This window comes from Akebia trifoliata, chromosome 10 (assembly GCF_017979445.1).
Source record: "Akebia trifoliata isolate Shusen 1 chromosome 10, ASM1797944v1, whole genome shotgun sequence".
NCBI lineage: Eukaryota > Viridiplantae > Streptophyta > Magnoliopsida > Ranunculales > Lardizabalaceae > Akebia > Akebia trifoliata.
The window spans coordinates 16,401,323-16,473,411 of record NC_141384.1 but is presented as its reverse complement, the minus strand read 5'-3'; the positions used below and the strand labels follow the sequence as shown (position 1 = coordinate 16,473,411).

General features: G+C 35.3%; 2 protein-coding genes across 2 annotated transcripts; one reads left to right on the top strand and one right to left on the bottom strand.

The window, feature by feature from the left end:
• Positions 1 to 104: 104 nt before the first annotated feature.
• LOC147393196 (uncharacterized) lies at positions 105 to 733 on the top strand. Its single transcript, XM_086455079.1, has 2 exons — positions 105 to 567; positions 663 to 733. Exons 1-2 carry the CDS (start codon positions 105 to 107, stop codon positions 731 to 733), a joined length of 534 nt encoding a protein of 177 aa, XP_086311205.1.
• Positions 734 to 29,768: 29,035 nt separating this feature from the next.
• LOC147393195 (uncharacterized) lies at positions 29,769 to 35,349 on the bottom strand. Its single transcript, XM_086455077.1, has 3 exons — positions 31,998 to 35,349; positions 30,591 to 31,281; positions 29,769 to 30,513 (listed from the first exon to the last, which is right to left on the bottom strand). Exons 1-3 carry the CDS (start codon positions 35,347 to 35,349, stop codon positions 29,769 to 29,771), a joined length of 4,788 nt encoding a protein of 1,595 aa, XP_086311203.1.
• Positions 35,350 to 72,089: the final 36,740 nt, after the last annotated feature.

Here is a 72,089-nt window from a genome sequence, read left to right as displayed (position 1 = left end):
ATCAGACAACTGGAGAATGGAAGACTCGAGAACAAATATTAGTCCCTTACCATGAGTACTTGGAAGAACTGAGCTCAAACTTCACCAGGATCTCATTCACTTACATGTCGCGAGCCAAAAATCAATTTGCAGATGTACTGGCCACGCTTACTTCCATGATCAGTATTTCAAAAGACCTAGTCATCGGTCCTATCGAAATTGGCGTCCAAGACGAACCAGTCTATTGTTTACCAGTGGATATAGTAGAGTCCGAGGAGAAATCGTGGTATTCAAACATCAAGGCATATTTAGAAGATCGAACCATCCCGTCAGATATAACGGTAAATGAACGAAGGACCATCCAAAGATTGGCAGGTCAATTCTTCCTAAGTAACGGGACTCTGTTCAAAAAATCACATCACGAGGTTCTTCTCCGTTGTGTCACAGAAACAGAGGCTAAACGATTAATCGAGACTGTACATGGTGGAGTTTGCGGACCTTGCATAAATGGTCACATGCTTATTAAGAAGATCATGAGAATGGGATATTATTGGACAACAATGGAAAGCGATTATTATCAGTACGTTCGTAAATGCCATCTCTGCCAGATCTATGCCAATAAGATCAACGCTCCACCTTCAGAATTGCATAGCATGACTACTCCTTAGCCCTTCTCACTCTAGGGCATGGACGTTCATGGGCAGATTTCCCCAAAAGTTTCAAATGGACATCGCTTCATCCTGGTCGCTATTGATTACTTCACAAAATGGGTAGAAACTGCATCATATGCCAATGTCACCAAAAGCAATGTATTGAAGTGAGTCAAGAACAACATCATCTGTCGATATAGGCTTCCCAGCGGATTAGTAACGGACAATGCTAAAAACTTCAAGAACAAAGATATGATCAAGATGTGCGAAGACTTCCAGATCACTCATCACAACTCAGTACCCTATAGACCCAAGATGAACGAAATCGTCGAGGCAGTCAAAAAAAATATTAAAAGAATCATCGAGAAAATGGTTGTTACATACAAAGATTGGCACGACATGTTGCCTTTCGCCCTTCACGCCTATCGGACTTCATTTCGAACCTCGACTGGAGCAACTCCGTACTCGTTGGTATACGGAACGGAAGCAATCTTACCCGTCGAGGTTGAGATTCCCTCCCTCCAGATCTTAAAAGAAGCAGAGTTAGACGAAACAGAATGGGTTCAAGTTCGATTCGATCAATTGAACTTAATAGAAGAGAAATGGCTTGTAGTTATCTGTCATGGACAAATTTACCAACGGTGAATAGCTCATGCTTACAACAAAAAGGTCAAACCTAGAAATTTCTCATCAGGAGACCTTGTTTTGAAGAAAATTTTGCCAATCCAAGAAGATGTCAGGGGAAAATTTTGACCAAACTACGAGGGACCATTTATTGTGAAAAAGGTAATGACGGGAGGAGCTCTGATTCTCACAGAAATAGACGGACAAGTCTTCTTGCAACAGATCAATGCTGACACTATCAAGAAATACTACGCCTGAAGACTGATCCTGAGATGACGAAAGGCCATCTTTGTTATCCTGAAAACAACTATCTAACCTTAGTCAACGTTTTTGAGCCATCATGTTCATTTCTTAACTTAAGAATAGGGCAAGTCAACAGTACAAAAAAAAAAAAAAATCAAAGCACCAAAGTACTCCTGGCCCGCATGAGGATAAACTATGAACGGCTAAAAATACAAAAAATCAAAAAAGTAAAAAACTTGGACACGTGATCTAAGCTCGACCCAAATATTCAGCCTAAACAAGTTCGAGAGACGTTGGGAGGAGACATAGATCACCTTTTCGAAAGAAAAATAATCGAGCCCCATGTCTAAACCATTCTAGAGAAACCTACCGTAACATTTTTTGTATCCTTCCACTACCATTAGCCTAAGCCAACGTTTCGTCCAACTAAAAGTCCTTTTTGATAAGGAAATGTTCCAGGGCAACATGATGATAGTGGCAGCACCAATGATTTCGTGACTTGGTCCGGACCTCAAAGTCTTGTTAGTCGTGGGAAGACTCGAGAAGGAAATCTAAGTCGGATATTCAAAAAAAAAGAGTAATCGAAGTGTAGAGTAGTCGATCTCGCGGCTCAACTCGAGTTGCCAAATCATGAATAGTCGTCGGAAAACTCGAGAGGGGAATTTAAATCTATTACTCAAGAAAGAGTGTCACTACAAGAGTAGAGTCGTCGATCTCGCAGCTCAACTTGAGTCACCAAGCCACAAAGACATAAAGACTCCGAGCATAATTGTAATAAAAAATTAAAAAATACAAGCATGGTCTGAAAGGGCATAGTGAAAATCCGAAAGGGCGCTATGAGTAAAAAAATCATACTATCACAAGATCAAAGCCACCGGTACTATGAAAACCCAAAAGGGCGTCGATGCGCAAAAATGTGGAAACCGGGTTTGGTGAAAACGTAACTGGAGCTAGGGGCAATAAGGGCAAAAAAAAAATTAAAAAAAAAAAAAAAAAACTCCTGGCCCGCATGTGTATAAACTGTGAACGACAAAAATTTTCCTGAAATCCCAAGTCTCATGCTCAATTGATATTCACCCAGTATTGGGGCATTGTGGATGACTCTAAAAGGAGCCTAAGAACTACTGACATCTATATCCTCAGTAGTTGGCGAAAGCACAGATATTATCAAAGTAACAAAGGTTTTTCAAAAGTCTTCATATTCTATATCTACAATATCTATTCGACAAGGACAAATCTCAAAAATTCAAACATTTTCAAAACTAATATTTTGGTCGATGATGAAAAATCTAGGACTTACTCAAACTTCATATTTTCAAAGCAAAAGATACACATGAGGCCAAGTAAGTAAAAAACCTATTTTCTTTTCATTTAAAAAAAGTTTCATATTACATGTCGTTTAAATAAATTAAAAAATAAAAATAAAACAAAACAAAAAACATAAAAATACCTGGTGCCAATCATACGTCTCGACAAGAAATGAAGAAATAATCAAGTCTTTCTTCCAAGGCATAAATTCGGGCAGCTTGCCCCATCACCACCACTTCAGCATCCGAAGCATCATGACTCACCAGGTAAGACGAGAAGGCATTGAAGCAGGAATCCTAAGCAAGCCTCTCCCGTAGATTACCAATCTTAGCCTTCAAAATGGAAGATTCCTTACTCCTCAAAAGACTCAAGCCGATCTCCTGATCTTGGCAACTGTGTATCTCTACTGCGAGTAAATACTCCAAATATCCAAACCAGAGGAACATGTTGATATTACAAGAGAGCAACACCAATGCAATAGGCTCATTCGTAGTTTATACTCCTGTTGATATTGTTGCAATGAATGTGGTTCTAAAATATGGGTGACTCAGACTATGTAGCCCTCCTACCTTCAGATCTTAGTTGATTCAACTCCAAAAACAAAACTCTCTTTTGGATCAGTAACAACTGTTAACAACCTTATTGCTTGCACCGTTGAAAGGATCAAAGGCGCCGTTACAAGGGATAGGGCATGAATAAGGAATATTAACTTGTGGTAAAAATAAAGTAAGACAAATAAGAGTGGATTTTAGGTTGAAAAAAAAATAAATAAATAAAACAAAACAAAACAAAAAAAACAAAAAAACAAACCGACAAAATAGCATTTTCACAAAAGCGAAATTTAAATTTGTTCAAGACTCATTAGAAAAGTCTCGTTTCAAAGTTTTTCTCTAAACTATCACAAATCTAAGACTTCACACGAGCTCCGTGCCACGAGGTCGAGGAAATCAAGAGGCTAACCCTGTCAGACCTCGTGCTTGGACAGCCACTTCTTGTCATCAAATTCGTTAAATCAAATTGGTATTTTCAAACTTATCCAAGAAGAATCCTCGGACCCGCACAAATCAGGATTTCATCTATTCTTTGCAGTTCTTTGCACGCAACTCTTGCAAAGAGGGGCAGCTGTTGACACCCAAATTTGACCGGGCCCTGGACGCAAAATGCCCAAAAAGATAATAAAGGCCTCAAAGTCCATACCTCCAAAAGCCATCTATTTCTTTTAATAAATGGCCTAAGGCTTCCCACGTGGCCTATAGACCCCAATTCCTCACCACCCTTCTACATTCTTCAACTCAATCCAATATAAGTCTAAACCCATTTTTATTCTACCCATTACCTAAGCCCATTCAACTCAACCCAAACCCATTATTATTCAACGCCTCACCTAAGCCCATTCAACTCAACCCAAACCCATTATTATTCAACCCCTCACCTAAGCCCACTCAACTTAACCCCTAAACCCATTCTTATTCAACCCCTCACCTAAGCCCACCCAACTCAACCCTTCTACTCATTACTCAAGCCCATTCAACTCAAATCCATTCATATTCCACCCACAACCTAAGCCCAATCCAACACTATACCTACCCAACACTCTACCCAAGGCCAACTCATTACCCAAACCCAATTCTCAACCCAACCCAACATCACAACCAATCACCACAATCATCAAGATGGAACACATGTCACCACCGCAACTCACCTCCTTCATCCCCAACCTATCCCATCACTTTTTCTCTAAACATCATCTACCTACACTCCTAACCTATACCTCCCCCTAATCTACCCACATCAACCCATCATATTTTCTCTAAAAAAATTTAATCTACCTACACCCGTAACCTATACCTCCCCCTAATCTACCCTCATCATTCCCTACAAAACTCACATCTACAACCTAAACCCACACCCCTACTCTCAAATCAAAGACTCATACTCTCCCATCAATTCATCTCAACCCTTCATTTCCACCCAAAAACACATGGCATCATCTCCCACTCCCTCCCAAAATATCATTAACCACCCTCTGACCCCCCCATTCTCAAATCCAAATACTACTCCCCAAACACTCAACCCATCCATCACTCTCTTACACCCCATCCTCAACGTTTATTATCCTTCACCTGACACTCAACCTAAATGGGTTGAAAGATCCAACACATTTGGGTTATAAAATAACCCATTTAACCTTCTTACACAAATACCCTCCAAACACTTCTAATTTACCCCTACATTTCTCTTAAACCCCACACCATTCTACCATTCCTCCTCATTTCACCCAATTTTACCCTTAAAAATAAATCTCAAACTCTATAAAACCCTCCCTCATTCTCAACTCACTACTTAATGAAAATTTGAGAAAAATACTATCTAAAAAAAAACTCTCTACTCACCTCACTACTCTCAACTCTCAAACTCTCAACTCTCAACTCACCTCCATTACCCTCAACTCTCAACTTCTTCTCTAGAAAATCCAAGAAGGCCAAAGGGATTCATCAAGAAAAGGTAAAGAAAGTCAACAAAGGAGCAAGGTGGGTTTGGACAAAAGAACACCCCCTCCAACTCCCTTCTTCTACTTATCCCTTTCTACACACCACCATGGTTTGAACCATCAAAGGGTCCCTTTTTCAATAAGGGTGCCCTCAATGGATTGAACCAACATCAAAGCCCATCATACTTGAGGGCACATATTGGATTTTTCGATTCTTTTTCTTATTTTATTTTTATTTTCAAGATGGACCGAGTTCGAGGTTACCACCAATGGTGGATGGAGTAGGGTGCTTAACACCTTCCCTACTCCATAAAACCTTGAATCAACAGTTAGACCAAATGAGCCATATCTATACAAGAGTCATCAAATGCCAAAAACATGATTTTTCAAAATAAAATGTAATTTGGCTGACCATTCACACCCATTTCAAATATGAATAGTGGCGACTCCAAAATCCCCCAAAGTGGATGATATCTTCAAAATTGAATAAATCACATGTCCACAGAACTAGTACGTGGTTGGACCCCTCGTGGGATGCCAAACCTTTTATGAAAGCTACAACTCTTGACTCGTACACATAAGCATATCAAAGATGATCCAAGTAAATCAATTGCACTTCTTGGTCAAAACCAGTACCTAAGCGAGATCCTGCTCCGATGTACTATGGTACTAAGAGGATAAACTACGTCTATTCTAGAAAAGAGGTAATCTAAGAGTGCCTTTACTCAAGCATCATGCGCCACCTTTGATTTGGGGATTAAACTGGTTGCTTTTAACTTCAGAGAAGTGGGTTGAAGTTTTAGATTATCACCTATACGGTATATCAAACCAAGTCACCACGTACCGTCTGATTGAGTACGCTCGAGAGATATATAGGTGTACTTGGGCAAGAGTGGCCAAATAAAAATGCATTGCACGTAGTAAGCTTAGAATTTAGAAACCTCTCCAGTAGGTCACGACTCGAACTTATCGTGGGTGTTCCCGGGTTGCTTATTGGAATGGACCTTACAAATGATGAGATCAGGAATGTATGATTTTGTTCTCAAGGATCAAATTTTTTGTTTAAATTACTGTATTACTGGGTGCACCAACCCAATAAATAAGCCATTTTAAAAACTCGACAATGGTTCATAATGACCCAGTCCATCTCGATCCAACAATCATGATGGGTCAGACCATTTAAATCAAAATGGTATTCAAACTTTTTGTTAAATTTGGGCTTCAATCCATTTTCTTTAAATGTTCTCCAAAAGAAAAATATTTTTCAGTATTTTCCAGAAGAAAATATTTTTCCAAAGAAAAGAAGGAAGGAAAAATGATTTACAAAAGATTTATTTTTTTCGCATGGACCTTGGAAAATTTCTAAAATATGTTTACAAAAAATATATTTTTTGCATGGACTTTGAAAAACTACCAAAATGTATTTTTTTTAAAAGAAAATGACTTGCAAAAAAATAATCAGATTTGTGAAAGTTTTTATTCAATGAAAACATTATTTCTCAATAATCTTCCAGATTGCAATAAAATTATTTTCTTTCTAAATAATCATTACATGAATGAATTGGTGCATAGAATTAAATAAAATCTCAGGGTTCATTTAAAATGTTATCAGGGGGGTAATACTGGAATTGATTAAATTCACCTTAAATGAGGTTTAAGGGTTATCATTTTACCTAAGTTCAATCGTCCATCGTTTAGCTAGGGTTGTAAGTCCGGTTAGTTAGAACAAATGTCAGTACCAAGTCAACAGTTAGAAATGACAGCGAAATCTCTCAAAATTACACAGTTGTTCCCTGAAGATCACATTGCCTCAATCCTGCTGGTTGTAAGCAATATCCAGAGTCCTCAGCCTATAGACAAGTCCGTTGTGTGTGGGTAATTGTCTTTCATGAGTTTTGAATCAAGTTTTTTTTCTTTAGATCGAGTCTACTCTTTTTCTGTTGAGTCGAGTTAGTTTGTCGAGTTGTAGAGGTATCTGTCGCCTCTTCTGAATTTGATTGGATAAATAAAATTTTTGAATACCTCGAGCGCATTAACGAATTAACTAATAATCTGGCTTCAAGGATATATTTTTCTTCTGAACAAGAAGATAAGGGTTGGGCTCAATAACTTTCAATCAGAAAGCAAAGGTCATTGAACCTTAGAATAAAAAATAATTTTCAAGAAATTCAGATAAAAACTATCATATCCTTAGAGGAACACAAGGGGATAATGATTTACTCAGAAATTTCAAAAGACTTGTTCGTGTGATCATATGAGGGTATGTTAGGTACAAGCTTGGGTGTTGTTCAACACGGAATATATACTCGTCTATATCGATGAAATAAAAGAAGATGTTAGAAAATATATTAGCGCTATGCCCACTACATCTTGAGTTGAAAAGTTCATTTAAGCACTTGTTATCAGTCGATATGGGGGTACCTTTGAGTTGATCTCTGATAATGGGTCGTACTTCAAAGCGTAAGTCATTACTCTGTGTTCAAAGTTTAGGATTCGACATCACAAATCATCTCCCCACGTTCTCAGACTAATGGAAAGGTTGAAACAGTCAATAAAAAAAATCTCAAGATAATTATCAGAAAAATGTGTCAATTGCACCAAGATTGGTCAGAAAAGCTACCATTCACACTATGGGGGTGTCGTACTTCAAATACAGTCTTCCACTGGAACTATTCCATACTCTCTAATATATGATATGGAAACAGTCTTACCAGTTGAAATGAAAATCCCGTATCTCAAGGTCTTAATGGAAAGTCAATTGCTAAAAACAAACTAAGCTCATCATTGGGTACGAAAAGCTAAACCAGATTGAAACAAAAATAACCTAGAAGTTCTGTACCACGTGTAAACTTATCAGAGAAGAGTCACTTACAAGAAAATCAAAGTTCACTACTTACAAGTCAAGGATTTAACCATCAGACTTCAAAGAAAATTGATCACCCCTCCTTGACTATAGGAGGAATTCTGAACCCAATTGGAGGGATTCATTCATTAAGAAATCTTCTTGGAAAAATCGTCAGACTTCAAGATTATGATAGAATTGAACTACCAGAATCAACCAACCTTGACCAGATCAAGCAGTATTACATTTAAGGAGGCTATCTTTGGCCAAATCAATTTTCCTGTTACCCAATTTAATATCTCATTTCTCAATCATTTGCAGCCTTTTTTTGAAAAAAAAATCATTTTTTTTCTCAGCCCAATCACCCAACCTAGGGGAGGGAAAAATTTGAACTACGTTTTGGTTTAATCCCAAAATTTTGGGGTACGTTGGCAACCTGAGAAGTTACTTTAGGCCCGATCACATCAAAATAAAAAAAAATATAAATAGATTCCCCGACAAAGAAAAAAATTCAAAAGAAAAAGAAATATCATCCAAAATGGGGAAGAAAATTCAAAGAAAAAAGAAAACAATTGAAACGGAAATGCCACACAAGGGGCATTCTGGTTTTTAAGTCTTAGAATTTATTTCTTTTTATATCCAGTCCTAAGCTTACCCATGAAAGTCCTCCAAAGTACCGTTCGAAAAAGTTAAGGAAGGTAGTAAAGCATGATCAGACAGTAACTCCAGAAGTTCAGAAGGGAAGAAAAACAAAAAGAAAAAAAGCCTGCTAAGTTGAAAACCTAAAAAGGGCGACTTGGGCAAAAATTAAGGCAAGCTCGCAAAGTTGAAATTCCGAAAGGACGATCTTGGCAATAATCAGAGCAAAGAAAAAAAAAGCTCCTTAGATCAAAAACCTGAAAAGACAATCTAGGCAAAAGTTAGAGCAAGTTTGCAAGATCGAAAATCTGAAAAGGCGATCTAGGCAAAAGTTAGAGCAATAAAGAAAAATAGAAGAAAATCTCAGGAGGTTCGAACCGAGACATTTGAAGTCTGAATAATGAAGTTCAACACTTAGCTTAAACTAAACAAAGACTCAGAAAGCCACAAGTATCTTGTCTACGATTGATTTAAAAATTTTTGCTTCCCCAAGTGAATCAAGGGAGAGAAGGGTGAATTCTATGATGAGTCTCTAAAGGAAATATTTTGTTCTCTTGAGCCTGACTCAAAATCTTCAATATAAAAAGTTAAAATTAAAAAGTTGAATCTTTATTGCACTTGTGGTAATCAAATATTTCAAACCTTCATACAAGGGGTAATTTCTTTCTTCTTTGATATGTAGTCTCCCCTTATACTAGGGGCATTTTTTATTTTTTACAAGATGTGTTCAATACAATGTTTCCTGTCAAACTAGGCGCATTTTTTATCTCAAGCCTGATCAATATTAATCTTAAAGGATAATGGGAACCCCGGATTTAAGGTTACCCTCTTGATAGCAATTTTTTTTGAAAATCCCTGAGGTACAAAGAAATTAAAAAAATTCATAAAATTTTTGAAAAACTTTGAGATTCAAACATAAGCATTTCTGATCTCATATTTGGTTTTGTCCAGAGATTAACTCATTACCCTTTTACCTAGAATAGGAGATAGGCATTCTTTCTTTCCTAGATTCAAAATTCTTTCTCATATCTTTTCATTACCAAATTCAATCATTCTTTCCCAGATCTATTCCTTCACAGATTCAATTATTCTTTCCCAGATTTATTCATTCCCAGATTCAATCATTCTTTTTCAGATTCATTCATTTCTTCCCAATTTTACTCAGTCATATGCCACCGAGGGTTTTCTGGAATTATGCTCAGATGCCACCGAGGCTTTCTCGGAATTATGCTCAGATACCATCGAGGATTTCTCAGAATTATACTCAGATACCGTCGAGGGTTTTCTCAGAATTATGCTCAGATGCCACCGAGGGTTTTCTCAAAATTATGCTCAGATACCGCCGACGATTTCTCGGAATTATACTCAGATACCGCCAACGGTTTCTCAAAATTATACTCAGCGAATTCTCAGAATTATGCTTAGATACCACCGAGGGTTTTCTCGGAATTATGCTCAGATACCGCCGAGGGTTTTCTCAAAATTATGCTTAGATACCACCGAGGGTTTCTAGATTTATGCTTAGATATCGCCAAGGGTTTTCTCGGAATTATGCTCAAATGTCGTCGAGGGTTTTTCAGAATTATGCTCAGATGCCACCGAGGGTTTTCTCAGAATTATGCTCAGATACCGTCGAGGGTTTTCTCGAAATTATGCTTAGACCGTCGAGGGTTTTCTCATAATTATTTTCAGATGCTACCGAAGGTTTTCTCAGAATTATGCTCAGTTTATGTCTAGTTTTGCAATCACCTGATTAATCAACTCGTCAACCCGATTACAACGGTTCCCAATGATGGATGATTATTTCAATCATTTATTTGTTACTAGATATGTTTCAAAAATTCAGATGAGGTATCTCAAACTAACAAAACTATAGAAACTACGCTACGCTCGGAAAATATAACCCCAAAAGCCTAGTATTCATCATTTTTCAGACAAAAGGAAGCTTCACGATAATAAAAAAATGACCAAATTACCAAAATACCCCTAATCTCAAAACATCCCTAGAGCCTACATTACGCTTAAGAAAACCCTTTCAAACACATAAAATAATAAATCGAAACTAAATAAATCATTTCGCCAATTTTCACAAAATTTGATAAAATTACGAAAATGCCCCTCATAAAGTTCACTACCATTTCGCATAAAAAATTTCATAAATGACACAAACCAATATTCCCATTGAATTTCTTATGAAAAATTAATTCTAAAACATCTAGAACATTGAAAAATGACTTAAAACGCAAAAAGTCTTCTTCAAAGGCAAAACATTAATTTTACAATTTTAATAATTAAAAATATCAAAATTAATAATTAAAATATTAATTAATGTAAAGTGAAATCCTAATTAAAATTCAAAGTCAATCAAATAAGACTTAAGTCAAAATCCTAAAGTCAAGTCAATCAAGTAAGACTTAAGTCAAAATCCTAAAGTCAAGTCAATCAAGTAAGACTTAAGTCAAAATCCTAAATTCTAGTCAATCAAGTGAGACTTAAGTCAAAACCCTAATCAATCTAATAAGACCAAAGTCAAACCCTAACCCTTATAGAATAGAAATTAAACTATAAAAACTATCTAATTTAATTATAATTAAACTATAAAACTATCTAATGTAATTCTAATTAAACACTAACTATATCTAAAATAATTCTAATTAAACTCTAAAACTATCTAATGTAATTCTAATTAAACACTAACTCTATCTAATAGAATTCTAATTAAACTCTAAAACTATCTAATATAATTCTAATTAAACACTAACTCTATCTAAAATAATTCTAATTACACACTAACTCTATCTAAAAAACTCTTAAAAAATCTATAAATAGGGGTCTCTACAACCTATTTTCGAATCCAAGAGAAACCCCTAGAAAAAATAGGTCAAGAAGCCTTCCCAACCCTCCCACTACCCTAATTTTGAAGTCCTAAGTTCTTATCTAACATCCATACCCCACCTTTAGCTCAAAAAACACCCAAAAATCCTTTCAAAACACCTCGAAATCAATAAAAATTAGAAAACTCATAGATCTAAGAAGAAAACACCTCAACTTGGATATCAGAAATTAGATCCGGTGACGGGCGAATAGCAAGGAAGTACATACGAGGATACTCTCTGCAAGTGTTGAGGGAATTGTTGATATCCGCAAGGTAATTTTCTTTTTATTTTTTATTATTTATTTTTTTTTTGTCTATTTTGCAATGTAATTGTTTTTGAAAATTAGTAGAGACCGACGTTTGCCGGGCGGGGTTGGTGCCTAACACCTTCCAACCACGTAACGTGATCCCTAGACCCGTATTTTCTTTCATAAATTAGTATTATTTGTCTTTTACAGTCAATGTTTGATTCCTATACCGTAATAACTAGGTGGCGAGTCCCAAATCTCAAAAATCAAAAGTGGATCCGCGCACCCCGCGGATAGAAGGCGTTTTCAGGATCGAAAAACTAAAAATTCGTGAATTTGTTTAGTGCTGTTGGCAGGAGCCGACGAAGCCTCCACCACCTACTGCAGGCCATTTTGGTGGTTCCACTGCCAGAACCAAGCTTTTGTCATCAATAGCTACTGTTAAATTTTTTTAATCAAAACTAACTTCTAACTTTTGTGTTGTTTTCCTTATGATTTATATATGTTTTTCCACCCTTTATTTTATTAAAAACATTTAAGTAAATGTCCATTTACTTTAACTTTTTTAATTAAATTAAAGTTCTACCCCCCATTTCAAAATAATGGGAATGGTTTCAAGGTCCAAATCTCAAAGGATTAAAATTTGAATTTTTGTTTCAAGAACAAAATGTAAATTTCGACGTTTACGACAAATTTTTCAAAAGTTAATAGCTTTCGCGTTACTTTGAATTGGACTATAAAAATTATATAGTGTCAAATCTAATGTTCAAGGATTTCATTTCCAAAAACTCATTTTCAATTTTGAGGACTTTGAAAAATTGAGTTTCCAGCACTTAGCCAAATTTTCACCAACTTTTTCAATTTTAATTGTTTGACTTTGAACACTTATTGAGACCCTATTTTATTAAAAATTTGATAGTTTTTTGATTGAATTTTCAAAGTAATTTGAAAGCTTGAAAAAGAAAAGTTTGGCTTAAAAATTATGAAAATTGAAAATGTTGAAAGAATGGGTAAGAGATGAAACGGTAAAATGTTATAATCAAACCCAAGGGGTGATGTCTGCATTTTACATTGTATGTTGTGTGTAAGTTGGTGAAGAGATATCTAGGGATAATGATTTGTTGCATGCTTATTCAAATTCTATTAGTGCAGAGGCGTTGAGTTCTATTATTTATTTTAGGCCGGGTGGCCACAATTGCATGGTAGGAAACTGGATATCAATTCTCAACCTTGTATTGTTAATTTCTCTTTTATTTTCAAATAAAAATTATATATATATATATATATGCGTAGCTATTTTATGAGCTGTTAAAAAGCCTGAAGGGATAGTACGTCATATCATCCTAAGTGTTATACTATCCTGGGATGTACGGTAGGGACCACCAAGCTCATACGTGGTATGGGAACCATATGAGAGTGGAGTCACAACTAGAATCCGATTTTATTCCTTTCTATCTTTATCGGTGAACTTGTATTGTAAAGGTGGTCGTATATGAATGGAGTTGTACATTTTAGAAATCACATGCACACCTAATAGGCATAGACAAAAATGATTAGTCAGTGATCTCTAACAATCTAAAAGTAGTCAAATGTTCTGACACATTGAGAAAAGACTCATTGCATATAGTTATGTCAAACAGCCCACCTGAGCCGGATAAATGGTCATCCAATGTGGTAAGTATAGCGATCGACCATAAAATCGGGATCTAAAAGCCAATGAAATATTGTAACATGATGTCCTGACTGGGAGCAATCTAGTCGTAATTCCCAACTCTCTAACTCTACTACTCCACTATTATGTAATATGTACCTATTGTTCTATTTTTAATTATAAACTAAAAAGCATATCTACTATTTCAATGTTGTCAATTATATTTGTATAAGAAGGAAAATATATAATGAGTACAGATGACTGATATTATGTGGAATTTTAAACTCTCTAATTGCTCATCCCTAGCTATATGTACCAGTTAATCATAATTTAATTTGTAAAGCTAGCATGTTTTGAAATGATTCAATATGATTACTCGATCACGCTAGGTGAGGTTATTAATGGGAATTGTTTGTGGACCTATTGGGTAACCATTGTTACTCACCCTTTACTTCATATTTTTTTTAACTTTAAAACCTGCTGCTGGAAAAGCAGTCGTAGAGCCATCGAGTAAGGATTGATAGGTCAAGAAAATGGTTTTGAAAAGTTTCTTCTCCTCTGCAGGACAGATATGTCAAGAGATTGGTTTCTTTGATGGTTCAAATATGACCATCACTTCTGGTTGATTGTTGTTAGATCCGGGTACAGACACCTAAAGGGTAGGGAGAATTACAACAGATCCTTAATTGATCTTGAAGGAGAATAGTGATTCTTCTTCTTTGCATATTACGACTTTCGCCTTGGCGGGCGCTTTTTCTTTTCTACTCACTTCAGAATCCCCTTTAAACAATATATCCATGCCATCCATGAAGAGATGCGAGGACTCAACAAATGAGTTTTCTTGTATTTGAATAGGCTCAAAATTTACAACTCTTGGCTTTCTCATGTTGTTTGTTGACGATGGTCCTGACAGATCATATGGTCTTTTCAATGATCGTTGGAAATTAATGCTAATGTGTGGTATTTTGCCTAAGTTCCACGGGCTCTCAATTTTTTCTTCTTGCGAGTCGAACCTCTCTCTCTTTTTATCATTCATGTCAAAGCTGTCCTTTTTTGTAGACCTGAATCCCAGATCGAAGTAGGGGGTATGTTTTTGAGTATTGATCATAGTGGCCTTACCTCTTCCTCCGAGTCTTAACCCTTGCTTTGGACAATACCCTGCTTTCTTCATTACTCGCCCGATCATCAAATTTGTTTTTGACAATTCTAACTTTGTATTTTCTTTTTTTTCTTGGGATATGATTGACTAATGTGAATTGAAAGGAATGATACCCCTCTTTGTCTTCAGTCATTTCCACATCGATATAAGGTACATCTGGCGATCGATAAATTTGTATGAGATTCTCGACAAGGACGAAGATCACCCTCTGTCCTTTGATGAATTTGACTCATTGGTACAAAGAAGAAGGGACTGCCTTGCAATATGGATTCAACGTCTTCCTAGAAGGAGATTGAATGCCTATGTCCGAGATCTCAAATGTCACTTCAAATGTGCATGATCTGATGGTGACGAGAATATCCAATTCTCCTAGCGACTCAATTTTTCTGCTATCAAAAGCTCTAACGGTCTTTCTAGTTGGCCTGATGTAAGACATATATGCATTTAGCATGTGTAAAATTTGTAGAGGATAGACATTTAAAGTTGAGCCATTATCGATCAATACCCTTGCTACCATCATGTCTTTGCAGATTATTACGATGTGGAATGACTCAATGTTACCACGTCTTCCACGGATAAATTCATCTTCTGCGAAGGTAAGCGGATTGGGGGTCATGATCTTCCCCACCGTCTTCTCTAATTTTTTCGATGAGGTAGTCTTAGGCACATGTGCATTACTAAGAACTTTAAGTAGTGTTTTCTGATGTTGTTATGAATTTAGTAGCAAGTCGAAGATACTAATCTAAGCTGGCATCTTGTTCAACTGCTCCATTATGTTATACTAATTTTTTCAAATGAGTTTGAGGAGATCAATCCCTACCTTCTCAGTTACTCTACTCTTCTTCTTCTCTAGCTATCTTTGTAGTACTTGTTCCTCTTCCACAAACTTTTCTTTTCCTCTTTCTTTTATTTTTTTCTCCTTTGTTTGTCTCATTCTTCTTTTGTTTTTTTTCTGGTATCTAGTAACATCTCCCTAACCTGGTCATATGCCTAATATATGTAACCATAGCCTCTCTTGGCTTTTCAATCCTTCCTAATATGACAATCACGGTCTCATAAATCCATGGGATGGCTTGGTTTGACTGGCATGGAAAAATCTTAGGGGATATGATAGTCATGGATTGAGGTTTTGGTTTTAGATGGGTGTATCGAGGTCAGGGATTTGTAGGTAATACATAATAGGATGAGATATGGTTAGGAGGAAAATCTTGAAGTGTGAAAGATCAGTATAATGTAGGATATGATGAGGGGTGGTTGACAAGAAGAACTTGAAGTTGGTATGGTATAACGTATAATGAAGGGTAGTCGAAAAGAAGAATTGGAAGTTGGTAAGGTGTAAGGTATGATGAGTGGCAGTTGTAAAGGATTTGAGGTTAGGGGCTGGAGTGAATAGTGAGACCGACCATTCTGATTGGGAGTTGGGATGGTGATTGGTTAGTTACATCTTAAGGTAAAGTATTGATGCTTGAAGATGTTGGTTCCTTCCTTAAGTTGACTCTAACTTTTAAGCCAACAGGTGCTATCAAAGTTGAAGGGTCGAAGTTTGATTCATTTCTCTCCATAGCATTGACCATAAGCCCATTGCCTCCCCCATTATGCGTTAGTAATGGGTTCTGGTTGATGTTCTGTTGAGGTGCTTGGACTGCCAGACCATCAAGGATGATTGTTTCTTTGTCAATCAAATTTTAAACTTGGTGCTTAAGTTGCCAACATTGGTCTGTGGCATGCCCCGACACACCCATATGAAATTCGTAGAATTGACTGGGATTGTACCCTGGGCCCTTTATTGCCTTTTGGGTTTGGTTGTCTCTTGGTGAGATATTCCCCCTGAATATTACTGAGTGAGTTTTGATAAAGTCATAGGTAGACGAGTGAATACTCGAGGGACCCTATTGGATTTGTGCTGCTCGATTTGATAATTCTGGGCGAACTGTGAGTTTTGAACAAATACAAAGTTTTGACCAAACTGAAATGCTTGTGGAATAGGTGTGGCTTGAGATGGGTTTACCTTGAAGGAGACCTGAGGTGCTGGCGACCTCTGGTTTGGTGTGTTGAGATGAAGAAAGATCGAACGGGTTGTGAATTATTAACTTATGCTTCATTTTTTTTCTTGTTCAATATTACCAATTTTCATTTGGTAGACCCCCTATTGGTGCCTTTAGATTGGATAAGTCATAAATCAGACTCGATCAGCTACTTGGACCAATTTCGAGAAGCTTGCAGTTGTATAACCTACTAGATACGTGCAGAATGAGTGGCCCAGAGTTGAGATAAATATGGTATTCAGGAAAATTCTCACCACCTTTGGGCATACTTCTTTACGCTTTTCTTTAGCTTTCAAGTCATCTTTGCCATGTCATTCCTATCCAATCCTATGCCAGTATTGAATCTGTACTCCTCGAAGAAAATTATAGCTAGATCTTGCTAGCTCTTAAGTCAAGAATAATCCAATTGAGAGAACTATGAGAGGGCCACCCTCGTTAAATTTCTTTGGAAGAGCTAGACTAACAACCTGTCGTCATTCCCAAACTGGTACATGGATTCACAATAAAGTTTCAAGTGGGACAAAGGGCATCCAATGTCGTTATACTTCTTGTAGTTAGGACACTTGAACTTTGGCTGTAATAACGAACTTGGGTATAGGCCTTTGAACCTCATTCCTTTTGTGGAATCCTTCCCTTTCATTCTTCTGATTTCTTCCTCGACTATCTCAAGCTTATTGGCTAGTTTTTCCTTTGTGGTGTTTCTCACCTCAACTGGTTTAAATTCGCATTCTTCTTCTTGAACGACCTCATGTCGTTGTGGGTTGCAATGAATATGAATTGGTGGTCCTTGGTTGGCATAAGCCATGGGTGGTAAGGTATTCTATGCTAGTAGTGATTGTTGTTGTTGCGATTGTTCCGATATAGCCTGATTTGAGCCGAAAGCTTGATGTTAGACAGCCTAAATGATGCTTGAATTTGCTCTTAACAGATCTAGAATCTTGTCATGTTTTTCTAGTGACTTCACCATCGTATCTAACTTCAAGGTGAGATCTGTTACCACTTCTACCACTGACTATTGAGGTTGCTCCAAAGTACTTATGGTTGGTTGCGAGCGTAGAAAGTACGATGGATTATCAGGTGGCAAGTACTTCTTTTTGGGTCGTTTGGCCACCTGCAGACAAGAGGTTGAGTATTATTATATTATTTACATAATGAAGATACATGATAATTCATTAGGTCAAATTGGGTTAATTGGTAAAATTGAATTAAGAAAGCCCTGGATTGGGTTTGATATTGAACTTGGAGTCAAAATTTTGTCAGCATGGAGTTGGAGGTTCATCGGCATAGGATTGGAAGTTTGTTAACACAAGACTAGAGGTTTATTGGCATGGAGTCAGAGCTTTATCACCCCGAAGTAGGGAGTTTATTGGCACGGAGTCGAGGGTTTGTCAGCACGGAACTGGAGGTTTGTTAGGGCGGATTTAGTGGTTGGTCAGCATAGAGCTAGAGGTTCATTGGCATGAAGCCGAAGATTTGTCAGCATAGAGCTTGAGATTTGTTAGCACGGAGCTAGGGGTAGGGTTAGCTCACAATTGTATTTTTATTCTAGTTAATTTATTTTTATTTTCCTATTTTAAGAAAAATTGAAAAAAATAAAAAATACTTAACACTTGCAAAATATTTTCTTCAAACTCCTTGTATATAGAGTTTACATATGAATTTCAAATCTTAGGCTCATTTTCGAAAAAAATTTAAGCATGCATTATTTTTGTTCCTAATCAAGAAAATGAAAAAATTACTTTGAAAAATTCATGACACTTCTAATTGATTAAAAATAAGATTTATATAACAAAAATCGACCTTATTCTCTATCTAGAGTATTAGAGGACATCGAATCTAGTGAACTATGACTTCCTTGTCCATTGGGTGGCTGGTTAGAAGAAAAATAAAATTGGAGTTATTATGACTTGGACAGCAAACATAGGATTAGACTGGTTACCTTGAAAAGGGCTACCTGCTTTTTGAAAAAGAACACAAATGAGACCAAAAAGTTTCAGTTGGGTGAAAGACGTCAATGGTAAAAGTATGAGTAACCTGAAATATTATAGATAAAGTCCCTTAGAAGTATTAAAGTGAACATCCACACCTCCACACAATTCAAAATCCTAGATAGGATGCTTAGTTTTTAGTTAAAAATGAGGTAAAATCGACCATTCTTAGCAGTTAGGAGGTGAAATCTTATTCCTAAAAAGATATTTTTTAAAGGAAAAATAAAAAAATTTGCACGAGTACTCAAGTCACCTTTAAAATTTTAGAAAATAAGGAATGAAACTGAGAACTTTGCTTAAACGTAAAAAACTTTTGACTAATTTGTGAAATGTCAATATGAATACCTTACATACTTTGACTTTGACTTTGATATTTTTATGAAGTGCTGGAATTTTGTGGGTATATTCACTGCAAACCCTCAAGAGTCAAACTCATCCACTAGAGGTAACCTAGGGATTTAAGGACTTGCTACATCCACTAAATACAATCATGTAATTTATGAAAGTGACTTTATTTTTTTATTTTACTCAGAAATAGCAAAATCTAAGTTTGGGGTGTGATCAAGGTTTAAAAAAATGTTTCTAGAGCCCTTATTGCAAAAGTTCTACAGACAAATTACATACTAAATATCTTCATTAAGCATAATGAATTGTTAGTCAATATTTCTCATAGATTTTTATTTAATAAAGTGTTTTGGAATTAATTATGTTTAACTTCATGTAAATAGGAAAGACAATAAATTTCGAAAATAATTCAAAAGATTTGAAGCAGTCATTATGACCAAGGAACCAAGATCAGTTAATTAGCCAAGACCCAAGTTACGTGGGCCTAGGCTGACCATGCAACCTAGGTTGACTAGGATCGCGCAATCAAAGCAGAGAGATTTTTCTCGAATTCTGAAAGACATTAGAATTAGACTAAGGTTTTACAATTTTTATGTTCACGAAATATTCCTAAAATCCTAATTTTCATAACAAATCATAATTTGGGCTTTTTATAAATAGGAAACCAGACCAAGAGCTAAAGGCATCTAGAGAATTAGTAGTGTTAGTTTTTATTTTTTGTTTTTCTTAGTTTTACGAAAGTTTATAAGGAAACTCTATCGATTTCAGAATCAAGAAGCAATAAAAAATTCATTTTCTCTCATATCTACACTTTCTTTCATGTTCTTTTTATTTTTTTTACTTCACTGTTCTTACGATGACTATTGGTTAACTTCTCTATTAGATTGGTTGAGGAAGCCGGAGCAAGACTTTGTGAGTATTTTTATTGTTATCATAATTGCTTCATAGTTTATTGTGATAGTTGTTAGGTGTGACGCCCTGTCGAACACTGACACAAATCTCAAGGCCAAATCCCAAGGTACTAGGTGGCACCTCGAAATTTGGGCATGGCTCTCTCTATTTATCTTAGTGTTCCACAGAACTCAAAAACCTGATAATCCAAAATATAATAAATCATGTACACTAGAAAAATGCAAACACGAGATAACAAGACTAAGTATATCTAATACATGAGTATAGCAGAGTGCGGAAGTTTAACAATATATAGGATTTCAAATAGTACTCTTTCACTCTAACATAAGCCTAACACTCAACTCCAAAATCTATATAAATCCTGGACGAAACTGACAATACTAAAGGGTGTAGCCCTAGTACTCACCATGCAACAGACTCTGGTCGACGATCTAATCAACCAGATACTCCTCACTTGCCGACTCCGCGCCTACCTCGATAACTGCAAGTGTTGAAACTAAAAAAAATAGGAAGGAAAGGGGTGAGTAACAATGGTTACCCAGTAAGTCCACAACCAATACCTACTAATAACCTTCTCTAAACATGATTTAGTAAGCATGCTGAGCAGTGTAACATATGCAAAGTTTTACAAGAGAAAATACGATTAACTGGTACATATAGTCAGGGATGAGCAACTAAACAGTTTAAAGATTCACATGGCATCAGTAATCAGTACTCACTATACATTTTCATTTGTTATACAACTATGATTTATCACATTGAAATAACAAACATGCATTGAAGTTTATAATTCAAAATATAACCACAGATACATAATACAAAATGGTGGAGTAGTGGAATTATAGAGAGTTGGGATTCATGATTGGATCACTCCCAGTCGGGACATAATGTTACAACATGAATCTGGCTTTTAGTTCCTGATTTTGTGGCCGGTCGTTGCTCTTACCACACTGGTGAACATTTATCCGGCTCAGACAGGCCGTTTGACGTGACCGTAAACAATAGGTCTCTTTTCGATGTGTCAGAACGTTCGACTACTACTAGATTGTTAGTGATCACTGACCAATCATCTTCGTCTATACCTATCAGGCGTGCATGTGATTCTCAAAATAATACTCCAATCGTATACGATCATCTTTACAATACACGCTCACTGGTAAAGATAAGAAAGGAATGGACCCGGATTCCAGTTGTGACTCCACTCTTATACGCGGCCCATACCACGTATGAGCTTGGTGGTCCCTACCGTACATCCTAGGATTGTACATCCCTCTGGATGATGTGACGCACTATCCCGTTAGGCATTCACATACCCTTTAATAGCTCACAAAATAGTTACATATATATATTATTTTTCATTTAAAATAAAAGAGAAATTAACAAAACAGGGTTGAAAATGGATATCCAGTTCCTACCTTGCAACTGTGGCCACCCGGCCTAAAATAAACAACAGTACTCGGAGCCTCTGGGCCAACATAAATTTAAATAAAAATGCAACCCTTTCATTTATCCCTGGATATCCCTTCACTAACCTACACACAACATACAACGTAAAATGCAGACATCACCCTTCGGTGTGATTATGACATTTTACAGATTCATCCCTTTTCCATTCTACCGTATTTTTATTTCTTAACCTTTCAAATCAAATATTTCTTTTTCACACTTGAAAATACACTTTGATCATTCGATCAAAAAAATATCCAATTTTTCTTAAAATGGGATCCCAATAAGTATGCGAAGGCAAATTACCAAAACTGGAAAAATCGGTGAAAATTTGGCTAAGTGTCGAAAATTCAATTTTTCAGAGTTGTCGAAATTAAAAATGAATTTTTGTAAATGAATTTCCTTGAAAACATGAGAAGGGTCATGTAATTTTGTAAACTAATTCAAAGTAATGCGAAAGATATCACGGAAATACTTTAAACATTCCTGTCGTGATGAAATTTTGTTTATTTTTTTCTCGCTTCGTATGAAAGAGTTACGGGGACCATAAGTAGTCGTTTTGGCATGTTAAAATCATGAGGAATCCAAAAAAAATATCAAAAAAAAAAATTCGGCCATTTTTTTATTTTCACGGTGGCACCGTCAGAACGCTGGAAATTCACGAATTTTTTTCATTTTTTTCTTCGTTTTTCACTCGTTTTCGATTCTAATAACCCACCCATGAATCAAATATTCAAACCACGATAAAACACATCAAACATAACGATTTCTAGCATGAATTTGAAATAATTTAAACAACATTCTATAAATTTAAAACATACTTAAGTTTCGAAAGATCCCTAAATGTAATTTTTTCAAAATCTACGGTTATTAATAAGAATCGAGAGTTCCTTACTTGGTTGTGATTGTCGGACACGCTTAACTAACTCGAAAATCAAGGATTGACAGCAAGGACTCGAGGTTGAATGACTTCGGGGCCCAACGGTCGGGTTACTTGCAAAACCTTCGATGGAGGTGTCCCTCTTCCCTAAACAACGATGGATCATTCTTCTTCAAACTAGGTGGAACTCCAAGTGGGTAAAATCAAAACCCCTATTGCTGATTTTTAGTGGGAGCCTAAGAGAAAGGAAAGGAAATGGAGGTTGGATGGGGTGAGAACGTGGAGCTCGACAACGTCGACGATTTTTCCTTCTTCGTCGAGGTTTAAGTCGGACTTGTTTACGATAGATCTTGATGGGAAGGGTGGAAACCCTAGGTTTGGAGAATGGGCTGATCTTTTGTGAGTTGGAGAGTAGTAAGTGAATAAAAGAAATGAGTTGTTTCTATTTATAACTAAAGTTGGAGGGCATTTTAGTATTTTTTTTCGTTTTCTAATTTCGATGAAATCTTGACCATTCGGACTCGAAAAATGACACATGAGTATTCCATTTCGAATAATTTTTCGTTGCGGACCTCATGGTGTAATCCAATTTTTCTAATTTTCGTTTTAATAAAATTTCACTATTTTGGATCTCACTTAACACGAAATTCGAGGATTTTATAACTTTTTCATCCGAACTCGAATTCGAACATGCTTACAGGCTAAAGTATATATTTCAATCTCTTTAAATCCAATGGTGGAGTCGATTGTCCTTAAAAATGATCGAAACAAAATCCGAGTATTTTACTCTAATTTCCTTCTTCGGTATTTTCCTCAAAATATCACCATTTGACTTCTTCGATATACGAGTTAAAAATCTATGGTATTACATTCTCCCCCCCTTAATAAAAATTTCGTCCTTGAAATTGAAATTGTACCTTATCAAACGTTGTTGTCATTCCACTAGCACGATATGTATAACCAACAACACCTATAAGTGATTAGCAATCATTCTTGGTCTCTAGCCAATTTCATTCATAACTCCTAAACCTCATGTCAGATGCTTTTCATCAACCCGATATATGCGTTGATTAATAGTACAATTCATTCTCATATTCCAACTAATTCATCATTTGTATAACTCTAAGATAACAATTAGCTCACATTATACCAATTCCTTACCAATTTCTATCAATAATTCTTTCACACCTTCACTATCCTTTATCTTTGTTTTTGCCACCAACTACGTCGTCTATTATGCGTATTTGTGCTTATAATGAAAATTTCTCCTTAATACGCAGTTTTACTACAAACACACCATTACTATAATGCAAGTATTTACCAACACTAACTTCGCAATTCGTATCAAAACCTTTATTCCTAATAAACCAATATATCTACATTCGACTCAATATTCCATGTTCTGCTTACCGTGATATCTCTTCAAGGCCTTTGTCATGATCTTCATGATTTAAAACCTTAATGACGAGGGTAAATCCTACATCAAATAAATTATTTCGCAAATTGACCACATGTAAAAGGTTAGGCAAATACTTCTTCAACATGAACACACAGTGAACCTGCTCAAGATCTGCTCCTCTACTTCAAACGGTCTCATGAGCTGCAAGTCACACGCTTTCTTTCTCTACTTCCAAATTCACAGTATCTCCCAGTTACTGTTTAAGCATCATTGTAATATCAAATAAATCCTTATTCATGTATCATCCAATATTGCTATTACAATAATTAGCCTTTGCAAATCTCACAACTATCTCTCATGACTTTCAATTCATAAGCAATATTGCTATCTCACCTTCTTCATCTATTTTCTCACAATTCTATTAAGTTACCATTAATGCAACTTTGTCACAAGGACATTCTTTCTCGCATCTTACATTGACCCACGTCCTAACTTATACTCTGTTAAGTTTCTCTTCTTTTGCATACTACATGCTCTTTCGAAATCGTATGCTACATTTTCCAAAGTTCATCAATTCTTCCACTTAGATCATATATAACATCAATTGCTGCACGTACATAGTCACATTACTAGTTTTACAAATAGTCCTCATCTTCTCACACTCTTCAACCCTCCTAACACCTAAAACATATTCATTAATGAACAAAACACACGTTACGATCCACCCCTTATTATACCCACCTTGTTTTCAAAACTACCTTTTTCTATCTAACTCTTCCTTACTGTAAGTCTAATCTTTTTAACATTACTTTTAACTTATACAATCGTTAAATCCAACATGCTCCATTATTCATAAATTTACTCCTTACCTCTCCTAATGAAATACCACTCTCACACATCAAGTTACCTCCAAATACTCGTTCATTTGTGTCACATACAAAGTTTCAATTTTTGATTGAACACCTCTATTATGTAGTTTCCTACTTAATCTCTCAAAAACCTCATTCTTTCTTCACAAGTTATCATTCTAAACATCACTTACCCACACATACTTTTAGCCTTTACTCACACAATCTCAACCATATTATTTCCATGTTATAATTATATTTGTCCCCATAACACACATTTTCACTTATGATACTCCTTTACGACCCTACTCTACTATGCCTATCTCATCAACGTTCTTTGCCCCAAAGTACTCAACAACTTTTTGACAATCATAATCTTCTAGTGGCGTAGATATTTTTATCACTCGGCCTATCTTGGTAATTTCTAACTCTAGTAAGGGTGTAAAATCTTAACATAAGTATATAATCCAAAAGAATCAGTATTGAATAGAAATCTGATTTCTAACATTATAATTAGTAATTGTACCTTCCAAAATTTCGTCGGAGATAGGTACTTTCTCCTGAATCACAATCCTTGCTTGCGACTGTGATAGATGGCATTCTCTCCTTATATGTCCCACCTAACTACACGCGTAGCATGTCAACACTTTTATCTTCGTAGATTTCTGTGGAGCGGACAGTTGGTAATTTGGAGCCTGTAATCTCTGGACTTGTCTCGTTGGTTCTCTTGGCCCTGCTAGCCTCGCTGGAGTTCCAACCGTTATATGACTTAGTGATAAGGGAACCGCACAACTCAGTGGTAGTGTAGCTCTATACTGTGGGTAAACTAATCCCGGGGCGATTAGTCTCGAATACATCGGCCTCTTAGTCGAGTATGACCTGGAAGGATGAGAGGTCTGGGGTTGACTGGTCTATCCTTGGGACATCTGTAATTCCATCCCCTCTCGTTTTTTACTACTAGTTCGGTCTACTTGTGATAGTATAAGTATGCCATTAACCATTTTAAAATCTGATGACCTTATGGTTTCTTGAATTGGTCCACCTAACATCTTTCTAAACCATGTATCTTTAATTGGTTGACATCGACCCGAACATTGTACCCTTTGTGTCCCAACTTACCACATTCGTAACATGCCACTACTTTTTTATTTCGATTGATTACACACTGTTGTTTCTTACAAAATTCCTTAATTTCTTTAATGGGTATTTCTATAGTTTCGCTTCTTATGTATGGTCATTTTTTCTCGTGACTCTGCTAGTTTTGTAATTGTTTGCCTCTTATTGGGTCCTAACTACCTTTCTTCTACTAGGTTTTGAGGCGGTGACTGTACTATCCCTTTCTCTTCTTGTAGTTCTCCCCGTGTTGGGATATTTACTCTTAGATCCTTTTGGGATTTATCCTTAAGATGGTGGTCAAAATTTTCTTCTATCCTCTTTAGTATTTTTGTTAATTAACCCATCATGATCATTTGAGTCTCAAACATCTCCAATTGTCTCCTTTCCATGCGTATCTGACTCTAAGATAACCCCGAGACTACTTCTATCAACTATTCTATCTAGGTAAGTTGACTCAACCCAGGTAGGCCTTCTCCAGCAATTTGATTTCTTGTTATGGGTCTGGTCGTAACTCTATTTTCTTGCCTCTTTTCCTAGCCTATAAGTTTATAAATTTTCTATTTATCATAACCAAGACACTTCTCCGAACTACGCCAACATCATTCTTAGGGAACCATTAACTACTATTATAATAAGGAATCTAGTAATTAACACCATTTTCATTACTATAGAATGAACCTAGAGTTTTATTTTAGTCATCAATAAACCCTATAGAAGATTGTAGTAAAGTGATTTGTAGGGTATCGTTATTGGCCGGGGATTGCGGGTACTCCTATTCTAAAGAGTCATAACAAATTTTAGTTAGTTTAATTAACAAATTGAAAACAAACGTACTACACAAATTTGTAGGGGTTTCAATTTTGGTGATTCGGATTAAAAAAAAATAATAATAAAAATAAAAAGAAAGAAATAATTATTTACAATTGATCATCTTCTCTCACAATTCAGAAAAAAAAATTCATTAAATGACTAATCAAATTGCTTCAACATAGATAACGAATTTTATGCCTTAATTACATATCCGAATTGAATCAAAGTGCAAGCCTAAAGAGATCATGCATCTTATAAATTCCTTCTTAGATAATCCCTAGGATTTTGGAAAAGTCCATTACCTAGTTATTTTGATTAAGCAATCAAGTTAATACTTAGCGTATCCTTACAACTTCTTAAACAAATCATTAAGATCAAAAGGAATTATGATTCAATAACCTACTCTTCAAACCTATGGAAAAGTCCATGGCTAAAGAACATGCAATTTTCAGATCACAACTATTGTTCATAGTTTTTACCACTTTTAAATCATATTCCAAATCAATTAGGTGATTAGAGATACAATTATGGCTTCAATGACCGTTAATATCAAAGTTTTCAATATGACCAAACTGAAAATTCAGCATACATAATTAAAATTCACTGATTCATGTGTCTACATATCACCAATCCGAAAACATCAATTAATGAATCTGAAAGTCACTAACTCATTGAATTAAAAATTTCCAACTTAAGAATCCAACAAGATGTTCTTTAATCCAAAAGCAACTAGGGTTGCAATAATAAAAATAAATAAAAGTCATAAGGGTTACACTTTTTAACACAACCAAAGAAGTTTGAGATGTGTTGGTGGTGATGTTCCTCACGGTAATAATGTTGCTGAAAAATTTCAGCAACTTCTCCTTCTTCTTGACAGCAACTCGTTGGCCCCTAGTTCCCCCAGTTTCAGCCACCTCTTTCCTAAAGAAAAGATTAAAAAAAAAAAAAAAAAACCCTAATCGAGAGAGAGCAAGAGAGAGAGAGATAGAGATCTTCCTTTTTTTTTTTTCTTTTACCCGTTCTTCTCTTCCTTCTTAGAAGCTAACAAAATCTCCTAAAAAAATCCTAAATCTTATCCTCCAATAACAATATATAAATCTGACTAATTAAAATAAAATAAAGTCCTAATATAATTAGGAAAGTGGTGTTTTAGTTGGAATTTTCGTGCACTAGATTTGGAGACTTTCGAAAATAAACCTCGTCAAATTTTTAATAAATTCGCGTCAACAGTTTACGTGCAGCAACTTCAAACCCAATTTTGACCTTGATACAGTTATTATCTCTTAAAACTCAAAACACGAAAGTTGTAGATATTTTTCTCAGCGTTCCATATCATTTGGAATCATCTCAATTGGAGTTCGGATGAGAGAGTTATGCCCAGATTACGAAGCGATGTCAAAACTGTCCAAAATCGCCCAATTAATTTCGTTTTGCACTTAACACCTCCATTTGCATCCTAAATCAAAATAAAAGAATAATGAGTACATTTAGGCACTAAATATGTATAAAGGACTAAATATTAAAGGAGAAAAATATGACATTTTGCATTCTTATCAAATTCCCCCACACTTAACTTTTGCTCGTCCTCGGGCAAAACAGAACAAAATGTAACCTAATAGAAACTCAAGGAAAACAACAAAGACTAACTAAAAACACCACAATGACTTAACACAAATTAAATGACTCTAATCCTTCCAACTTACATCTCAGAGATCCTTTAGATGGTATGGCATAATAAAGTAGGAAGAGCACAAGTTTACTTCAAAAATAAGCCACAGAGTTATTAAGACTATATAGCATGCATACTTGGAGTGTGTGTGTGTAGCCAAATATAAGTGTAATATGCATCCTCAAGTTAATGCACAAATTGTATCAAACTTTACTTCTCACGATGTATCACTCTGATTTTCTCTCAATTTGATATGGTGCTAGCTACACTAATCACTCAAACACTTGTGAAAACAGTTTAAACCATAGGCTTGCTTGTCCACCCACTCTCCACATTTAAAACAAACATCAAAGGATCAAGAGGTCTTTGAAAAGGTTGTAATGGGGCTAAAGGGTCAAGGGTTCATAAGAAGGAAAAGAAAGGATATCACAAAATTTCCTCAGAACTAGAAAGCAATTAGAAATGTCAATAAATAGGTCTTCATCATTAAGTACCACATTTCGATCGCTCTAAGGTAGATTTCATCAATTTTTTTTTTTTTTCACTTTGCTTGAGAGATTTGTAATGCTCCCATTTCTTCAGAACTTGTATTCTTTAAATCACAACACTTCTTTTCATGTCCCTACTTCTCCTTTGATCACATTTTTTTTTTTTTTTTAACAAATCTTACACCTTAGAACCATATGAAATCCTCCCCCACACTTATGCTTTTCCACCCTTCTTGATATCACCTTATAAACAAGATCCAAGCTCACTAGTTCCAAGGAAAAGGGTAAGTAAAGTGTTTAAGTTAAAAAGAGTAAGTGAATGTGGGTTAATGAAGAAAATAGGCTAATGAAGGCTCAAAGGGCTATCTAAGGGTCAAATCACAATCAGGACAAAGGCTATTTGGTCATGGTGGTGAAATCCTAATTTGCCTCCGTCTTCTCCAAATCTGAACATGTAAAATTGTCTCAAGCAGGTTTAAAGCAAGTTCTAGAAAACATGATATTCACAAGATGCACTCAGAAAAGAAGTTTAAATTGATATGTATAATGAATCAATTATAAGGCTCGAATAGCTCACAAATATTGTGGAATTATGCAAGTATCATTCAATATGTCTCCATGCTTCACTTTAAGATAACATATTACTCGAATCAAGGCTAATGTGCATCAAAATTTCCAAGTATGACTACAATATAAGCAAATTAACTCCATTTCTTGTTTTATCTGTAAAAATATGCTCAATTCTATTTACAAGCCATCTATCTTAAGAATCAGTTTCATCATTGAGTTGGAAGGAATTCTAAAAACAAAACAATTTTTTTTTTTTAATTTTTTTTTTTTTTGTTAAAGTTGTAAATCCCTCCCCCACACTTAAATCCTACATTGTCCTCAATGTAAATCAGAATAAGCCTGTAAGTAGAAATATAAACATGAGCAAGGTATTCACGAAAATCACACAATAAAAAAAAAATGAAATCCACCAAAGTAAATAGAGGAGAGAAAGAAAATGCAAATCTGTGTTGATGTATCCTCAATAGCCTTGGCTGAATTGGGTTGCCTCCCAGTAGCGCTTGAATGTTTACAGTCCTTCAGCCTAGACTTTGTACCTCGTTTTTAGTCCTTTGTGAGTGGAGCCTCTAGGAGGGGTACTTCTTCCACAGTGTGCTCCTTAAAAGCCTCATAATAAGGCTTCAAGCGATGGCCATTCACCTTGAATTCATTTCCAGTTTTGTCACTTTTTATCTGTACAGCACCATGAGGAAAAACATTAGTGACAACGAAAGGACCAACCCATCTAGAACGTAACTTACCAGGAAAAAGTTTAAGTCTAGAATGGAAAAGAAGAACTTTTTGGCCTACAACAAAGGCCTTGCCACGGATCATCTTATCATGAAAAGCTCTACTTTTCTCCTTGTAAATCCATGCGCTATCATATGCCTCGTTTCTAATCTCCTCAAGTTCATTCAGTTGCAATTTTCTATGTAAACCGGCCTCATCAATGTCTATGTTGAAAGACTTAACAGCCCACCACGCCCTATGCTCAAGCTCAACTGGTAAATGACACGCCTTACCATAGACAAGTCTAAATGGAGACATCCCAATTGGTGTTTTGTATGCTGTCCTATAGGCCCAAAGTGAATCATCAAGTCTTTTACTCCAATCCTTGCGTGTATAACCCACAGTCTTTTCCAAAATTCCCTTAATCTCACGATTTGAGACCTCTGCTTGTCCATTCATTTGAGGATGATATGGTGTTGCCACCTTGTGATTCACCTTGTATTTTTTTAGCAGAGCATCAATTGTTTTGTTGCAGAAGTGTAATCCACCATCACTAATAATCGCACGAGGCACTCCAAACCTAGTAAATATGTTAGATCTCAAGAAATCTGCAACAACTTTAGAATCATTAGTTTGGTGGCCTTAGCCTCTACCCACTTGGACACATAATCAACAGCCAAAAGAATGTAAAGAAAACCGTTAGATGAAGGAAATGGCCCCATGAAATCAATGCCCCAGACATCGAAAATCTCAACAGTTATGATATGGGCCATGGGCATTTGATCTTTAGAACTTAAATTACCTGTTTTCTGGCACCTATCACAAGTCATGCAGTACATATATGCATCCTTAAAAATAGAGGGCCAAAAGAAACCACAATCTAATACCTTACGGGCTGTCCGACGTGCACCAAAATGTCCACCACAAGACTCAGAATGACAAAAGGCAAGTATAGATTTATGCTCAGATTCAGGGACACACCTCCTAATGATTTGATCACTACAATGCTTCCACAAATAAGGTTCATCCCATACATAATATCTAGCCATTTTCTTAAGCTTTTCTTTATTAGACTGAGGTAAAGTATCAGGGAATTGCTTAGTAACTAAATAATTCACAATATCTGCATACCATGGTTCACTTACCTCAATCCCAAAGAGCTGTTCATCTGGGAATGATTCTTGCAAGGGTAAGGTGTCCTCCTCATGTACAAGTCTGCTCAAATGGTCAGCTACCAAGTTTTCACTCCCCTTTTTGTCTTTGATCTCCAAATCGAATTCTTGAAGTAACAACACCCATCTAATCAGCCTCGGTTTGGCCTCCTTCTTTGTCATCAAATACTTCAAAGCTGCATGATCAGTATAAACAATAACTTTAGTTTGAAGTAAATAAGAGCGAAATTTATCTAAAGCAAAAACCACAGCAAGGAGCTCTTTTTCAGTTGTGGAATAGTTCAGTTGGGCATCATTGAGCGTCCTAGAGGCATAGTAGATAGCATAGGGCTTTTTATCTATTCTTTGTCCAACACAGCCCCAACAGCGTAATCTGAGGCATCACACATCAATTCAAAAGGTAAGGACCAGTTAGGTGGAGACATAATTGGAGCAGTAGTCAATAACTCCTTCAACTTCTCAAAAGCCTTCTTGCACTCCTCATCAAACTCAAATGAAGTATCTTTTTGGAGCAACCGGCACAAGGGCCTTGATGCCTTAGAGAAATCCTTGATAAATCTCCTGTAAAATCCTGCATGACCAAGAAATGACCGAACCTCTCTCACACAAGTGGGAGAGGGTAAGTAACGCACAAGATCTACCTTAGATTTATCAACCTCAATCCCCCTAGCAGATATAATATGTCCTAAAACAATCCCTTGAGTCACCATGAAGTGACACTTTTCCCAATTCAGAACCAAATTAGTTTCAACACAACGTTTTAAAATAAGTTCCAAATTTCCTAAGCATGTATCAAAATCTCTACCAAAGACACTAAAATCATCCATAAAGACCTCAATGATATTCTCAATGTATTCAGAAAAAATGGAAAGCATACAACGTTGAAACGTACCTGGTGCATTGCATAATCCAAATGGCATACGTCTGTAGGCATAAGTGCCAAAAGGGCAAGTGAAGGTGGTCTTCTCTTGATCCTCTTGGGCTATACAGATCTGGTTGTACCCACTATATCCATCCAAAAAGCAATAAAAAGGGTAACCAGCTAATCTCTCAAGCATCTGATCGATAAAGGGCAGAGGGAAATGGTCCTTCCTTGTTGACGCATTGAGCTTTCTATAATCTATGCAAACTCGATAACCAGTCACAACTCGTTGAGGTACTAGCTCATTCTCCTCATTCTTTACTACAGTAACTCCAGACTTCTTTGGCACAACTTGAATAGGAGACACCCACTTGCTATCTGAAATAGGGTAAATAACGCCACAATCAAGTAATTTTATTATCTCATCTTGTACTACCTTCATCATGGGTGGATGTAGGCGTCTCTGGGCTTCTCTGGTGGGTTTGGCACCATCCTCCAATAGGATTCTATGGACGCACATGGTTGGGCTGATTCCCTTGATATCTGCCAAAGTCCAACCAATGGCGGTCTCGTACTTCTTAAGAATGTCCACAAGCTTCTTCTCTTGATTCTCCTCCAACTTCGAGGATATAATAACAGGCAGCGTCTCCTTATCCCCCAAAAAGACATACTTCAAGTGATCTGGCAAAACCTTAAGCTCAAGTGTAGGGGCCTGTATCACTGAAGGTAACATCTTGTTAGTAGAAATAGGAAGGGACAAAGGAGGAATATACCTTGGTAAAATGGGTAGGGACTCAAGGGAGGCCACGGTTCTAATCACAATGGGCTCCTCAGCCTTCTCCAACTCAGCTTTAGAAATGGAATCTCCATTCTCATTATAACCAACTCCTTGAGAGAGTGTTACTTTCAACTCATCCTCTTCCATTGCTTCCATAAACCTCTGCGCAAATGAATCAATAATATCAATAGAAAAACAGGGTTTAATGTCAGTCAATGGATACCTCATAGCTTCAAAGATGTTGAAGCGTATAATTTCATTATCAAATTCCATGGTCAATGTTCCTCCATAAACATCGATCTTTGTTCTTGCAGTCCTCATGAATGGGCGCCCTAAAAGTAATGGAGTGGAATTTAGGGGTGCCTCTTCCATATCAAGGACATAGAAGTCAACGGGAAAAATGAGTTGATTCACCTGCACAAGAACATCCTCAATGTATCCTTTAGGATACTTGTTAGATCGATCAGCCAATTGGATAACAACATTATCACTTTTAAGTTCACCCAGATCTAAAGAAGCATAAAGACTATAAGGCATCACATTAATTGAAGCTCCTAAGTCTAACATGACATTATCAAATTTATTCGTACCAATCACACAAGGAACAGAAAAACTCCCTGGATCCTTAAGCTTTGGTGGTAATTTCCTTTGGATGACAGCAGAGACTGTCTCATTCATCTTTACCACCTCTTTCTCACGAGTTTGTCTCCTTGTAGTACAAAGCTCTTTCAGAAATTTGGCATATTTTGGCACTTGCTTCAAACACTCAATCAAAGGCATGTTGACTTGTACCTTCTTAAAAATCTCCAAGATGGCTTGATCAGATTCATCCTTCTTGGTTTTGGCAAACCTACTAGGAAAAGGCACACGAGCAAAAGGACTATAATCGAAAGAATTTTTAGGGTTTTGCTCATTACCTTGAGGTTTCAAAGCCTTCTCAGATGATGAAGGACTAATCATTTCTGTCTTTGATGTGGCAGGATCTTTCTCTCTGTCCTTTTCCTCATTGTGGGTCACTTGGGCCTTCTTTAGGGTTTTGGGAACATCCACAAGGGTCTTACCACTCCTTGTCGTAACAGCTTTAGCTTGTTCGATATTTGGGTTGGGAACAGTGTTGCTAGGCAATTTTCCGCTCTCGGTTATCTTTCCCATGAAGTCTACCACTTGTCCCAACTGCTTTTTCAACTCTACAATGTCTTTAGTGTGAGCCTGTTGACCTGTAACAAGAGCTTGAGTAGCAGTATTTAAATTCTGTTGCCCTTGAGCAAGGGACTTTAAAATCTCATCATAATTAGGAGCATTAGAATTTGTAGGCACATGAGGATTAGATACAAAGTTTTGAGGTACCTGAGGTGAGACAAAGTTTTGAGGTACCTGAGGTCTCATCAGAAAACCTGGAGGGCGTGGAAACACTTGCCCTTGTCCTTGAGAGTTCTGAATATTATCATTGTTGGCCCAACGTAAATTGGGGTGATCTCTAAGTCCAGGGTTATATGTGTTAGAGAAAGGGTTATACCTTTGTCCACCTTGATTACCTTGAAACCCAACAGCGTTAAGAGACTCCCATCCTCCATTATTGATCAGTTGGGGGCATTGGTCAGTTGGATGCCCTTGAGTACAGCACACACCACAGATTTGAGCAACTTGTTGTACTTGTACTCCATTCACGTTCAATACCTGAGACAGAAGAGTAGACATTTTATTAACTTTTTCCTCAAGAGTAGAGTTAGAAGATACCTCATTCACCCCACGAGTGGAGTTTAACACTCCTTCATATTGTTGATAATTAAGAGCACGTTGGGCGAGCAACTCCTTAGCAACTTCAGGTGTCTTATCCACAAAAGAACCTCCAGCAGCAGCATCTAACAATTGACGTTCAAGAGGGAGGAGTCCCTCATAAAAGTAAGTAAGTAGATTTCCTTCCTTCATCCCATGTGAAGGACATGATGCAACTAAGCTCTTGAATCTCTCATAGTAGGCATAAAATGCCTCATCCTTCCTTTGCTCAATTCCAGTTATTTGCTTTCTCAAGACAATGATCCTTGAGGCGGGGAAGTACTTAGTCAAAAACTCAGTCATCAACTTCTCCCATGTGTTGATATAGCCTGAAGGTAGATCAAACAACCAAGTCTTTGCCCTATCTTCAAGTGAGAAAGGGAATGACTTTAGCTTCAAAATGTTGAGATCCGCATTCTGTGGGCACATACTTGAACACACAAACTGAAACTCCTTGAGATGCTTATGAGGATCTTCATTAGTAAGCCCATGGAATTTGGGCAAATGGTGTAAAAACCCACTCTTCAGTTCAAACTCAGCTACTTTGCCGATTGCTGGTTCTGGATAAGTAATACAAGTTGGTGCGGTTCCCCCATCAGTTGAAGAAGACATTTGTCTAATGGTTTCAGCCATTGGTAATTCTTCTTCTTCACTTTCTTCTTCTAAATCAGGTATGTTTTCTTCCTCGTCTGACAAGGGATAGGAAGAGCTATCTGACTCTTCCGACTCTTCCCTTTCCTCTTGGTGAGGTGGGGGTTGATGTGCAACTTCTTTTAGCAAGGCCAAGCGTTTTGCAAGTTCTTGAGTCTTTCTTCTAACTGCGGACATTCATGGACCTGAACCCAAAAGTAAAGACAACAATATACAAGTTAGAGTTGAAAGAATAATAATAAGCTTCCCTTCCTAAAAACATCACAATGTGATCGCCATAGAGATAGGAAAGATTCATGTTAAAATTTCAATAAGTATAACACAAGATATATTACATGCAAGCTCAACAAGTAAAATAGAATATTAACAAGTTAAATGACACTAAAACATAGGGATTTTGCAATCCCCGGCAGCGGCGCCATTTGATTGACCATATTTTTAGTCATCAATAAACCCTATAGAAGATTGTAGTAAAGTGATTTGTAGGGTATCGTTATTGGCCGGGGATTGCGGGTACTCCTATTCTAAAGAGTCATAACAAATTTTAGTTAGTTTAATTAACAAATTGAAAACAAACATATTACACAAATTTGTAGGGGTTTCAATTTTGGCGATTCGGATTAAAAAAAATAATAATAAAAAAAAAAGAAAAGAAATAATTATTTACAATTGATCATCTTCTCTCACAATTCAGAAAAAAAAATTCATTAAATGACTAATCAAATTGCTTCAACATAGATAACGAATTTTATGCCTTAATTACATATCCGAATTGAATCAAAGTGCAAGCCTAAAGAGATCATGCATCTTATAAATTCCTTCTTAGATAATCCCTAGGATTTTGGAAAAGTCCATCACCTAGTTATTTTGATTAAGCAATCAAGTTAATACTTAGCGTATCCTTACAACTTCTTAAACAAATCATTAAGATCAAAAGGAATTATGATACGATAACCTACTCTTCAAACCTATGGAAAAGTCCATGGCTAAAGAACATGCAATTTTCAGATCACAACTATTGTTCATAGTTTTTACCACTTTTAAATCATATTCCAAATCAATTAGGTGATTAGAGATACAATTATGGCTTCAATGACCGTTAATATCAAAGTTTTCAATATGACCAAACTGAAAATTCAGCATACATAATTAAAATTCACTGATTCATGTGTCTACATATCACCAATCCGAAAACATCAATTAATGAATCTGAAAGTCACTAACTCATTGAATTAAAAATTTCCAACTTAAGAATCCAACAAGATGTTCTTTAATCCAAAAGCAACTAGGGTTGCAATAATAAAAATAAATAAAAGTCATAAGGGTTACACTTTTTAACACAACCAAAGAAGTTTGAGATGTGTTGGTGGTGATGTTCCTCACGGCAATAATGTTGCTGAAAAATTTCAGCAACTTCTCCTTCTTCTTGACAGCAACTCGTTGGCCCCTAGTTCCCCCAGTTTCAGCCACCTCTTTCCTAAAGAAAAGATTAAAAAAAAAAAAAAAAAAAACCCTAATCGAGAGAGAGAGAGATAGAGATCTTCCTTTTTTTTTTTCTTTTACCCGTTCTTCTCTTCCTTCTTAGAAGCTAACAAAATCTCCTAAAAAAATCCTAAATCTTATCCTCCAATAACAATATATAAATCTGACTAATTAAAATAAAATAAAGTCCTAATATAATTAGGAAAGTGGTGTTTTAGTTGGAATTTTCGTGCACTAGATTTGGAGACTTTCGAAAATAAACCTCGTCAAATTTTTAACAAATTCGCGTCAACAGTTTACGTGCAGCAACTTCAAACCCAATTTTGACCTTGATACAGTCATTATCTCTTAAAACTCAAAACACGAAAGTTGTAGATCTTTTTCTCAGCGTTCCATAGCATTTGAATCATCTCAATTGGAGTTCGGATGAGAGAGTTATGCCCAGATTACGAAGCGATGTCAAAACTGTCCAAAATCGCCCAATTAATTTCGTTTTGCACTTAACACCTCCATTTGCATCCTAAATCAAAATAAAAGAATAATGAGTACATTTAGGCACTAAATATGTATAAAGGACTAAATATTAAAGGAGAAAAATATGACATTTTGCATTCTTATCAACTCAACCCAGGTAGGCCTTCTCCAGCAATTTGATTTCTTGTTATGGGTCTGGTCGTAACTCTATTTTCTTGCCTCTTTTCCTAGCCTATAAGTTTATAAATTTTCTATTTATCATAACCAAGACACTTCTCCGAACTACGCCAACATCATTCTTAGGGAACCATTAACTACTATTGTAATAAGGAATCTAGTAATGAACACCATTTTCATTACTATAGAATGAACCTAAAGTTTTATTTTAGGCTTACTAGGCTCTACGGACATCTAGACACAGAAGAGTTCGCAATCCCTATATGGAACTACTGGTGAGCTCAGATATCAAATTCCTAATGACGCTCCATCACTATCTCTAATGTCTGTGGTATTAACCTATTCTTAAAAATGTAACAGATCTGTATCCCATATGGATCTAGTGCTATGCTCTGATACCATTTGTGACGTCCCGTCGAACACTAACACAAATCTCAAGGCCACATCCCAAGGTACTAAGTGGCACCTCGAAATTTGGGCATGGCTATCTCTATTTATGTTAGTGTTCCACGGAACTCAAAAACTTGATAATCTAAAATATAACAAATCCTATACACTAGAAAAATGCAAACACGAGATAACAACGGAAGATTAAGTATATCTAATACATGAGTATATCAAAGTGCGAAAGTTTAACAATATACAGAATTTCATAAAGTACTCTTTCACTCTAACATAAGCCTAACACTAAACTCTAAAATCTATATAAATCCTGGACGAAACTGATAATACTAAAGGGTGTAACCCTATTGCTCACCATGCAACAGACTCTGGTCGACGATCTAATCAACCATATACTCCTCATTTGTCGACTCCGCGCCTACCTCGGTAACTACAAGTGTTGAAACTAAAAAAAATAGGAAGGAAAGGGTGAGTAACAATGGTTACTCAGTAAGTCCACAACCAATTCCTACTAATAACTTCCCCTAAACATGATCGAGTAAGCATACTGAATAGTGTAACATATCCAAAGTTTTACAAGAAAAAATACGATTAACTGATACATATAGCCAGGGATGAGTAACTAAACAGTTTAAAGATTCACATGGCATCAGTCATCAGTACTCACTATACATTTTCATTTGTTATACAACTATGATTTATCACATTGAAATAACAAACATGCTTTGCAGTTTATAATTCAAAATATAACCACAGATACATAATACAAAATGGTGAAGTAGTGGAATTAGAGAGTTGGGATTCACGACTGGATCGCTCCCAGTCGGGACGTGATGTTACAACATGAATCTGGCTTTTAGTTCCTGATTTTGTGGGCGGTCGTTGCTCTTACCACACTGGTGACCATTTATCCGACTCAGGCGGACCGTTTGATGTGACCGTAAACAATGGGTCCCTTTTCGATGTGTCAAAATGTTCGACAACTACTAGATTGTTAGTGATCACTGACCAATTATCTTCATCTATGCCTATCAGGCGTGCATGTGATTCCCAAAATAAAACTCCACTCATATACAATCACCTTTACAATACATGTTCACTGGTAAAGATAAGAATGGAATGGACCCGGATTCCAGTTGTGACTCCACTCTTATATGCGTGCTATACCACGTATGAGCTTGGTGGTCCCTAGCATACATCTTAGGATAGTACATCCCTCCGGATGATGTGACGCACTATCCCTTCAGGCATTCACAGACCCTTTAACAGCTCACAAAATAGTTACATATATATGTATATTGTTTTTCATTTTAAACAAAAGAGAAATTAACAGAACAGGCTTGAGAATGGATATCTAGTTCCTACCATGCAACTGTGGCCACCTAGTCTAAAATAAACAACAGTACTCGGAGCCTCTGCGCCAACATAAATTTAAATAAACATGCAATCCTTTCATTTATCCTTGGATATCCCTTCACTAACCTACACACAACATACAACGTAAAATGCAGACATCACCCTTCGATGTGATTCTGACATTTTACCGATTCATCTATTTCTCATTCTACCGTATTTTTATTTCTCAACCTTTCAATTCAAATATTTTTTTTTCAAGCTTGCAAATACACTTTGACCATTCGATCAAAACAATATCCATTTTTTCTTCAAACGGGGTCCCAATAAGTATACGAAGGCAAATTGCCAAAATTACAAAAATCGGTGAAAATTTGGCTAAGTGTCGGAAACTCGATCTGTCAGAGTTGTCGAAATTAAAAATGGATTTTTGTAAATGAAGGTCCTTGAAAATTGAGAAGGGTCATGTAATTTTGTAACCTAATTCAAAGTAATGTGAAAGATATCACGCGAATACTTGAAACATTCCCATCGTGATGAATTTTGTTTATTTTTTTCCCGCTTCGTTTGAAGGAGTTACGGGGTCCATAAGTAGTCGTTTAGCATGTCAAAAGCATGAGGAATCAAAAAAAAATATCAGAAGAAAATTTCGGGCACTTTTTGATTTTTACGGTGGCACCGTGAATCACTGTGGCTCACGGTGGCACCGTCAGAACGCTGGAAATTCACAAAATTTTTCATTTTTTTCTTTGTTTTCACTCATTTTCGATACTAATAACCCACCCATGAATCAAATATTCAAACCACGATAAAACACATCAAACATAACGGTTTCTAGCATGAATTTGAAATAATTTAAGCAACATTCTATAAATTTAAAACATACACAAGTTTCGAAAGATCCCTAATTGAAATTTTTTCGAAATCTACGGTTATTAATAAGAATCGAGAGTCCCTTACTTGGTTGTGGTTGTCAAACATGTTTAACTAACTCGAAAATTAAGGATTGGTAACAAGGACTCGAGGTTGAATGACTTCGGGGCCCAACGGTCGGGTTAGTTGCAAAACCCTCGATGGAGGTGTCCCTCTTCCCTCAACAAAGATGGATCACTTTTCTTCAAACTAGGTAGAACTCCAAGTGGGTAAAATTAAAACCATTACTGGTTTTTAGTGGGACACTAAGAGAAAGGAAAAGAAATGGAGGTTGGATGGGGTGGGAACGTTGAGCTCGACAACGCCGACGATTTTTCTTTCTTCGTCGAGGTTCAACTAGGACTCGTTTGCGATAGATCTTGATAGGAAGTGTTGAACCCTAGGTTTAGAGAATAGGATGACCTTTTATGAGTTGGAAAGTAGTAAGTGAATCAAAGAAATGAGTTGTTTCTATTTATAACAAAAGTTGGAGGGCATTTTTGTATTTTTCTTTCGTTTTCTAATTTCGACAAAATCTTGACCATTCAGACTCAAAAAATGACAAATGAGTATTCCATTTCGAATATTTTTTCATTACGGACCTCATGGTGCAGTCCAATTTTTCTAATTCTCACTTTAACAAAATTTCACTATTTTGAGTCCCACTTAACGTCAAATTCGAGGATTTTATAACTTTTTCATCTGAAATCGAATTTGAACTTGCTTACAGGCTAAAGTATATATTTTGACCTCTTTAAATCCAATGGTGAAGTCAATTTTCATTAAAAATGATCGAAATAAAATTCGAGTGTTTTACTCTAATTTCCTTCTTCGACATTTTCCTCAAAATATCATCATTTGGCTTCTTCGAGATACGACTTAAAAATTTGGGGTATTACATTAGGTAATTATTATTAGGTTAAACATGGATTGTTTTCTCAAATTTTTTATGGTTCTTTCTTTGATAAGTTCAAGATGAATCATGCTTCACAAAAAATAATTAATGCTTGTCCAATAATCTTAGCATAATTTATTGCATACTTTCAATCTTATTTTTAGTATAACTATTTGATTTTCTGATCCACAAATATTAATTTTGTTTAATGGATCAAGATAAATAGAGAACCAAAAATCATTGATAAAGCTTGTAAAGGTGGATCCGACTGATCTACACTTCTCTATCGTATTCTAAACGTTTTTCTTTAGTAGTTTATTTTAGATAATTCCATCTCGAAAATTATTTTAAAATCGCTTGTTAAAATTGAATTGGATTTAAAGTAGAAAGATTTTTGGATTAACGTTGTCTCTATGGTTCAACCCTTGCTTGCTAAGGTTTTCTTTTATTATTTATTTTCTCATCATCTACAGCTCGAACAATAAACAAATCGCCTACAATTCTACCTCTATTATTTTGGTATTAATAATAAGGATGATTATAGTGTTATATTGTTATAAAGAACATCTCTTCCTTGAAAAAAAAGGATTTCATGAAAGAAATGTTGTCCCAAGACTTTCTTTAGGACTTTCAGGCTATCTGCCCATTTTTCTATTAGATTCACATTTTCTATTATTATATATGATTCTGGTATGCATGCTATATTAACAACATTTCATGAAAGTCATTAGGCCAATTTTGCAACAGAGCATGATGAGAAACCATCAAAACCTAAACACTCCAAATCCCATGATAGGATGTGCCAGCCCTTACTATCTAATGGAAACTATTGTAGTACACACTTCATTCATAAATCAAAATCTCAACACTCTTTTAAGGAGAAATTAAATAAAACAAAACAAACAGTCCAAACAAAAAAAAAAAGGCAAGTTTACTTTTGTACTTTAATTTGAAGATATTTGGTTAGACTTTGAGATCAAGGTTCATTTTGTATGTTTGTTTTAGGATTGTACTGATTTTTTAGTTGTAATGGACTTGAGTTTTAATGTTTTAATTGTCGATTATTGTGCTTATGGTCTTAGGATTTTTGTGTATCTCATTATGTTGGCTTGAAAGTTGAAGTTAGTTAGTTAAGCTCAATGTAAGATCTTAAAATACCTTTTGAATTGATTTGGTATTTATTCAATGCTTTATGTTGGTCATTTTGTTGTGATTCATCAAACATTGGACCCTTTGTACCCATGCCAAATGAATGAATCAAGTAAATTTTATGAATGCATGAGAAACTTTATCAATGTTTGCGTGGTGCACATCTAATATTTAGTAAATCTCTTAAGAGTATAATTTGGATCATTTACCTACTATTTGATCTTATTGTTTTGATACCTCTATATTTGTTTGATTTTGGTCCACTCGTATTCTTTTTTCTTTTAATTACTTTCTATTGGGATTAATAACTATTATAATGCTTCAAAGATGAATGTAATCATTTTTAGCTCCGTAGTATTGTTCACAGAAACTTCTCCTTCTCAGTCTCATTGCCAGTCTCATTGCCACTTTACCTCACTATAGATATCATTTTGTTCAAATATCAAAAAACTTTTGCACTCCACAAGGTGAGCTTCTAAGAGGTTGATTTTAGCAACTATTACTTTCTTTGTTATTGGGATTAACAACCATTACATTTCTTTGTTTGCTTTATCTATAGGTTGATTTTAGCTCTGTACCTTTGTTGTATTGTAGGGATTGAAATGTGTTTATTATTTCTATTAAGGATCATTATTTACGAGTCAAAAAGTAAAGGCTAAGGATCTAAGCGTGCTTATTATTTATATTAAGGATTATTATTTATGAATCAAGGAGTACGTAAGGTTAATATTGATAAAGTAGATAATCCATATTGATTAGTAGAATTAGTTCGATGATATGAGGGACCATTTGAAGTTAGATCCTAAAATATATTTTTAAACATTCTCAACTTAGTTAGGATTTAGAAATGTAATATTACTCTTCTCTCTGATGGTTATTTCATCAATTATGTCTAGCATTACATAATCTAGGGTGAAAAATAACCCTTGAAGCTTGGTGCTTAAGAAATGAGCTTGTCGTATCACATGTAATCCCTTCACCACAACTCAATTCTTAATACACATTATGAGTTTTATTTGTTATTAACTATGAACAAAATCTTAAGTTGTCTTTTCAATATGTGTGTGTTAGAGTTGATTCTTGGGTTTAATTGTTATTTCCAATATTTATTGCAACATGTGATACTTCATATGTTGTTAGACCATTTATTGTCTCATCTACTAGCACTACATAATCCAAGGTTAAGAATAATCCTTGAAAGTTGGTGCTTAGGAAATAAGCTTGTGTTATCACATGTGATCCCCTCACTACAACTTGATTCTTAATACAGATTATGAGCGACAATAGATCTGAGACAGGTTACTATTACTTAACTAGTTATTATTGATTTTTTTTAGATTTTCAATTAAATCATCTTAATTGTAAATAATTTATGAATTGATGATCACATTATGTGTATGTATAGAATGTGGTGTGGCTTGATATGAAATATAGAAAAGAGGGTAGGATATATATTTGGAAGTGGATGGTTATATTTAGATCGAGAAAAAAGATTATGAATGTATGAATGGGGTTTTTTATGCAGGTTTTGTGTATTTTATGATAGTTTTCTACACTATGCATGGGTCAGATCATTTGTTTTCTTATCCACGAGCACTACATAATCTAAGGTTAAAAACAATCCTTGAAGCTTGGCATTAAGGAAACGAGCTTGTGCTATCACATGTGTTCTCTTTACCACAAATGGATTCTTAATACAAATTATGAGCAATAATAGATTTGAGATAGACCACTTTTACTTATCTAACTATTATTATATATTTTAGATGCTTAATTAAATTATCCTAGTTGTAAATGGTCTATGAATTGATCATCACATTATATGTATGGATAGAATGTGGTGTGACTTGGTATAAAATATAGAAAGGAGATTAGGGTGTATATTTAGAGTTGGATGATTATATCCATATCGAAAAAAAAGATTATGAATATATGAAAGGGGTTTTATTTTTTGCAGGTTTTGTGTATCTTATTATGATTCTCTATACTCCTTGAGATATGTTTAGATGATATCGATTATTTGGAACTAACATGATCAATTAATAGACTTATCCAGGTTCCTTGGAATTGTTAATTAAATAAATCTGTTCAAGGATTATGATGGGCTCAGATATGATTTTCAAGTCAAAACATCATCCTTCATTCGTCCTTTTGGGCAGTTTGAGAATTGATTTAGTCTATATGTTGTTCACATTTATGTGAGTTTATGTTCTATTTATTCGCAATCTATCAATGTCTCCCAAATCCTCACTGAATATACTATTTTTATTATTTTTGTGCCCCTTAACTATCTTTCACTAGTTAGATGGCACGAGAATCAACAAAAAATGTATATATATATATATATATAGGTGGGGTGGGTAGATGTTGGATTTTAAACAAAGCAAAGAGACTACATATGGATAACACATAAACTAATCAAATTCTTGAATATGTTAGGTAGAACTACTTATAAACCAAAGTAGGTATTATGCGTCACCCAAAACTATACGCTATTACATGGGTTTAAACTTGAGTTGTTTCATTAATATTACAAATTAACAAATATTGGATGTCTAAACATAGATTATTAGTAGAATGTGAGAAGGGTTGAACAGTTTATAAAATTTGCAGCAAATAATGCGAGTGTCCCTAATTCAGTACAATGTCCATGTAGAAGGAGTGGTAACTTCAAAAAACATACGTTGAAAAAGATGTCATTTGTTTAGTGATGGGATAGATCAAACATATCATACATGGGTTGCTCATTGAGAAGAAACTTCCAAAAGTACATTAACAAGTGTAAATGTATAACAATTCAGTTGTGAGGCGGCATATGATCATTTTACAAGTAATCATGATAAGTTTCGAGAATTGCTCGAAGATGCTAAATAATCAATGGGTTGATCAAACTTTATAAATTTATTGACATTAATCAAATTGTGAAACTTGAAGGTAAGAAATGGTTGGTGGGATAAAAACTTTTCAGAGTTGTTGAAATTATTAGGAAACATGCTCCCAAACCCCAATGAGATGCTTGTATCAATTCATCAAATCAAGAACCTATTGAAAACATTAGGAATAGAATAAGAGAAGATACATGCATGTCCCAACATTTGCATATTATATAAAAAGGAGTACAAAACTACCCAATGAAAGCGCCCTCGATTCGCGGGGTGCGCGGATCCGCTTTTGACCCTTGAGGTTTGGGAGTCGCCACCTAGTTATTACGGTCTAGGAACCGATCAATGACTCTAAACGGATAAAAACTAATCTAAAACCAAAAAAACTAAATTCGGGGATCAAGTTACGGGGTTGGAAGGTGTTAGGCACCAACCCCGCCCGGCCAAAGCCGGTCTCTACTAAATTCCCAAGTAAATTACATTGCTAAAACCTAGATAAAAATAAATAAAAATAAAAATTTACCTTTCCGATAGCAAGGACTTTGTTCCCTCAGATCTGACAAAAAGAGCTCCTTGTACCGTGCTCCCTTGCTTCGTTCTGTCTCCGGATTTGACTTCGGATCTCCTAGACCGAGGTATCTCCTTGCTTTTGGATCTGAATTCTTCAAGTTTGTTGCGGATTTGAGGGTGTTTTTAGAGGGCTTTTAGGCGTTTTCTAGACTAAAATTGAAGGGGGGATGTTAGGTAAAGACTTGGGACTCCAAAACTAGGGTTTATGGGGGGCTAGGGGAGCTTCTAGACCTACTTCTCTTAGGGTTTATTATTTGATACGAAAATAGGGTGTGAGCACCTCTATTTATAGATGTTTTTAGGGGTTGATTTGGATAGAGTTAGTGTTTAATTAGAGATCTTTTAATTAGAGTTGTGTTTTAGTTTGACTTGTTTTAGGTAGAATTGTGTTTTAATTCAAATTGTTTTAGGTAGAATTGTTTTTAAGTTAGAACTCTATTAGATAGAGTTATTATTTAATTAGAATTCTATTATGACTTTTGGTCTTATTTGATTGACTTTTAATGTTTTGACTTTAGTCTTAATTGATTGATTTTTAATATTTTGACTTCAGTCTTGCTTAATTGACTTTAATTTTGACTTCAGTCTCACTTGATTGACTTTAATACCTTGACCTTAGTCTTGCTTGATTTACTTTTAATTTTTGGAGAACCCCTTCCATTATTTCTTTAATTCTTTGGACCCCCAAATGGAGGGGTCCTTAAAGAAATATCTCACGAACCCTCAACAATTTTGCCTGAGAGCCCAATTGATCGATTTTTTAGGTTCAAATTTTTAAATTAATTTTATTAATGTTTAAATTTAATTATTTCATATTTTATTCATTAATTTCGGAATTTTTTATCATGAAAATTGTGAAATTACCGTTTTGCCCCCGGAGAGGACTTTTCACATTTTAAGTCAGTTTTTGATGTTCTAGGATGTTTTAGAATCAGTTTTTTCGTAAGGAATTCAATGCGAATGTTGGTTTGTGTCATTTATGAAAATTTTTATGTGAAATGATTGTGAACTTTATGAGGGGCATTTTCGTAATTTTGTCAAATTCTGTTAAAATTGGTGAAATGATTTATTTGGTTCCGATTTGTCATTTTATGTGTTCGAATGGGTTTTCCTAAGCGTAACGTAGGCCCTAGGGTTGTTTTGAGGTTAGGGGTATTTTGGTAATTTGGTAATTTTTAGTGATTTTTATCATGATGTTTCTTTTTGGTCTGCAAGATGATGATTTCTATGTTTCTGGGGTCGTATTTTCCTAGCGTAGCGTGGTTTCTAAGGTTTTTTCAATTCGAGATACCTCATCCGGATTTCTGAAACACATCTGGTAACAAAATAAAGCAACGGAATACACATCCATCATTGGGAATCATTACGATCGGGTTGACGAGTTGATTAATCAGGCGAGTGCAAAAATGGGGTGTCTACAGATGCCCCTCTTTGGCAGAGGGTTGAAGCAAACTAGATAGCAAATCTATTTTGGTAGATAGTGCGATATCTGAATGCCAAAGCTAGTGACAGTTCATTTTGCAGCCTGATTTAGCAATTCGTCAAGGTGTTCGGATCCTTGAGGGTAAAGCTCTCCCCGAATCAAAAGGTTGTCAGATCATCGAGTGCAGACTCTCACTGACGGTGTCAGATCCTTGTATTTTAGATAATTCTCCCTGACTAAAAAGTGCAAATGTGCAAGTGTGTGCACTGTGTGAAACTAAGTAAAACCTGAGCATAAATTGAGCACACTCTGAGTATAAACTGAGCATAATTTGAATATAAACTGAGCAAAATTTGAATATAATCTGAGCATAAACTGAGCATAGTTCCTGAGCATATTTCCGAGAAAACCCTCAGCGGTATCTGAGCATAGTTACGAGAAAACCCTCAGCGGTATCTGAGCATAATTCCGAGAAAACCCTCGGCGGCATCTGAGCATAATTCCGAGAAAACCCTCGGCGGTATCTGAGCATAATCCAAGATAACCCTTGGCGGAAACTGAGCAAAATCCAAGATAACCCTTAGCGGCATCTGAGCAAAATCCAAGATAACCCTTGGCGGAGACTGAGCAAAATCCAAGATAACCCTTGGCGGAGACTGAGTAAAATCCAAGATAACCCTTGCCGGCAACTGAGCAAAATCCAAGATAACCCTTGGCGGAGACTGAGCAAAATCCAAGATAACCCTTGGCGGAAACTAAGCAAAATCCAAGATAACCCTTGGCGGAGACTGAGCAAAATCCAAGATAATCCTTGGCGGAAACTGAGCAAAATCCAAGATAACCCTTGCCGGAGACTGATCAAAATCCAAGATGACCCTTGGCGGCAACTGAGCAAAATCCAAGATAATCCTTGGCGGCAACTAAGCAAAATCCAAGATAACCCTTCTCGGAGACTGAGCAAAATCCAAGATAACCCTTGGCGGAGACTGAGCAAAATCCAAGATAACCCTTGGCGACAACTGAGCAAAATCCAAGATAACCCTTGGCGGAGACTGAGCAAAATCCAAGATAACCCTTGGCGGAGACTGAGCAAAATCCAAGATAACCCTTGGCGGCAACTGAGCAAAATCCAAAATAACCCTTGGCGGAAACTGAGCAAAATCCAAGATAACCCTTGGCGGAGACTGAGCAAAATCCAAGATAACCCTTGGCGGAGACTGAGCAAAATCCAAGATAACCCTTGGCGGCAACTAAGCAAAATCCAAGATAACCCTTGGCGGAGACTGAGCAAAATCCAAGATAACCCTTGGCGGAGACTGAGTAAAATCCAAGATAACCCTTGGCGGAAACTGAGCAAAATCCAAGATAACCCTTGGCGGAGACTGAGCAAAATCCAAGATAACCCTTGGCGGCAACTGAGCAAAATCCAAGATAACCCTTGGCGGAGACTGAGCAAAATCCAAGATAACCCTTGGCGGCAACTGAGCAAAATCCAAGATAACCCTTGGCGGAAACTAAGTAAAATCCAAGATAACCCTTGACGGCAACTAAGCAAAATCCAAGATAACCCTTGGCGGAAACTGAGAAAATCCAAGATAACCCTTGGCGGCAACTGAGCAAAATCCAAGATAACCCTTGGCGGAGACTAAGCAAAATCCAAGATAACCCTTGGTGGCAACTGAGCAAAATCCAAGATAACCCTTGGCGGCAACTGAGCAAAATCCAAGATAACCCTTGGCGGAGACTGAGCAAAATCCAAGATAACCCTTGGCGGAGACTGAGCAAAATCCAAGATAACCCTTGGCGGCAACTGAGCAAAATTCAAGATAACCCTTGGCGGAAACTAAGCAAAATCCAAGTTAACCCTTGGCGGCAACTGAGCAAAATCCAAGATAACCCTTGGCGGCAACTGAGCAAAATCCAAGATAACCCTTGGCGGAGATTGAGCAAAATCCAAGTTAACCCTTGGCGGCAACTGAGCAAAATCCAAGATAACCCTTGGCGGAGACTGAGCAAAATCCAAGATAACCCTTGGCGGAGACTGAGCAAAATCCAAGATAACCCTTGGCGGAAACTGAGCAAAATCCAAGATAACCCTTGGCGGAAACTGAGCAAAATCCAAGTTAACCCTTGGCGGCAACTGAGCAAAATCCAAGATAACCCTTGGCGGAGACTGAGCAAAATCCAAGATAACCCTTGGCGGAGACTGAGCAAAATCCAAGATAACCCTTGGCGGCAACTGAGCAAAATTCAAGATAACCCTTGGCGGAAACTAAGCAAAATCCAAGTTAACCCTTGGCGGCAACTGAGCAAAATCCAAGATAACCCTTGGCGGCAACTAAGCAAAATCCAAGATAACCCTTGGCGGCAACTGAGCAAAATCCAAGATAACCCTTGGCGGAGACTGAGCAAAATCCAAGATAACCCTTGGCGGAGACTGAGCAAAATCCAAGATAACCCTTCGCGGAGACTGAGCAAAATCCAAGATAACCCTTGGCGGAAACTGAGCAAAATCCAAGATAACCCTTGGCGGAAACTGAGCAAAATCCAAGTTAACCCTTGGCGGCAACTGAGCAAAATCCAAGATAACCCTTGGCGGAAACTGAACAAAATCCAAGGTAACCCTTGGCGGCATCTGAGCAAAATCCAAGATAACCCTCGGCGGTATCTGAGCAAAATCCAAGATAACCCTTGGCGGAAACTGAACAAAATCCAAGGTAACCCTTGGCGGCATCTGAGCAAAATCCAAGATAACCCTCGGCGGTATCTGAGCAAAATCCAAGATAACCCTTGGCGGCAACTGAGCAAAATCCAAGATAACCCTTGGCGGAGACTGAGCAAAATCCAAGATAACCCTTGGCGGCAACTGAGCAAAATTCAAGATAACCCTTGGCGGAAACTAAGCAAAATCCAAGTTAACCCTTGGCGGCAACTGAGCAAAATCCAAGATAACCCTTGGCGGCAACTGAGCAAAATCCAAGATAACCCTTGGCGGAGACTGAGCAAAATCCAAGTTAACCCTTGGTGGCAACTGAGCAAAATCCAAGATAACCCTTGACGGCAACTGAGCAAAATCCAAGATAACCCTTGGCGGAGACTGAGCAAAATCTAAGATAACCCTTGGCGGAGACTGAGCAAAATCCAAGATAACCCTTGGCGGAAACTGAGCAAAATCCAAGATAACCCTTGGCGGAAACTGAGCAAAATCCAAGTTAACCCTTGGCGGCAACTGAGCAAAATCCAAGATAACCCTTGGCGGAGACTGAGCAAAATCCAAGATAACCCTTGGCGGAGACTGAGCAAAATCCAAGATAACCCTTGGCGGCAACTGAGCAAAATTCAAGATAACCCTTGGCGGAAACTAAGCAAAATCCAAGATAACCCTCCAAGTTAACCCGGCAACTGAGCAAAATCCAAGATAACCCTTGGCGGCAACTGAGCAAAATCCAAGATAACCCTTGGCGGAGACTGAGCAAAATCCAAGTTAACCCTTGGCGGCAACTGAGCAAAATCCAAGATAACCCTTGGCGGAGACTGAGCAAAATCCAAGATAACCCTTGGCGGAGACTGAGCAAAATCCAAGATAACCCTTCGCGGAGACTGAGCAAAATCCAAGATAACCCTTGGCGGAAACTGAGCAAAATCCAAGATAACCCTTGGCGGAAACTGAGCAAAATCCAAGTTAACCCTTGGCGGCAACTGAGCAAAATCCAAGATAACCCTTGGCGGAAACTGAACAAAATCCAAGGTAACCCTTGGCGGCATCTGAGCAAAATCCAAGATAACCCTCGGCGGTATCTGAGCAAAATCCAAGATAACCCTTGGCGGCAACTGAGCAAAATCCAAGATAACCCTTGGCGGAGACTGAGCAAAATCCAAGATAACCCTTGGCGGAAACTGAGCAAAATCCAAGATAACCCTTGGCAGAGAAACTGAGCAAAATCCAAGTTAACCCTTGGCGGCAACTGAGCAAAATCCAAGATAACCCTTGGCGGAAATTGAGCAAAATCCAAGTTAACCCTTGGCGGCATCTGAGCAAAATCCAAGATAACCCTTGGCGGAGACTAAGCAAAACTGGCAGAGGAATGAATGAATTTTGGAGAAATCTGATTAGAACGAACCGGAGAACGAATAAATCTGGAAGATAATGAATCTGGAAGAGAAATGATCGAATGAATGAATTTTGGAGAAAACTGATTAGAACGAACCGGAGAACGAATAAATCTGGAAGATAATAAATCTGGAAGAGAAATGATTGATTTCAAGAATGATTGAATCTGGAAAAGAATCTGGAGAACGAAAGAATGTTATATCTCCAATGTGAGACTCAAAATGCTTTTGTTTGAACCTCAAGGATTTATCAAAAAGTTTTATGAATTTAAAACCTGAGTTTTTATTTCTTTTGAACCTCAAAAGTTTTTCAAAAAACTGTTATCAAGAGGGTAACCTTAAGTTTGGGGTTCCTATTAATTTTTTAGGATTAACATTGCTCGAAGACAAAATGCCCCTAGTTTGACAATGTACGTGGCATTGAAGATAATTTGAACACATCATGCAAAAATTAAACAAATGCCCCTAGTATAAGGGGGAAAAGTTACATTAAAGAAGAAAGAAAATGCCCCTTGTATGAAGGTTTGAAATAATTGATTACCATAAGCGCAATAAAGACTCAACTTTTTTAAATTTGATTAATTTTATTGGAGGTTTTGAGTAGGCTCAAGAGTACAAAATTATTTCCTTTCGAGATTCATCATAGAATTCACCCTTATCTCCCTTGGTTCACTTGGGGGAGTAAACATTTTCAGTTCGATCGTAGACAAGATACTTGTGGCTTCTGAGTCTATGCCTGGTTTAAGTGAAGTATTGAACTTGATTATTCGGACTTCTGATGTTCCAGCTCGGACCCCTCTCAGCTTGGGATTTTCTTCTGTTTTTTTTCTTTATTGCTCTAACTTTTGCCTAGATCGCCTTTTCAGGTTTTCAATCTAGCGAGCTTGCTCTAGCTTTTGCCTAGATCGCCTTTTCAGGTTTTCGATCTAGCGAGCTTTTTTTTCTTTGCTCTGATTGTTGCCAAAGTTGTCCTTTCAGATTTTCAACCTTGCGAGCTTGCCTTAATTTTTACCTAAGTCGCCCTTTTCGGGTTTTCAACTTAGCAGGCTTCATCATTTTTTTTATCTTCTTTTTCTCCTCTGCACTTCTGGAGTTGCTGTCTGACCATGCTTTGCTATCTTCCTTGACTTTTTCACACGGTACTTAGGAGGACTTTCATGGGTAGGCTTAGGACTGGGTATAAAAAAGAAAGGGATTTTGAGGCTCAAAAACCCAAATGCCCCTTGTGTGGTATTTCATTTAAACTTTTTTCTTGAATTTTCTTCCCCATTTTGAATGATATTTCTTTTCTTTTGAATTTTTTTTCTTGATTTTTTTTTATTATTTTGTGGGGAAATAGATTTTTTTTTATTGATGTGGTCGGGCCTGAAGTAACTTCTCAGGTTGCCTACGTACCCCAGAATTTTGGGATCAGACCAAAACGTAGTTCAAAACTTCCCTCCCCTAGGTTAGGTGATCGGGCTAAGAAATACAAGGCACAATATAAAAAAGACTGCAAAAGGCTGAGAAAGGAGATAATGAACTGGGTAGCAAGGAAATTGATTCGGCCAAAGATGGCCTCCTTAAATGTAGTACCGTTTGACTTGGTCAAGGTTGGTTGGTTCTGGTAATTCGATTCCATCATGATCTTGAAGTTTGACAGCTTTTCCTGGTAATATTTCTTTGATGATGAACGGACCTCCCCAATTTGGTTTGAACTTCCCCCTGGGATCAAAAATCGGTGCCCTGTTCTCTTTGAGTACTAAATCCCCGACTTGTAAGTGACGGGCCTTGATTTTCTTGTCAAACGCACGGGCGACTCTTCTTTGATAAGCTTGCACGTGATACAACGCTCTTAGTCGTTTTTCTTCGATCAAATTCAACTCTTCATACCGTTGACGAACCCAATCTGCTTCTGACAACTGACTTTCTAACAAAATTCTAAGAGATGGAATCTCCATTTCAACTGGCAAGACTACTTCCATGCCATACACTAAGGAGTAGGGAGTAGCTCCAGTGGAGGATCGAATTGAGGTTCGATATGCCTATAATGCAAATGGCAGTTTTTCTTACCAATCTTGATGTGATTGGCACATTTTCCTGAGGATAGTCTTAATATTCTTATTAGCTGCTTCGACTGCTCCGTTAGTCTGAGGTCGGTAAGGAGATGATTTATGGTGTGAGATTTTAAACTTTGAACACAATTTGATAACCTCAGCTTTGAAGTGCGACCCATTATCAAAGATCAGTTCAAAAGGTATCCCCATATCGATTGATAATATGTGATTTGCAACTCAAGATGTAGTAAGGATAATGCTGATATATTTTATAACATCTTCTTTAATTCCATTGATATAGATGAGTATCTAGTCCATGTTGAACAACACTTAAGCTTGTACCTAACATACCCTCATATGATCACACGAACAAGTCTTTTGAAATTTTTGAGAAAATTCATTATCCCCTTGTGTTCCTCTAGAAATAAGATGATTTCTATTTGAATCTCTTTAGAAATTTATTTCTGTTCCGAGGTCAATGACCTTTGCTTTCTTGAGCCCGACTCTTATCTTCTTGTCTTTGAAGCTAGATTATTAGTTAATTCGTTAATGCGCTCGAGATATTCAAAAATTTCTTTTGTACGATCAATTCAGAAGGGGCGACAGACACCTCTATAAACTCGACGAGCTAACTTGACTCAATAAGAAAGAGTAGGCTCAATCTAAGGAAGACATGACCTTGCTAGAAAAAAGGACTCGAGCTAACCCAAATGACCCATGAAAACTCAAGACTACCCAAAACGGGCTTGATGAGAACTGAGACATTACTTACAACCGGTAGGATTGAAGCACTATGATTTTCAAAGAACAATTGGATGATGTTGAGAAATTTGAGGTCATTTCTGACTGTTGACTTGATATTGACGTTTACTCTAATTGATCGGATTTACAACCCTACCTAGACGATGGACGATTGAGCTTAGATACAATGATAACCCTTAAACCTCTTTGAAGATGAATTTAACCAATTTCAGTGTCACCCCCTTGATAACATTTTAAATGAATCCTGAGATTTTATTGAATTTTGTGCACCAATCCATTAAAAAAATCATCCATTTAATGATTATTCAGAAGAAAAATAATTTTATTGCACTCTTAAAAAAAATATTGACAAATAATGTTTTCATTGAATAATAACTTCAAACATATTTCAATAATTTTTCATGCAAATATATATCTTTTGTAAATCATTTTTCCTTCATTTTCTTTTCTTTTAGAAAATATTTTCTTCTGAAAAATATTTTTTCTTTGAAAAATAGTTTTTATTTAGAAAACATTTTCTCTTGGAAAATCTTGTTCTTATGGAAAATATTTTCTAGAAAATATTTTTTTCTTAGAAAACATTTTTTCTAGAGAATAACACTTTTTCTGGAAAACACTTCTTTTGGAAAACATTTTTTCCTAGAAAATACTTTCTTTTTCTTCTTTGAAAATTCGATTTCCATTTTGATTTAAATGGCTTGGTCCATCATGATTGTTGGATCGGGATGGACTGGGTCATTATTGTAAGAGGATGGATTCTTTACTGGGTCGGTGCACCCATTTTAATTTTCAAAAATAAAATTTCTTTGATCCTTGAGGACAATCATGCACTTTGATCTCAACATTCATATCACTCACAAACAATTATCCAACAACAGGCATTCATTCAATAAACAACCCGGGAACACCCACGATAAGTTCGAGTCGTGACCTATGGGGAAGGTTTCTAGACTCTAGGCTTACTACGTGCAATGCATTTTTATCTGGCCACCCTTGCCCAAGCACACCTATATACCTTTCGATACGTGGTGACTTGGTTTGATATACCATATAGGTGATAATCTAAAACCTCAATTCACTTCTCTGAAGCCAAAAACAGCCAGTTTGATCTCCAGTTGAGAGGTGGCGCACAATGCTGAGCAAGGGCCCACTTAAATACCTCTCGTCTAGAATAGACGTAGTCTATCCCCCTCGTACAGTAGGGTACAGCGGGGCAAGATCTTGCTTAGGCACCGGTTTTGACCAAGAAGTGCAATTGATATACTTAGATTACCTTTTATACCTACGGGTACGAGTCAAGAGTTGTAGCTTTCATAAATGATTTGGCATCCCACGAGGGGACCGACCACGTACTAGTACTACGTTGGCAATCGGGACATGTGACTGTGTGGCTTATAATAGGACAAAGGCTCAGGTCGCTCCAGCCTGGTTGTATCAACATACTTCTCAGAATCACCTGATCAGATGGTATTGATACCCCCAGTTTGATATACCCTAAGGTACGTGACTGGAGTTGTGGGTTTCATGAATGACGTCGCATCTCCGAAGAGACCGAGCCACGCACTAGTGCCACGTTGGCTAAATAGGACGTGTAAGTGAGTAAAATAGTAAACGTGCATGTGGTGTGTGCAAAACAGGGTGGGGTGTGCCCGGGGCCTTTTTCAAACATATGGGCCCATGGGCCAATCAAACCAATCATACATTTAATCAAAACCAAAATCATTCAAATCATATGAATATTCAATTAAGATCACATTATTCCCATCACATAAGCACATTAACATTACGATCAATATCAATTATGTATTTCAAGTAAGATCATGGTAAATTAATCAATAAATATGGCATATGATAATGATCAAACAAATATTGCAATAGGCATAATTTTTATAATTTTTAAGGTCCAATCAATGATCACTTTTGGGTGATCCAAATAAATCGAATTCCAATAAGTGTTACATTGATGATAGAATGACAATGGTTGAGATGAGCTCACTCTCAAGAACATTAATTGTGCCAACATTAGATAAATTCAGATTTTCTGTAAATTAGGAAAATACAATCTGAACTTGCATCGACGATATCTAAGGCTTCTGATAACGAAATCGAGTGAACTCAAGTTCTAAATTAATCTACTCGATGAGATCTACATTTTATTAAGAGGTGCCTAGACTTAATTCTCACCAGAATGTTCTGTAAAAAAGTTTTAACGTTGCTGTCCCAACTTTCATTCAGAAATAATTCCAGATTTACAGATTGAACTTGCATCGATGATATCTAAGGCTTCCGATAACGAAATTGAGTGAACTCAGATTCTAAATTAATCTACTCGACGAGATCTATATTTTATTAATAGGCTCCCAAACTTAATTCTCACTAGAATATTCTCTAAAAACGTTTTAATATTTCTGTCCAACCTTCATCATTCCATCAATTTGAATCTTTCATTATTTATGGGTCATCAAAAAGTGATCCTTAATTGAAAAAAAAAAATGCAATACCCAAAATCATCTACAATCAAGACAAAAAAAAAATAAAGATAGAAATAAAAATAAAAATAAACAGAAAAAATAAATAAAATAAATCCAACTAAATAATAAAAAAAAAACTAGGTCATCTTGGCAAAGCTCCCATACTTGGGGTTTTTCAAGTTTGATCCTCAATAGTCCCCAGTGGAGTCGCCACTGAAAGCGCCCTCGATTCGCGGGGTGCGCGGATCCGCTTTTGACCCTTGAGGTTTGGGAGTCGCCACCTAGTTATTACGGTCTAGGAACCGATCAATGACTCTAAACGGATAAAAACTAATCTAAAACCAAAAAAACTAAATTCGGGGATCAAGTTACGGGGTTGGAAGGTGTTAGGCACCAACCCCGCCCGGCCAAAGCCGGTCTCTACTAAATTCCCAAGTAAATTACATTGCTAAAACCTAGATAAAAATAAATAAAATAAAAATTTACCTTTTTCGATAGCAAGGACTTTGTTCCCTCAGATCTGACAAAAGAGCTCCTTGTACCGTGCTCCCTTGCTTCGTTCTGTCTCCGGATTTGACTTCGGATCTCCTAGACCGAGGTATCTCCTTGCTTTTGGATCTGAATTCTTCAAGTTTGTTGCGGATTTGAGGGTGTTTTTAGAGGGCTTTTAGGCGTTTTCTAGACTAAAATTGAAGGGGGGATGTTAGGTAAAGACTTGGGACTCCAAAACTAGGGTTTATGGGGGGCTAGGGGAGCTTCTAGACCTACTTCTCTTAGGGTTTATTATTTGATACGAAAATAGGGTGTGAGCACCTCTATTTATAGATGTTTTTAGGGGTTGATTTGGATAGAGTTAGTGTTTAATTAGAGATCTTTTAATTAGAGTTGTGTTTTAGTTTGACTTGTTTTAGGTAGAATTGTGTTTTAATTAGAATTGTTTTAGGTAGAATTTGTTTAATTCAAATTGTTTTAGGTAGAATTGTTTTAAGTTAGAACTCTATTAGATAGAGTTATTATTTAATTAGAATTCTATTATGACTTTTGGTCTTATTTGATTGACTTTTAATGTTTTGACTTTAGTCTTAATTGATTGATTTTTAATATTTTGACTTCAGTCTTGCTTAATTGACTTTAATTTGACTTCAGTCTCACTTGATTGACTTTAATACCTTGGCCTTAGTCTTGCTTGATTTACTTTTAATTTTTGGAGAACCCCTTCCATTATTTCTTTAATTCTTTGGACCCCCAAATGGAGGGGTCCTTAAAGAAATATCTCACGAACCCTCAACAATTTTGCCTGAGAGCCCAATTGATCGATTTTTTATGTTCAAAATTTTAAATTAATTTTATTAATGTTTAAATTTAATTATTTCATATTTTATTCATTAATTTCGGAATTTTTTATCATGAAAATTGTGAAATTACCGTTTTACCCCCGGAGAGGACTTTTCACATTTTAAGTCAGTTTTTGATGTTCTAGGATGTTTTAGAATCAGTTTTTTCGTAAGGAATTCAATGAGAATGTTGGTTTGTGTCATTTATGAAAATTTTTATGTGAAATGATTGTGAACTTTATGAGGGGCATTTTCGTAATTTTGTCAAATTCTGTTAAAATTGGTGAAATGATTTATTTGATTCCGATTTGTCATTTTATGTGTTCGAATGGGTTTTCCTAAGCGTAACGTAGGCTCTAGGGTTGTTTTGAGGTTAGGGGTATTTTGGTAATTTGATAATTTTTAGTGATTTTTATCGTGATGTTTCTTTTTGGTCTGCAAGATGATGATTTCTATGTTTCTGGGGTCGTATTTTCCTAGCGTAGCGTGGTTTCTAAGGTTTTTTCAATTCGAGATACCTCATCCGGATTTCTGAAACACATCTGGTAACAAAATAAAGCAACGGAATACACATCCATCATTGGGAATCATTGCGATCGGGTTGACGAGTTGATTAATCAGGCGAGTGCAAAAATGGGGTGTCTACACCCAAACATGCCCTACTTCTGCAACATCAAGATGGTAGTTAAAACAGAATGGGACCCAAATAAACAAAGGCATGCTTGGAAAAATTATATGGTATTTTTCAATTATCTTGAGGTTGAGGAAATGATTTACATTTAATCAAACAAAAAAGGATCTGACATGTCATGATCATCAAAGAATAGATGATGGTAAAGTTCATCATCTAGCGGACTCCCCATCATGAAAGCTAAGACTATAAGTGGCCAAAGTTTGCTTCAAAGTCAAGAAACCTCCAACTAGTCCTTTCAGCAAGGAGATGAAGTTTATGATGTTAAAATTGTTGATATTGAGTCTACGACAACCTAAAAATGACATCGATGTTTATCTAGCATCACTAGTCGATAACTTAAAAACTTTATAGGAAGTTGGTATTTATGCTTATAATAGATGCCGAAGATAATTTTCTAAGTTGAAAGCAGTACTATTGTAGATGATCAGCGACTTTCCTACATATGAAAACTTGTGCAATTGCCAAGTAAAAGGATATCATTCTTGTCCAATATGTACAGAAGAAACAGATTCTCATAGATTGAGTCACAATAAGAATATTATATACGTAGGTCACCAAAAATATCTTCTAAAGACACATCAGTGGAGGAATCAAAAAAAAACATTTGATGGTAAGCAAGAGAAACGGTTTTCTCAAAAACCATTAAGTGGGGATGAGAAATTAAAAAAGATTGAGGGGATCAAAATCTCTTGGGAAAAATCTATCAAAGTAAACAAGAAAGGAAAAAATATGGTACAACCAAAAGATGTGGAAATAACTTATTTTTGAAAAAATAAGTCCATATTTTTTTATCTCGAATACTAAAATTATTTGCATGTCGGACACAACTTAGATGCCATGCACATTGAGAAGAATGTGTGTGAGAACATTATTGTTATATTGCTTAACATACCTGAAAAAACTAAGAATGGGAAAAAGAGTTGTAGATGCATGATTTTCAATTCCGAAGATCACCTTTGCAAAGATTTGGAGTCCCCACCATTCTTTTTTGTAAAAGGATGTGAATGATTATTAGAAAAATATTTTTAGAGAAAATGTCATTTTGACATCTTAGTAACTCTCATACAAATTAAGATACCGATCTACTTAGGATTTAGGTATGTAATTCAATTAGAGAGAGGAAAAGGTGTTAGGCACCCTCTTTCTCTATCAAATGATGGTAACCTCGAAAGACATGGTCATTTTAGATAAATAAAAGAAACTAGGAAAATTCGATTAAACGACAATTTTGTGCCCTTCTAACGAGGACACTTTTAATATCAACTTAAACTAGGAAGGTCATTTCATTCAGAGAAGAGACCCTATCATATTTTGCCTTTAGAAAATGAGTTTTGGAAAAGTGTCGGCTTTGCGATCATGGGCCCTTTTTCATGGACTAAAAAGGAACCAACTTCTTTTAGCCTCAAAATGAATTTGGAAGTGTGTGCAACTTGTGTTTAGGGATTAAAGATGACTTTCTTTTAAAGGTGATTATTACCCCTACACTTTCAATCGAATCAACATCCAATCCACTGAAGGTAGGGGAGGGTGAACACTACATTTTGAAGACTTTTAAGAATAAAATTAATGAAGTGAAGGGGGAGGTAGAAAAGAAAGATGGATAGGAGAAGAGACAAGGGAGATTTTTCACATTACTTATCCTTACTCTACCTTATCTTTGGAGTCTTCCTTTTTTAAATTTTCTTCTTCTTGATGTTCTAATGTATCCTTTTATTCATGTATTTGAATTTAAGGATGATAGTGAAGGTATTTAGTGTAGGGATTATAAGTTGTAAGTTAAGAGAATTTGAGAGTTGAGAAGGGTGAGAGATTGAGAGTTGAGACAGATGACTTAAATGGGGGTATTCAAGCCTTGATTTCTTTGTAAGGATTGTGTTGAAAGGGATTAGGACTTTGAAAGTAACTTTTAGGAGTAAAATGGGATGGAAGGACAAAAAAATATAGAATGATGTGAGGTTTGTAAGAGGGGGTGTGTGTAAATTGAGAGTGGTGGAAGGGTTTTTATGGAAGGAGGTGTAACTGGGTATTTATGATCCAAATGGGTTCGATCTTTCAACCTATTTGGATTGAATGTTAGGTGAATTGAAATTAGTAGATTTTGGTTAGAAGAATGGAGTGGTTCTGGATTGAGTGTTAAATGAGTTGAAATGAGTGGATTTTGGTTACAAGAATGTAGGTGGTTGTAGATTGAATATTAGATGAGTTGAAATTAGTTGGTTTTGCTTATAAGAATGGGAGTGTAAGGGGTTGTTGTGGCATCCCCAAAACATTAACACAAAATCCCATATCAAGTCTCAAGGTACTAGGTCGCATATCAAAATTTTTGCATGGTTTCATCTGTTTATGTTAGCATTCCAAGGCACTAAACCTACTTCACCTGATATACAATATATATTATATCCTACATATATACATACAAAATATAATAATAGCGAAAGCTTATATACATCTAATAACGTACGATAGATAAGAGTACAGAAGGATAAACAAAATATAGGATTATAAAAAATTCTTATTTCTAACAAAAGTCCTAACACTCAACCCAAAATCTATATTACTACCTGGACAACTGACGCCACTAGCTATAACCTAATGCTTATCATGAAAAGGACTCTGATCGTTTATCTGACCTACCAGATAATCCTCACTCATGCTCTACACCTGGTTTACCAAGCTCCGAATCTAAAACTAAAAAAAATGAAGAAGGAAAGGGTAAGTAATAATGGTTACCCAATAGGGAAGCAAACAATTTCGGTCAACAACTTCTCCTAACATAAATGAATAAACATACTGAATCATTTTAGTATATCCAAAGCTTTATAAAATAAATTACGATTAATAGGTACACATAACCAGGGATGAGCAACTAAATATTTTAAAACCCACATTACACTAATCATCAATACTCACTATAACATTTTCTTTTTATACAAATCTAGTTGACCAAATGGAAACATTAAACATGTATTTCATTTTATATATCAAAATAAGACAACAGATACATAATACACTATGGTGGGGTAGTGGAATTAAAGAGTTGGGATATACGATTGGATCGCTCTCAATCAGGACATGATGTTTCATAATAAAGTATTAGTTCTTAATTTTATGACTGGTCGTTGTTTACCATACTTATGGGACCATTTATCCAATTCAAGTTGACCGTTTGACATGACTGTAAAAAATGGGTCTCTTTTAGATATGTCAAAACGTTCAACTACTATAGATTATTAGTAATCACTGACTAATCATCTTCGTCTATGCCTATCAGGTATGCATGTGATTCTCAAATACACAATCCCATTCGTATATGACCACCTTTACATTATAAATTCACTAGTAAAGATAGAGAGAAATAAATTCGGATTCCAATTGTGACTCTATTCTCGTACGCATCCCATATGACGTATGAGTTTGGTTGTCCCTATCGTATATCCTAGCATAGTATATCACTTTAGATGATATGACAGACTATCTCTTCAGGTATTCATAAGCTCTTTAACAATTCACAGAATAGTTATATATACATATCATTTCTTTTCTTTGAAAATAAATAAAAAAAATTCTTTAAAAATAAATAAGAAATTAACATTACAGAGTTGAGAATGGATATCCAATTTTCTACCATGCAATTGTGGTCACGCAGTCTAAAATAAATAACAATACATAAAAGTAAATCAGCGTCTCGCGCTAACAAAAAGTAAATAAATATACACGTCACCTCGTGATAATAGAAAGTAAATTAACACTAGATATCCGTTCATCAACCCACACATAGCATCACAATGTAAAATGCAGACATCACCCCTCGGGTGTGATTCTAACATTTTACCGTTTCATACCTTTTTTTTCCTTTTTTTTATTTCTATAGTTTTTAATCTTTCAAATACAATATTCATTTTTCAATATTCATCAACTCAATATGAGTTCATTGAACATTAAAATATTTTTCAAGCTTTGAAATCTATTTTTTCTCAATTAAATTAAAATATTACAAAACTTAGATAAAAATGGGGTCTAAGTAGTGCGTAGGACCCAATTGGCAGAACTAACCTGGTGAAATGTTCTATCCACGTATAATTTGTTATAAAATACAATTAATTTTTTAAATAATGAAAAGAATTCTAAATTTTTTTTAAACACATTAAAAATTTTCGTTAAAAATCCTAAATGTAATTTTTACAATTTACGATTACTAATAGAAATTGAGAGTCCCTACCAATCTCTGTGCAATAGAATTGAAGTACATATGCAAAAATCGAGAAAATTGACAGAAAAATCAAGATAAATTGGACGTCAAGACGACTAATTTTTAAATTGAGATTGGTGAATTGGAAAATCTCGATGTCGTCATATTTTCACCTTTTTACGACGAAAGACGATTTGGACTTGAAATAGATGAAATCTGGGGTCAAAGTTTTGAAATTCTTGTGTATCCTACGACTATTTTTCAATGAAGCGGGAAGAAAGAGAAGAAAAAAATAAAAGAAAATGAGTGGATTTGTAGATTTCGATGCTACAGACATTTTTTCCTTCTTCGTCGGAAGTCGACAAAGACTTGTTCGTGACGAATCTCGAGTTGAAAATTGGTAAAAATTGAATTTTTTTCGTTTAAAACTCTCGACTGGTTTTGGACGATTATAAGTGACGATGAATAGTAAATTTAATTTTAAAAATTATTTATATAAGCTACGGGACGAAATCGATATTTTACATGTTTTTTCATTTGATGATAATTTGACCATCCGGACTCCAAAAATGATGAGTGAATACTTTATTTTATATAATTTTTCATTTTAAAACTAATAGAATTTTCAAATTCTAAAAAAAATTCTCTAACAAAAATTCACTTTTTCAGCCAGATGGAACCTTAAAATTGACGTTGTTTCTATTTTTAACGATAAGTTGACTTTCTGGACTTTAAAAATGACAAGTAAATACTCCATTTTCTATAAATTTTTGTTATGAATCCAATGGTATGATCATATTTTTAAAATTATTATTCTAGCAAAAATTTATTTTTTTAGTCTAGTCTAGCTAGAAAATCGAAGATTTTGTAATTTTTTTGTTTGGACTGGCATTTAGGTGTGCTTATAAGCTGAAGTATGTTTTTTCGATAATTTTGAATCTAATGGTAAAATTTAATTTCATTAAAAATAATTAGAACAAAATCCTAAAGTTTTACCCTAAGTCCCACTCTCAAAATTTCATTATTTATTTTTTCTTGATATACGAATAAAAAATTAGGGGTATTACACTGATCATAGATTGAGTGTTAGATAAATTGAAATGAGTCAATTTTGATTGAAAGAATGAGAATGTAAGGGGGTGATTGTAAATTGAGTGTTGGATGAGTTAAAAGAAGTGGATTTTGATTAGAAAAAAGGAAGTGTATGGGATCATTATAGATTGAATGTTAGATGAGTTGAAATGAGTGAATTTTGATTAAAAGAATGATGATATAAAAGGGGTGGATGTAGATTTATTTGGAGGGTGGAAGATGTGGGAATATGTGTAAAATCCCAAGTTTTGATTCGTATCTCGAGGAAATAAATAATGAAATTTTGAGGAAAATCTTGAAAGTGGGACTTAGGGATAAAAATTTATGATATTTCTAATCATTTTAAATGGAATCTGACCTCACCATTGGATTTAAAATGATCAAAAAACATATTTTAGCCTATAAGAACGCTCAAATACGAATCCGAACAAAAAAGTTACAAATCCTAGATTACCGAGTTGGATTAGGTAAAAATAATAATTTTTTGCTAGAGAAATAATTTTTAAAATTTGATCATACCATTGGGTTCATAATGAAAAATTATTGAATATGAACTATTTATTTATCATTTTTGGAGCATAGAAAGTCGAATTATAATAAAAAACGAAAATGACGTCAATTTTAGGGGTCACCTCAGGTCAAAAATATAAATTTTTATTACAGATAAAATTTGTAGAAATTGATCATACCATTAAATCCGGAATGAAAAATTAGATGAAATAGAGTATTCATTCATCACTTTTGGAGTCCGGATGGTCAAGTTATCATCGATCGAAATAATAGGCAAAATATCGATTTCGTTCCAAGATTTATATAAATAAATTTTTTTAATTTTTTTTACTATTCACCTTCATTTTAAACGACCCAAAACCAGCCATGGATTTTTAAAAAAGAAGTTATTTTTTTTTCAAATTTTCAACCTCAGATCCGTCGTGAACGGGCTGTCATTGATGACCGACGTAGAAGGAAAAAAGGTCTGGAACCTTAACATCTACAAAATCCACCCAAGATCTCTTCATTTTCATCTTCTCTTTCGTCCCATATCGTCAAAAATCAGTCGTGTACATATACGGGGGTTTTGAAACTTTGACCTATAATTTCACCAGTTTTGAAGTCAAACCGTCCTCCGCCGTAGAAGGGAGAAAAATGACGACGTCGAGATCTTCAAAATCACCGGGTTAGATTCGAAAATCAACTGTCTCTAAGTTTGAACCATCTCGATTTCCATGCAATCACCTCGATTTCCGTGCATGTGTTTCAATCCCATCGTCCAGAGATAGTAAGGAACTCTCAATTTCTATTAGTAATCGTAGATTGTGAAAATTACATTTAGGATTTTATTAAAAATTTGTGGTATGTTTCCAAAATTTTATAATTTAATTGATTATTTCAAATTCATGCTAGAACTTGCATATTTGATATGTTTAATTGTATTTTATAACAAATTATATGTAGGTAGGATATTTCACCAGGTTTTGTGTAGGTCAGTTGGGTTCTGGGCAGTGCTCGAACCTCATGTTGATAAAAGTTTTGTAATTTTTCAAGTTAATTGAAAAAAAAAATTTAAGGTTTGAAAAATGATTTAATATTCAATAAACTCATATTGAGTTGATGAATATCAGAAAGTGGATATTTTGTTTGAGAGATTGAAAACTGTAAAAATCGTAAAAAGGAAAAAAGGGTATGAAACGGTAAAATGTCAGAGTCACACCCGAGGGGTGATGTCTGTATTTTACATTGTTGTATTGTGTATAGGTTGGTGAACGGATATCCAGGGATAATGTAATTGGTTGCATGTTTATTTACTTTCTGTTAGCGTGAGGCGCTGTTTACTTTTTCGTTCGATTATTTATTTTAGGCCGGGTGGCCACAATTGCGTGGTAAGAAACTAGATATCCATTCTCAACCTTGTATTGTTCTTTTTTCTTTTATTTTCAAAAAAAATTATATATATATATATATATATATATATATATATATATATATATATATATATAGATGTAGCTATTTTGTGAGCTGTTAAAGAGTCTGTGAATGCTTGAAGGGATAGTGCGTCATATCATCCGGAGTAGTGTACTATCTTGGGATGTACGATATGGAGCACCAAGCTCATACGTGGTATGGGACGCGTATGAGAGTGGAGTCACAACTGGAATCCGGGTTCATTCTTCTCTATCTTTACCAGTGAACTTGTTATGTAAAGGTGGTCGTATACGAATGGTTTGTATATTTGGGAATCACCTGCACGCCTGATAGGCATAGACGAAGATGATTAGTCAGTGATTACTAACAATCTATAGTAGTCGAACGTTCTGACACATCGAAAAGAGACCCATTGCTTACGATCACGTCAAACGGCCAGCCTGAGCCGGATAAATGATCAACCAAGTGTGGTAAGTGCAGCGACCGGCCACAAAATCAAGAACTAAAAGCCAACAAGGAATTGTAACATCATTTCCTGACTGGGAGTGATCCATTCGTGAATCCCAACTCTCTAATTTCACTACTCCACCATTGTGTATTATGTATATATTGCCTTATTTTGATATATAAAATGAAATACCTGTTTAATATTTTCATTTGATCAATTAAATTTGTATATAAAGAAAATGCTATAGTAAGTATTATTGATTGATGAAATGTCAGTTTTAAAATGTTTAGTTGCTCATCCCTGGCTATATGTACTAGTTTATTGTAGTATCTTCTGTAAAACTTTATATTATTAAAATGATTCAGTATGCGTATTTGTTTGTGTTAGGAGGGGTTATTGAACGAAATTATTTGTTTCCCTACTGAGTAACCATTATTACTCACCATTTCCTTTCTATTTTTTTAGTTTCAGAGCCTGCAGTTGGCGAGACGGGCATAGAACCAGCAAGTGGGGACTATCTGGTGAGTCAGATAGATGATCAGAGTCCATTACTGGTGAGTACTCGGGTTATTACCCCTAGTGGTGTCAGTTAGACCAAAAGCATTATAAATTTTGTTCTGAGCGTTAGGACTTTTGTTAGAGTAAGAAATTTCTGTATAATCATGTATGTAAATTTCTTCTTCCGTACTCTGATCTATCGTACGTTATTAGATGTATATAGGTTTCTGCTAGTATTCTATTTTGTATGTATATATACAGGATTGTATGTCGTTTATTAGGTGCAGGTTGAACGCCTTGGAATGCTAACATAAATAGAAGAGACCATGCCAAAATTTCGAGGTGCCACCCAATACCTCGAGATCTGACATGGGGTTTTATGTTAGCGTTTAGTAGGGCGTCACAATATGTGTCCCTTTGGGATGATCTTTAATGATTGCTTGTGATTATTAGATTTGGGTTGAGACTTGGACTTAGGATGATGGTTTGATTTTGAGTTTAAATGGGCTTGGTGGTGGGTTGTGGTGTGTTTGGGTTAGGGTTGGGTTGAATTGCATTTGATTAGGATTGGGTTGAGGGATATGTGATGATGGTTTGGGAGAGGATGGGTTCCTAGCCCATGAGTCATGTAAAAGGGGAGGGTCCTAGGCCATTTATTTGAAAAATAGATGAATTTTTTATGATTTAGGCTTAATGACCCATTCTAATTTTGTTATTTCTTTGATATTGTAGTTCATCTTACATTGCATCTTGTAAGATAGATCAAACTATGTGAACCAATTCATTTTCAATGGATGTACCCATTTGAAAAGGTCATAAAGGTTTAAAGGGTTGCGTACTTATCAAAGATGACCAAAAGATTGTATTATTAAATATTATATCATAAAAGATACAATTGAATTTTGCACAGAATACCTATATATGGTATATGAAATTGGGATACCACGTGTTAGAATGAAGGAAATGGAAACTACAAAATACGGTAATATACTTATGGGTAGCGTATCTTTATCTGGTTGTATCGTTGAAATAGATATTTTGTCAAAGGAGAGGGCATATCGATATGATAGTAGTCACGTCACCTAGAATAATAGGGTTATTGTAGAGGCCACGTCTATGTATGTCGTAAATGCAAAAGATAAGAATCTCGTGATTGAAAATATGTGTTTCTACGATATTATTGTTGAGATATTGTTGCTTGACTATGGTATATTTAAGATTATATTGTTTTAGTGTGACTAGGTAGATAAAAATAACGGTGTCACAATTAATGACTTTGGTTTCACGATAGTTGAGTTTGGTAGACTTGGTCATAAAAATTATCCTTTTATTTTTACTTCTCAAGTCAAACTAGTTTTTTATGTTGAAAACCAACTTGATTCAAAATATTTAATTGTTCTATCAACTCTTACAAAGAGTATTCTATAGACGACGACATTTATAATGTCGTTTATGTCTTCAACAAACTTCAACCTTATGCCAATGCATTGCCAAACACAGAATCATTTAATTTAGTTGATGATGATGGATTAGTATCATCTTATATAAGATACAAGTTTAATAGAATGTGGACCGATTCATAAGTATTTTAATACATGCATTTCTTTAAATTGTAATTTTTATTTTTCATTATTCTTTTGATATTTAATTGTTTTAATATCCATTTGTTCTAATCCAATCACACTTAATATTAAATTGTTATTTTAGAAATTAATCCATTTCAAGCTACTAGCAGTCAGGGTTTAAATTGTAATTTTTATTTTTCATTATTATTTTAATATTTAATTGTTTTAATATCCATTGTTCTAATCCAATCACACTTAATATTTAATTGTTATTTTAGAAATGAATCCATTTCAAACTACTAGGAGTCAGGGTTGAAAGAAGAAAAATATATGCGGTCCAACAATGATGTTAGAATTGACTAGGGCTAATAATAGGAAACAACTTGAATACAATACCATATGGTATCCAATAGGACCAACAACCAAGAGTTTTAGTTCATACCTTGGCTCATTGGCATGTCAACGAAATCAAGTACCTACATCAACGAAAGACAATTTATGGTCTTTGCTAAATATCGTAAATATTTTAAATTACTAATTTATTTCAAAATTAACCAAATAATCCAATATTATATTCCAATCCAAGTTCATAATAGAACCAACAACCAAAAACAAATAATCCAGGATATTGAGACAAAATGGAGGAATTTCAAGAACCCACTAACAATGAAGCATATTGTTCCTTATGTGAACGACGCCAAGTATGAAAATTTTTATAATGTTCAAAATCATTAGAAGCTCATCCAACAAACTGACTAGGATGAATTCGTAAAATTCAGTGTGATAGAGTTTCAACAACTTAGAATGACTCAAACTAAAAAATAGTTAAATAATGTTTACTCTCATCACCTTAATAAAAAAGGTTATTCAAGCTTGATAGAGGAGATGGTAATTGGCTTCCAAAGTTTATTTTCATTTAATTTATTTAAATCTTATTGTAATTAATTTAAGTTAATTATATTTAACAAAAAAGTTAGCAATGAGATTTCTTCGGAAGAAACAATTGAGCGAAGAAAACTTTAGAAAAAGCTAGCCAAAATTTTAAAAAAAGATTATATCAGTAGACTCATGAGACTAAAGGGGGCTAAAACTATGAGTTATCACATGCAATTATCTATTTTTTTAAAATTCAAAATTTTATATCATTATTGAATCATTGATGTTTATTTATAGGACGAATTATTACAAAAAGTTGAGGAGGATAGCTTAAGTACCCAGGGATCTAACGATGTTTTCTTTCTAGCACTAGAAACTCTCGAGCATCCCAATCGGATCAAGGGGTTGGGACGATATATAACACTAACCCAATACTTTTAGATTCCTCACAGAGGATCAAAAATATATGTGACACAGTTCGAGGAAAGTGTGCATACATAGGTAGAAGTTTTTAATGATTACAGAGAATACAATAAGAGGCGATGGGAAGATATGGAAGTTAGAATGAAACATGTCTGGGTTAATAAAAAACTAGAAATGAATGTACCACCTGTTGGTTCAAAACAAATTGGTTATAATACCAGACTGCCAAAAGTAATTCATCTTCCTTATACAAACCTTTTTTGTTATGTTAAGTATGGCCTTTAATGCATATTTTTATTTCTATTTTGGTTTAAATTGATAATGAATATTTTCAACCAACCCACATTTTGATTCATATTGTAATAAACTTGGGTAAGAAAAGCAATGCAGAATGGCATTAGATTAGTTCAAGACTAACATTATTGGTCAAGGAATCTATTATATGAGACTTGTAAATGAGTCTTGCATGGTGAAGCATTAGTGGAGGGACACGTTCGTGTATCAATACACTTTTTCATACAACCAAATTCTTCTATCCATGTGCCAATAAATTATGAGATTACTACTATCAAAGAAAATATCGACAGTTTTGTTGCTTGGCCAAGAGATCTACTTGTAACGGACTTAGAAGTAAATATGAATTAATTTGTGGCTTAGTAGTTATATAGATCTATGCATATTGATTTCTAATATATATTTGAATGTTTAATATATTAGGGAAAGAGTGATTCTAATGATGACGACAATATCGATATTATAAAATTTCAAGCGCTTATATTAGGAGACCTAAGAATAATACTTATGAAATAAATTTCAATCAAGGAATTTATAGTGAAGGTTTTCGGTTATTTCATTTAATCGATAATATATTGGTCGTTTATCAAATGGAAGAATTGACGATCAGCATTGTAATATTATATATAAGGTGAGATATATGTACTTGTTATTTAATTAACCTTAGTTATTCATAGTTTTAAATGTTATTATATTATAATTTTCCCTATTTTTTCAGTTACTTGTACGAATAGAGTATATTGTTGAATCATAATTGATTTCACTTCATTAACCCATATACTATCGGTACTCTATTACAAAATGTTGACAATGAGCTAGTGTATGAATACCTTGGAAATAAGTTATTGTAATGTTGACAAAAGTTAGTTCTTATTTCAATATGCCTTGAGTATGTATTTTTATTAAAGATATTGCTAGTTGTAATATTTAAGTATAAATGATGATTGATTGCATTACTGATATATGTGACATATTTAATTGTAGTTGGCATTGGATCTTAATTATAATGGACATATCAAATAAGAAGATTTACAATTTTGATTCTATAGGAGAATCTACTTCGCTATAAGTGAAAGCATTTGTTTTAAAGTATGTTTCTTATGAAATATTTATTAATGTTGTTATCCTTATTTTTTTATTAATATTTAATATTTTCTTAAAGTTCATTAAAATAATTGGCAAAAATAGATGGCATAAAAAGGGACACAATGAGCTTGAAAAATATAATGGTAAAAATTGAAACATTTATTTAGAGTTCAAAGTTGATCATTACTAATTATATGTATTATTATACATATATTGATTATGTTGTTATGATTAATGTAAATAGTGTCCTACACAAGCAGACAATACAAGTTGTTAGTACTATGTACTGAGATTCACGAAAGAACTCATTGAAATTCTTGAAAACAACACAAAAAAGATCTTCAACAAGGTAATATATGATAAACTTTAATAATTTTAACCTTCAATGATCAGTACACGTGTTTGAATTACTAATGATTTATAATATATATTTTAGTTCAATAATGATAAGAAGAAGATATATAGTTAGGAAGACATTGATGAGGTTCAGAGAGAATACATCAAGAAAGTAAAAGAGTTAATTCAGATATAAAACCTCAAAATATCCTCCTTATGGACTCTAACAAATAAAGGTTGCTAACTTTGGGTTAGCACAAAGAATTCCAAATGATAATAGACTTAGATCTTTTCTTTTGTACGCATTTAAACTTAAACTTGTTTATGGTTTTTAAGTAAAGATATCTTTTAATAATATTTTGGTTATATGGATGATTTCAGGAATTATATAAAAATAAATAAATTCAAACAACAAAAGTGTTTTAGTGGTGCAATTTTTTATGGCTGAGCTCAAGGCAAAGTATGACAAAACTATGTAGAAATTCAACTATGGAAATGGAAAAGTAATATAAGTTTTAATTAATTTTAATATTTTACTCTCTTTTTTTGTTATTACTTTCTAACAATGGGGTTCTTATTTTTCTCACATTAATCAATAATAGGAAGGTTCAAAGAAAAGAGAATATTAATTAGTGGTAGCTATAACGATGATATGTTAAAAGTTATTTGGGTCTTTTTTTGTGAATTTCTAATAGTAGTGGCCATGTTGGTGGTTGTGATGGTGGTGTTCATGGGATGGTGGTGGTGATTGGTCGTGATAGTGGTCATGGTGGGTGGTCGTGGTGGTAGCAATGGCGGTGATCGTGACATAGTGGTTATGATTGATCGTGGTGGGGGTGGTGGTCGTGGTTATAGTAGTTGGTCAGTTGCACGATGGTGGTTGCATAATTTTCACAAGATTGGTCGAGATTGACTCCAAGGAGTTCTAATATTGGTATTGGACATGTGTAAAGTTTTGTGAGATAACTTAATTATTTTTTCCAATTACTTGTAAGACAAAAGTTGGGATTTGGGGAACCATTTGTACTATCTATTTTGATATAGTGATTTGTTGTTGATTT

Excerpts from the sequence above, each read along its gene's own strand:
- LOC147393195 (XM_086455077.1), bottom strand. The coding sequence starts at position 35,349 with ATGTCCGCAGTTAGAAGAAAGACTCAAGAACTTGCAAAACGCTTGGCC. Across the intron at positions 31,282-31,997 it reads TGGATTATGCAATGCACCAG|CTTTGAAGTATTTGATGACA; the intron begins GTACGTTTCAAC and ends CTGATCATGCAG. Across the intron at positions 30,514-30,590 it reads GCTGTTGATTATGTGTCCAA|GTTTGGAGTGCCTCGTGCGA; the intron begins GTGGGTAGAGGC and ends CATATTTACTAG.
- LOC147393196 (XM_086455079.1), top strand. The coding sequence starts at position 105 with ATGTCGCGAGCCAAAAATCAATTTGCAGATGTACTGGCCACGCTTACT. Across the intron at positions 568-662 it reads CGATTATTATCAGTACGTTC|GGCATGGACGTTCATGGGCA; the intron begins GTAAATGCCATC and ends TTCTCACTCTAG.